The sequence below is a fragment of the Somniosus microcephalus genome, unplaced genomic scaffold, assembly GCF_052327205.1.
Source record: "Somniosus microcephalus isolate GS21.2 unplaced genomic scaffold, FLI_Smic_1.0 unresolved_chr2, whole genome shotgun sequence".
Taxonomy (NCBI): Eukaryota; Metazoa; Chordata; class Chondrichthyes; order Squaliformes; family Somniosidae; genus Somniosus; species Somniosus microcephalus.
Window position 1 is genome coordinate 67290444 of NW_028225180.1, and position 72089 is coordinate 67362532.

General features: G+C 46.7%; 1 protein-coding gene and 1 pseudogene across 1 annotated transcript; both read right to left on the bottom strand.

Moving 5' to 3' along the window:
* Positions 1-7262: 7262 nt before the first annotated feature.
* LOC147092779 (beta-1,3-galactosyltransferase 5-like) lies at positions 7263-8152 on the bottom strand (annotated as a pseudogene).
* A 12208-nt stretch (positions 8153-20360) lies between these two features.
* LOC147092780 (putative G protein-coupled receptor 139) lies at positions 20361-22576 on the bottom strand. Its single transcript, XM_085975759.1, has 2 exons — positions 22488-22576; positions 20361-22041 (listed from the first exon to the last, which is right to left on the bottom strand). Exons 1-2 carry the CDS (start codon positions 22555-22557, stop codon positions 21137-21139), a joined length of 975 nt encoding a protein of 324 aa, XP_085831885.1. The 5' UTR covers positions 22558-22576; the 3' UTR covers positions 20361-21136.
* Positions 22577-72089: the final 49513 nt, after the last annotated feature.

Sequence of the window (72089 nt, forward strand, 5' to 3'; positions counted from 1 at the left end):
CTAAATGCTTGTTGAATGTTGTGAGGGTCCCTGCCTCTACCACCCTTTCAGGCAGTGAGTTCCAGATTCCAACCACCCTCTGGGTGAAAAAGTTCTTCCTCAAATCCCCTCTAAACCTCCTGCCCCTTACCTTGAATCTATGTCCCCTTGTTATTGACTCCTCTACTAAGGGAAAATGTTCCTTTCTATCTACCCTATCTATGCCCCTCATAATTTTGTGCACCTCAATCAGTCCCCCCTCAGCCTTCTCTGCTCCAAGGAAAACAACCCCAGCCTGTCCAATCTTTCTTCATAACTGAAGCGCTCCAGCCCAGGTAACAACCTAGTGAATCTCCGCTGCACCCTCTCCAAAGCAATCACATCCTTCCTATAGTGTGGCGACCAGAACTGCACACAGTATTCCAGCTGTGGCCTCACCAGCATAACCTCCCTGCTCTTATATTCTATGCCTCGGCTAATGAAGGCAAGTATCCCATATGCCTTTTTAACCACCTTATCCACCTGTTCTGCTGCCTTCAGGGATCTATGTACATGCACACCAAGGTCCCTCTGATCCTCTGTCTTTCCTAGGGTCCTACCATTCATTGTGTACTCCCTTGCCTTGTTAGTCCCTCCAAAATGCATCACCTCACACTTTTCAGGGTTAAATTCCATTTGCCACTGTTCTGCCCATCTGACCAACCCATCTATATCATCCTGCAGACTGAGGCTACCCTCCTCGCTATTTACCACCCCACCAATTTTCGTGTCATCTGCAATTCTGATCCTTTGTCCATGTTTGGACAAAGCTGTAATGAGTTCTGGTGCCATGTCATCCCGGCGGAACCCAAACTGAGCATGGGTTAGCAGTTTATTGATCATTTACGGACGCTTGATTGCAATGGCGAAGATACCTTCCATCACTTTGTGGATATTCGGGAGTAAGTTGATGAGCCGGTAAATGGATGAATTTGATTTGCCCTGATTTTGTCGACAGGACATTCCGGGGTAATTTTCCACTATGTCGGTAGATGCCAGTGTTGTAGTTGTACTGAAACAGCTTGGCTAGAAGTGCAGCTAGATCTGGAGCACAAATCTGCAGCACCACAGCCAGAAGGCTGTCGGGCCACAGCCTTTGCCGTATCCAGCATGCTCAGTCGATATCTGATGTCACGTGGAGTGAATGGAATTGGCTTAAACTGACATTGTGATGGTGGCGGCCTCAGAAGCAGGCTGAGATGGTTCATCCACTCTTCTATACTCTTCATTGAACCAGAGTTGGATCCCCTGGCTTGAGTGCAAGAGCAGATTGAGTGATATGCCGTGCCATGTGTTTACAGATTCAGTTGAAATACAATTCTGCTGCTGCAGATGACCACGCACCTCACGGAGCCCAGCTTTCACCTGCTAGATCTGTTCTGAATCTATCCGATTTAGCACCGGGTTCCATCTCCATAAGAACTGTGCGCTGGTCACTGCTACCACTGCTGCCATGGTCAGATGCATATGCAACAGGTAGATGGTGAGGACGAGGTTAAGTAAGTTTTTCCCTCGTGTTAGTTTTCTCACAACCTGCCAAAAGCCCTGTCCGGCAGCCAACGTCCAAGGCTCCTCCATCGCTATCTCTGGGTAAGTGCTGTCCCACCAGCATGACAGACCTCGAAGAGTTGCCAGCTCAATGGTATACAATCGTGAAGGTGTGGTACTGGGAGTATTCTACATTGACTTCGGACCTCATGAAGTCTCATGCCATCAGGTCAAACAAGGGCAAGGAAACCTCATGCTTATTACCACCTACCGGCCTCTGTCAGTGATGAATCGGCACTCATTCATGTTGAACACAATTTGGAAGAAACCCTGAGAGTATCAAGGGCACAGAATGTTCTCTAGGAGGCGGACTTTAATGTCCAAAACCAAAACTGACTTAGTTGCACCACTACTGACCGAGTTGGCCGACTCCAGAAGGACTGAGCTGTGAGACTGAGCTTCGGGCAGGTGGTGAGAGAAACAACACGAGGGAATACCTATTTGACCTCGTCCTCAAAAATCTACTTGTTGCATTTACATCTGTCCATGTCAGTATGTTTAGGAGTGGCCACTGCAAAGTCATTGTGGAGACGAAGTCCCGTCTATACACTGAGGACAACCTCCAATGTGTTGTGTCGCACTACCACCTTGCTAAATGGGATAGATTCAGAACAGATTTAGCAACTCAAAACGTAGCATCTAAGTGGTGATGTGGGCCATCAGCAGCAACAATATTGTATACCACGAGAATCTGTAAAGTCATGGTGCAAGATTATCATCAATTAATTGGCTTCTAGAAAAGTTGAGTTAATATTGTATAATAATAAATATCTTATAATCATAGAATCATAGAATGGTTACAACATAGATGGAGGCCATTCGGCCCGTCGAGCCCATGCTGGTTCTCTGCAAGCGCACTTCAGCTAGTCCCACTCGCACGCCCTTTCTCGGTAGCCCTGCACTTTTTTCCTTCAGGTTCTTATCCAATTGCATTTTGAAAGCCCCGATTGTGTGTGCCTTCAACAGCCCTTCAGGCAGGGCATTCCATATCCTAACCACTCGCTGTGTAAAAAAGTTATTTCTCATGTCACTTTTGGTTTTTTGCCAATCACATTAAATCTATGTCCTGTGTTTCGCGACCATTCCGCCAATGGGGACAGTTTCTCTCTATCTACTCTGTCTAGACCCCTCATGATTTTGAATATATCTGTCAAATCTCCTTTCAACCTTCTCTGCTCTAAGGAGAACCCCAGTGTTTCTAGTCTATCCACGTAACTGAAGTCCCTCGTCCCTCGAATCATTTTCGGAATTCTTTCTGCAACGTCTCTGAGACCTTCACATACTTCCTAATGTGTGGTGGCCAGAATTGGACAAATACTCCAGTTCATGCCGAACCAGTGTTTTATAAAGGTTCATTATAAATTCCTTGCGTTTGTCCTCTTTGAATCTATTTATGAAGCCCAGGATCCCACATGGTTTTTTAACCACGTTCTGAACCTGCCCTGCCACCTACAACAATGTGTGCATGTATACCCTCAGGTATCGCTATTCATGCACCCACTTTAGAATTGCACCCTTTAGTTTCTATTGCCTCTCCTCCTTCTTCATACAAAAATCTATCACTTTGCACTTTTCTGCATTAAATTTCATCTGCCCATTTCACCAGCCTGCCTATGTCTTCTTGAAGTCTAGCACTCTCTTCCTCACTGTTCACTATTCTTGCAAGTTTTGTGTCATCTGCAAATTTTGAAATTGTACCCTGTACACCCAAGTCGAAGTCATTAATATATATCAAGTAAAGCTGTCGTCCTAGTACCGAACTCTGGGGAACACCACTGCATAACTTGATGAAATCTGTTATCATTAATTTTATGCAATTGTAACCTGAATAATATATGATATGTAATCATTTTGCTTATAATTAAAATTATGTGAGTTAGCTGTAACCAGACAGCCTGGGTGAGAAAGGATTGTTATACCCGACTAGGGAGGCTCTGGCTGAAAGGTGGATATTAACCACAGTGAGGATGAGAAATAGAGTGCAGCTAGCCTGGGGAGCAATGTCAGGTGTAGCTGCCACTGTTTTGGAATGTTATGATATCTGCAGTGAAACTAAAGCTTAAGCCTTTCACAGAAGCAGCAAGGACGCCATATTTCTTCCCCCTGGAGGCATGTTCCATTTTGTTGTCATAACTATCCCAAATATGGGTCTCCTTGGTCACAAACTAGTGATATAATTTTCTCATTAGTCTAGAACCTGCGTAAGCCAAGTTGTGATGGACGAGGCATGTCTGTGATTGGATTTGGGGGCTTTTGGGTGTCAGCCAGCGATTGGTTCAGTAATATTCCAAAGGGTTTTGAATAGGTGTAAAGGTATAACAAGGGGACCTTAACAGACACAAAGTGTAGAAGATTTCAGGAAGATTCAAGGAAACACCGAGGAGACAAAGAGAGAAGAGTGACCAGAGACACAGGGTGCAGCTTAATCATGGTTGCGCTTCTACCCATAGGATAACGGAGTGATATAATTCTCAATGTATCCTTGTAAACTGCTGCTCTAATACTGTAATGTATTAAGCCTTGCTTGTGCTGCATAAAGAGAAATTACTGTCCCCAGTACGGTTCAAAGTCGAATCATTTGGAAGCAGGTTCCCTCTGTGATCTTATAATGAGCTGGCATTTCCATCACTCTGCCATTACCATCAAGCCAGGGTAACATCCCTGGTTCAATGAAGTGTAGAAGAGCAGGCCAGGAGCAGCACCGGACGTACCTGAAAATGTGGTGCCAATCTGGTGAAGCTACAATACAGGTCTGTATACATGCTATATAGCGGTGCAGCATGATAAAGGCTGAGCTAAGCGAAACCACAACCAATGGATCAGATCAAAGCTCTGCAGTCCTGTAACATGCAGTCATGAATGGTTGTCCCCATCCTCAATGATGGCAGAGCCGAGCAAGGACTTAGATAATTGCAGTAAGACGTATTTACTCTTATGCTTCAATTTTTATTTAATCAAAGCTAATACACCAGTACTTACCTAATTGCTTGCTGCACCTGCAGGCTAACTTGCAGTGTAGAAGGACACCCAGTTCCCTATGAATTCCAGCATGACCCGTACTGTGTCCAGTTAAAAATATACTGTTATTCTATTTTACTTATCAAAGTGGATAACTTCACACGTCTCCATATTATAATCCATCTGTTCTTTCCCACTCACTTAACCTGTCTATATCGCTTTGCATCACCTTTGCACCTGCCTCACAACTTACTTTCGCACCCAACTTTGTATCATCAGCAATTTCCGATCCATTTGACACATGAGCCTCCAATTTATTCAATGTATTTCTTACACCCCATACGTTAGTATATAAAAAACTTATTTGACCTGATGCTCTCATTCTTCACAGAATCACAGAAACCCCACAGTGCAGATAGAGGCCATTTCGGCCTCTTACACTGTTTAACTTAAAATCTTTCTCATATGTCTCGCCTGCTGTAACTGCTTTAGTTATTTTAGTATTCCCTTCACTGGAGTATCACGTGGTGAACTGAAATCTGCTCTTATCCTTTTTTATCGTCCAATTATAATGTTTACACTTGTTTATGACTGAGCCCTCCCCCACCCCATTTAATTGTTTAATGTCCATTTTTGCCACGCTATTTATCCTATCCAGTAGGACCTTGGTTTCAGCCCCGTTCAGGTACAGCCTGTTCCAACAGTACAGCTATCTCTTGGCCCAGTACTGGTAGCAGTGTCCCATGAAATGGAACCGCTCCCTTCCACTCCACTCATCCAGCCACCTGCTCACCTTTCTCATTTGTTTGTCTCTGTGACAATTAGCAAGTGGCCCTGGTACTGTTCCTGAGATTAGTACCTTTGAAGATCTGGTTTTTAATTTAGCTCCTCACACCACATACACCTTCAGCAAGAACCCTTTGTCACTGGTCCCGACATGAACCACGATAAACCTCGCTTTCCAAATTCAATTGCAGCTGTATCGAGCTATCTCTTATCGTTGTATCAGCTTATGTGTAAACGGGGGCAATGAACCTGGGTATGTCCGATAATCCTCCCTCTGTGTGTGAGGCCCCGCTCGGGAGATAACTTCCATAACCTCCGTAAAAACTGTCACGCAAGTTACACCTGAAATAGTTGTAGCCCCAGTTTAATGGGAAATGAAGCGAGAGCCTGTTCTCTCCTATAAATTAGGAGTGCAGGAACATTTTAAACTTGTAACGGGACAGAATAGACACTCATTGTTTCGTAACATCCTATAGGACGGATTTTACAGCAGCAGTTAGCATCGGTTCCAATTGCAAGTTGCAATTTAATATTGAATCTGCCCCCACCACACTTTCAGGTGTTGCATTCCAGATCATAACAACCGGTTGTGCAAAACAATGTTTCGTCATGTCGCCTCTGGTTCTTCTGTCAATTACCTTGAAATTCGCAAAAGAGTTTGGAACAGGGCGGGTGAATATGATTGGAGCTATTTGCTTGTGTGGAGGATAGTGAACACCATTGACTGGTTGGGCAGAATTGATTGATTCCGTGTTGTAACATCGATGTATTTTTGTATACATTGAGGTCTCACGGTTTAGCATAAGTATTAGGGCGCTGGGAAAATGATTGGGCATCCAAGGATATTATAGCACTGAGGCCAGACCTGGGATCAGGCAGAACTGTGAATATGGCCTAAATGTTTGTGAACACAGAGAACGCCTCTCTAGGAAATATGAAACGTGGTATCCAGAAATTCAAACAACTCAGAATGTATATATTTCTTTGAAAGATTTATTCAACTATTCAGCGGTTAAAAATATTCATGTAAACCCAAGTTTTTGAGATAATCTGAGCCTTTGAAGTTAATCTTCATTGAAGGCCAAAAAGAAATATGTAATACAATGCAATCATTAGATTTAATGATGTGGATGCGAACATGACTTTTTTGATTTTATTTAGAACATTATTTTGAAGATTAGATACTTCAATTATTTAAAAAAGTGACAGACATTATTTTCAACAAGCTCTTTTACTGATCAGGAAACCTGTTCCTGTGCCGGCTCTGTGAAAGAGCTCCCATTTAGTCCCAATCCCCTGCTCCTTCCGCATAGTCCTGCACATTTTCCCCTTCAATTATTTGTCCAATTCATTTTGAAAGATACTATGGAAACTGCTTCCACCACCGTTTCAAAGCACTGCATTCCAGATCATAACAACTTGTTGTGAGAGACAAATTCACATCATCTTCCCTCCGACTCAATCGCTAATTCCCTTAAAAATAAACAACTTTTCGTTTATTTAATTTATATTATTATCTATGTTCATAAATTGAGGTAAGTGACAACTTCGAAGGCAGAGATGTGAATTTGGCTTTTCCGTGGTATATTTTGCGGGGCTGGGAGGCGTCAAACTGAGGCTCTGCAGCACCACCAGAGGAAGGACCATGCAATTATAGCACGGCCAGTTCATACAGGAGGTATCCTTGATAAAAGTGAAGAGAATGGAGTAAATGAATGTAGATGTACAAATTCCAATATAGGACAGGTAAACCTAACACCTTGTCGCAACTCCCAGAAACATCTTAAAGCACGTTATAAAGATTGTTTGGGACGTGCAGTGAGTATTATGCCTGCACACCAGCAGCAGAAATGATGATCTCTCGTAAGGGTGTAATGATGCTGCATACTAAAGGTAATAGGCCAAGTGACATTTGGCGGGGCAAATGTCAAGCCTCTTCAAGCTGGCCTCCTTCACGTATCCCCAGGGCACGTCTCAGTTGCCGCACCTGCCAAGGCTTTCCAGTAGATCAACAGCTCGGAGGGTTTCACCCTGTGAGTGGTCACGAGATTCCAAAAGACAGAAACAGAAAACGGAACCTTTGGTTTGTAGAATATTTTGCGCGAGTGGATTTCCACTGGCTGTATCTTCAACTCAGCCAGGCAGAGACCAATGAAAATGTCCTCGATTTTCAATCGGGGACGCTCTTAGAAATGTTCCAAACTCGACCGGTGACATCGGTCGAGAACACGTACCCAGTGCCACAACAGAATGGCGGGTACCATTCCAGACGGTATTCCTGTTCACTCACATACCATTTACATGATTTGTCCCTGACGGGTCTTGTGTGTCTCAGTATGTAGTCAGTGAAGATGTTCCTGTGACTGGTTCGTTACAAGAGCTCTTTCAGATAATCAGCATTGACAAACATGTCTGAATCGGTTTTCATCACAAAGGCGGTGGACGGACAAAATCGGTTTACCCATTCCAGGCCCATCAGCATCTTGGTGGTCAGGTTATAATAAGGGTCGCTGAACTCTTTCTGTATGATGTCTTTGTGCAACAAACCTTCCTCCAGCAGATGCTTCTGATGCTCCTGGCTGTACCCGAGCAGGAAGTAGGTCATTACCCTCTTGCAATGTGTTGTCCGCTCTGTACCCCAAGTCTGGCGAATGGCAGAGCGATCTACAAGCTGGCCCTGGGTACTGGTGGCAAGAACGACCAGGAATGGGGGAGTGACATCACAGATGCTGTCGGGTCACATTAAGAAGGAGCCGTTATTTAACTCTGGGTAATGCGAATCTTCAAAAATGTTGCGGCTTAAATATCCGAATATAATAAGTATCAGCAGAAGTGACACACAAACAAATGAACGTTTCTTGAGACGTAAGTTGAAACATTAATGGGCCAGAAATTCGGGTCAGAGGTTTCCCGCGGGTGCAAGCCCAGGACCTGCACTTGCCTAGTGCGCCGGCAGTTGTGCTGTGGGCCCGCGTGGGATTCTGATCCTAGGCCTGCTCCAACAGCCGGCGTGCAGTTCTTGCGTATCCCAGGGGCCAGTTAGTTCAAGGCGCCCCAGGAATCACGTGGGCCATGGAGAGCCAATCGTAACAGGGAATCTCTATTCATAGGTTTGACAGCAAAACCTGTCAAATCAATGAAGACAGTTCGGCTGCAAAACACAACTAAAACTTCAAATATATTTTTTAAAAATATCAATTTTTTAAAATAACTATAAATTACATAAAATTACTATTTTAAACAATAATTTTAATTTTTGCAAAAATTAATTACATTTTTTAACGGGGCTAAATACAAACTTACCTTTCTTTAAAGTGTTTAAAAATAATATAACTGTGGAAAAAATGTTTTAATTTTACTTAATTCAGCACTTACCATGTTAAAATCAGGCCTTGCGGCTGCTTCTCAAAAGCATAGCTGCTTAAGACTTACCCTCCTGGAGAAAACTGTAAAAAAACGGAAGTTCCAGGCATAAGCGCTGCCTCTCCGGTGCATGCGTTCGACCTGTGAACCCATTCCTTTAAGGGAAACATAGAAACATAGAAGATAGGAGCAGGACCATTCGGCCCCTCGATCCTGCTCCGCCATTCAATGAGATCACGGCTGATCATCCAAATTCAGTACCCTGTCCCTGCTTTCTCCCCTTATCCCTTGATCCTCTTAGCCATAAGAAATATATCTAACTCCTTCTTGAATATATTTAATGAAATGGCCTCAACTGTCAGCTGTAGTAGAGAATTCCACGGGTTCACCACTCTCTGGGTGAAGAAATTCCTCCTCATCTCAGTCCTAAATGGCTTACCCCTTATCCTTAGACTGTGACCGCTGGTTCTGGTTTCACCCCGCCAACGGGAACATCCTTCCTGCATCTAGTCTGTCTAGTCCTATTAGAATTTTATACGTTTCAATGAGATCCGCTCTCATTCTTCTAAACTCTAGCGAATATAAGCCTAATCGAACCAATCTCTCTTCCCATGTCTTTCATGTAATCCCAGGTATCAGTCTGGTAAATCTTCACTGCACGCCCTCCATGGCAAGAAAATCCTTCCTCAGGTAACGCGACAAAAACTGCACACAATACTCAAGTTGTGGTCTCAACAAGGCCCTGTACAACTGCAGCAAGACATTCTTGCTCCTTAACTCGAATCCTCTCGCTATGAAGGCCAACATAACACTTGCCTGCTTAACCACCTGCAACACCTGCATGTTTACCTTCAGCGACTGGTGCACAAGGACACCCTGGTCTCGTTGGACTTCCTCTTTTCCCAATCTATTGCCGTTCAGATAATAATCTGCCTTCCTGTTTTTGCTACCAAAGCGGATAACCTCGCATTTATTCACATTAGGCTGCATCTGCCATGCATCTGCCCAATCACCCAACCTGCCCAAATCGTACTGTAGTTTCTCAGCATCCTCCTCACAGCACCCATGCCGACCCAGCTTTGTGTCGTCTGCACACTTGGAAAAATTACATCTAATTCACTCGTCTAGATCATTAATATATATTGTGAATAACTGGGGTCCTAACATCGACCCCTACGGTACCCCACTAGTCACTGCTTTCCACTCAGAAAAAGAGCCATTTATGCCAACTCTTGACTTCCTGTCTGCCAACCAGTTTTCTGTACAAGTCAGTACTTTACCACCAATCCCATGTGCTTTAACATTGCACGCTAGCCTCGTTATGCGGGACCTTATCGGAAGCCTTCTGAAAGTCCAAATACACCACATCCACTGGTTCTCCCTTATCTATTCTACCATTTACATTCTCAAAAATTTCCAGTAGATTAGTCAAGCATGATGTAACTTTTGTAAATCCATGTAGACTTTGTCCGACCCTGTCACTATTTTCCAAGTGCTCTGCTATTACATCATTTATAATCGACTCAAGCATTTTCCCCACTTCCGATGTCAGGCTTACTGGTCTATAATTCCCCGTTTTTTCTCTACCACCGTTTTTAAATATTGGGGTTACATTAGCTACCCTCAAATCCATGGGAACTGCTACAGAGTCTATAGAATTTTGGAAGATGAACAGCAATGCATCTACTGTTACTAGGGCCATTCCCTTAAGCACCCTAGGATGTAGATTATCAGGCCCTGGGGTTTTTGACTCCTTCAATCCCGTCAATTTCCCTAACACCATTTCCTTACAAATACTGATTTATTTCTGTTCCTCCCTCTCATTAGATCCTATTTTCCCCAACATCCCTGGGAGTTTATTTGTGTCCTTCTTTTGAAGACAGAACCAAAGTATGTATTTAATTGGTCAGCCATGTCTTTGTTCCCCATTATAAATTCACCTGATTCTGACTGCAACGGACCTATGCTTGAATTTACAAATCTTTTTCTCATCACATATCCATAGAAGTTTTACAGTCAGTTTTATGTTCCCTGAAAGCTTACTCTCATACTCTATTTTCCCCCTCTTAATTAATCCCTTTGTCCTCTTTGCTGAATCCTAAAGTGCTCCCAATCCTCATGTATGCTGCTTTTTCCGGCCAATTTATATGTCTTCTCCTTGGATCTTATGCTATCCCTAATTTCCCTTGTTAGACATGGTTGAATCACCTGTTTTGTTTTATTTTTTTGCCAAACAGGGATGAATAAATTCTGTAGTTCATCCATGCGATCTTTAAATATTTGCCATTGCCTATTCACTGTCAACCTTTCAGTAACATTCCCCAATCAAGTCTAGCCATCTCGCGCCTCATACCATCGTAGTTTCCTTTACTTAAATTCAGTACCCAATAATCTGAATCAACTACTTCACTCTCCATCTTAATGAAGAATTCTATCATATTATGGTCACTCCTCCCCAAGAGGCCTCGCACAACAAGATTGCTAATTAATCCTTTCTCATTATATAATACCCATTCTCAGATGGCCTGATCTCCAGTTGGTTACTCGACATATTGGCCCAGGAGACCATCCCGTATACACTCTAGCGATTCCTCTTCCACAGTATTGTTACTAATTTGGTTAGACCAATCTATATAGATTAAAGTCACCCATGGTAACTGCTGTGCCCTTATAGCATGCATCTCTAATTTCCCATTTAATGCCATCCCTAACATCCGCATTACTGTTTGGGGGTCTGTATACAACTCCCACTGAAGGTTTTCTGCCCCTTGGTGTTTCTCAGCTCTACCCATACAGATTCCACATCATCAGAGCTAACATCCTTCCTTAGTGTTGTGGTAATCTCCCCTTTAACCAGCAATGCTACCAAACAGCTTGTTCCTTTTTGCCTGTCCTTCCTGAATATTAAATACCCCTGGATGCTTAATTCACAGCATTGGTCACACTGGTGCCAAGTCACCGTAATCCCAATGATATCATATCCGTTTACATCTATTTGCACAGCTAATTCAGACAACTGATTACGAATGCTCCTCGGATTAAGACACAACGCCTTCAGGCTTGTTTTTTTTAGCACTCTTAGAACTTTTAGAATTATTGCTTACTGCGGCCATGAGTGATGTACACACTTGATTTCTCTGACATCCACTTTTGCTTTTCTCCTTCCTGTCTTATGCTTCTATCCTTGATTCCCTTTCCTCCGTCTCCCTGCACAGTTTCCTAACCCCCTGCCATTTTAGTTTAAATCCTCCCCAACAGCACTAGTAAACACTCCCCCTAGGACATCGGTCCCGGTCCTGCCCAGGTGCAAACGGTCCACTTTGTACTTGTCCAACCTCCCCCAGAACCGGTTCCAATACCCCAGGAATTTGAATCCCTCCCCCTTGCACCATTCTTCTAGCCACGTAATCATCTGAAATATCCTTCTATTTCTACTCTGACTAGCATGTGGCACTGGTAGCAATCCTGAGATTACTACCTTTGAAGTCCTATTTTTTAATTTACCTCCTAACTCCCTATATTCGGCTTTTAGGACCTCATTCCGAATATGGTGGTGAGCCGCCTTCTTGAACCGCTGCAGTCCATATGGTGTAGGTACACCCACAATACTGTTAGGGAGTTCCAGGATTTTGGCCCAGTGACAGTGAAGGAATGGTGATACAGGTCCACGTCAGGATGGTGTGTGGCTTGGAGGGGAACTTGTAGGCGGTGATGTTCCCATGCGTCTGCTGCCCTTGTCCTTCTAAGTGCTAGAGGTCGTGGGTTTGGAAGGTGCTGTTGAAGGAGCTTTGGCGAGTTGCTGCAGTGCATCTTGTAGATGATACACACTGCAGCCACAGTGCGCCGGTGGTGGAGGGAGTGAATGTTGAAGGTGGTGGATGGAGTGCCAATCAAGCAGGCTGCTTTATCCTGAATGGTGTCGAGCTTCTTGAGCGTTGTTGGAGCTGCACTCATCCAGGCAAGTGGAGAGTATTCCATCATACTCATGACTTGTGCCTTGTAGATGGTGGAAAGGCTTTGGGGAGTCAGGAGGTGAGATACTCGCCGCAGAATTCCCACCCTCTGGCCTGCTCTTGTAGCCACAGTATTTATATGGCTGGTCCAGTTCAGTTTCTGATCAATGGTAACCCCCAGGATGTTGATAGTGGGGGATTCAGCGATGGTAATGCCATTGAATGTCAAGGGGAGATGGTTAGAGTCTCGCTTGTTGGAGGTGGTCATCGCCTGGCCCTTGTGTGGTGCGAATGTTACTTGCCACTTGTCAGCCCAAGTCTGAATGTTGTCCAGGTCTTGCTGCATATGGACACGGACTGCGTCAGTATCTGACGAGCCTCGAATGGTGCTGAACAGTGTGCAATCATCAGCGAACATCCCCACTTCTGCCCTTATGATGGAGGGAAGGTCATTGATGAAACAGCTGAAGATGGTTGGGCCCAGGACACTGCCCTGAGGAACTCCTGCAGTGATGTCATGTGACTGAGATGAATGTCCTCCAACAACCACAGCCAACTTCCTTTGTGCTAGGTATGATTCCAACCAATGGAGAGTTTTCCCCTTGATTCCCATTGACTTCAGTTTTGCCAGGGCTCCTTGATGCCACACTCGATCAAATGCTGCCTTGATGTCAAGGGCAGTCACTCTCACCTCACCTCTTGTGTTCAGCTCTTTTGTCCATGTTTGGACCAAGGCTGTAATGAGGTCAGGAGCTGAGTGGCCCTGGCAGAACCCAAACTGGGCGTCAGTTAACAGGTTATTGCTGAGTAAGTGCCGCTTGATAGCACTGTCGACGACACCTTCCATCATTTTGCTGATGATTGAGCGTAGACTGATGGGACGGTAATTGACCAGGTCGGATTTGTCCTGCTTTTTGTAGACAGGACATACTTGGGCAATTTTCCACATTGCCGGGTAGATGCCAATGTTGTAGCTGTACTGGAACAGCTTGGCTAGGGGCGCAGCTAGTTCTGGAGCACAAGTCTTCAGTACTATTGCCGGAATGTTTCAGGGCCCATAGCCTTTGCAGTATCCTGTGTCTTCAGCCGTTTCTTGACATCACGTGGAGTGAATTGAATGGGCTGATGAATGGCATCTGTGATGCTGGGGACCTCAGGAGGAGGCCGAGATGGATCATCCACTCGGCACTTCTGGCTGAAGATAGTTGCAAATGCTTCAGCCTTGTCTTTTGCACTCACGTGCTGGGCTCCACCATTATTGAGGATGGGGATATTTTTGGAGCCTCCTCCTCCTGTTAACTGTTTAATTGTCCACCACCACTCACGACTGGATGTGGCAGGACTGCAGAGCTTTCATTTGATCCAATGGTTGTGAGATCGTTTAGCTCTGTCTATCGCATGTTGTTTCCGTTGTTTGGCTTGCAAGTAGTCTTGTGTTGTAGCCTCACCAGGTTGACACCTCATTTTTCGGTATGCCTGGTGCTGTTCATGGCATTCTCTCCTGCACTCTTCATTAAACCAGGGTTGATCTCCTGTATGCACCACGACAACTGGCTGTTCACCCTCCCCCTCCAGAATGCCCTGCAGCCGCTCTGAGACATCCTTGACTCTTGCACCATGGAGGCAACCTACCATCCTACTCTCTCATTTGCGGCCACAGAAAAGCCTATCTATTCCACTTAAAATAGAATCCCCTATCACTATAGCTCTCCCGCTGTTTTCCTCCTGTCCCATGCAGCAGAACCACCCATGGTGCCAGGAAGTTGGTTACTGCTGCCTTCCCCCGATAAGCCATTCTCCCCAACAATATCAAAAGCTGTATATCTGTTTGAGAGGGGGATGGCCACAGGGGACCCCCGCACTACCCGCCTGTGCCTACTACTCTGCCTGGCGGTCACCCATTCGATTCCTGCCTGTGCAGCCTTTACCTGCGGTGTGGCCAACTGATTAGATGTGATATCCACGACTTTCTCTGCATCGTGAATGCTCCAGTATGTATCCATTCGCAGCTCCAGCGTTGCATGCACTCTGCCAGTAGCTGCAGCTGGATACACTTCCCGCACATATGGTCGTCAAGGACACAGGAAATGTCCCTGATTTCCCACGTAGTGTAGGATGAGCTTGCCACGGGGCCAAGCATTGCTGCCGTGACTTACCCTTTAATTAATTTAAATTAAATCAATACCTCCAATTATAGTGCAATTAAATGATATACTCAAGTGCCCTTGTTTCCTAGCGCTCCCCGCTACACAACAGCGACCATAGAAACTATAACCACAAAATTGAAACCTTCTAAACTTTATGAACTATGAACATTAACTGTCAAACTATAGAGTAGGATAAATTCCCACCTGGACTTACTCACTGAATCAGCTGCTTGCTCTTCACGCTTTTATTTGTGACGTGGCTCTGGAACGCTGCCGCTGTTCTGTGAGATTGGTAAGCCTCTGTAAAAAAGCCCACGAAAGTGAGTTTAAATACTCACTGAGTCTCCGCTCTCACCGCTCCTGACAATGGCCTCTGTAAAAAAGCCCGCGAAAGTGAGTTTACATACTCACTGAAACTCTGCTCTCACCGCCCCCGACAATGGCCTCTGTAAAAAAGCCCGCGAAAGTGAGTTAAAATACTCACTGAGTCTCCGCTCTCACCGCTTCCGTCAAGGGCCTGTGAAAAATGCCCGCGAAAGTGAGTTTAAATACTCACTGAGTCTCCGCTCTCACCTCTTCTGTCAATGGCCTGTAAAAAATGCCCGCGAAAGTGAGTTTAAATACTGAAATTCCGCTCTCACCGCTCCCGAGAATGGCCTGTCTTCGGGAGGTGATGCTCACAGTGAAGAGCTCAGGCTGCAGAAAAGTCACGTGAACCCTGCGCGAGACCTTTCTTTAAGAGAAATTGCAATCAATCAGAAAACTATAGAAACTAATTTATTATTGCTAGTGGTTCAACTAAACCGCATCACGCACTATATCCAATCATTACAATACATAAACAAGTAAAGGTAATAAATTCATAGAAATCATTTAAAATTGGAATTGAAATAAACCTATGGGGTTTATCAGCAATTATCTGTGAGAAATGCATCCTGTAGTTTCACCACAAACCGGGTCCTTATATTTTGCAAAATTTGCGAAATCAAGATACTCAGCCCAGTACCCGTCTCCCGTAATGCACCAGTTCATTTTGAGTCTCTGTCGCGGGTGGACTACAGCTCCCAGAATGCAGCAGTGTCGCAGTGCACGTCAGTCCGTTTAACTATCAATTATGTAATACAGCATAATCCCGCCCCTACTCTTCAGTCCAATTCCTTCGTGAGAAGTTAAAGGAGTGTATGAAGGATTCAACTTCTTCCTCAGCATATATCTTTCAGGGTAATAAAATCCAGCTTTCCAACAATGGGATCTCCACGATGTGGGAAGATACTTGGATTCGCAACACAGGAGATTCCGCATATTTGATGTTAGGGGCCACTTCAACACAACACAACCGTATTCCTCTGTTTGTACATCAATGGAGTGCATGTAATTGGGTCGCAAGCTTTGGATTTGTTACAGCCGGGACAGGCACCACTGACAAGCCCATTAACAACTGTGAGGGTGATTAGGATAAATCGGCAACTTAACAAAATATCGTTACATAATAGAGTTCCTATTATTGGCTCCTAAACTGCAGTAAATGAAGTGACAGGAGTACTCAATTTAAAGTATGGTTTTGATGCTATTCGCTTCCTTCAAGATAATTTTCCTGCTTTCTTCGTTGTATATCTTGATTGTTAAAATCCTCAGACTGAAGTTCATCACTTTACCTTTGCCTGTGTTACGCAGCACATGGATGTTGCAGTTTATTTACAGAAGGTTATGTTTGTCATGTGATAAACTTTCGATAACATAGTTGTCAACTTCAGAGCCAGATAAATAGGTTTGTGCTGAATGACCCTCCTGCTAATTCAATAAATTTCATACAGAATACAGTTACCCAGTGAGCTGAAATGTTCGGTTCAGCGGTCCTTCTTACTCTTAATTTCACATTTTGAACTTGTAGATATTAATGATTGAAGCCCTTGCTACAATGAAGAATGTGAGTAACGTGTGCATTCTCCTCGTAACATTAAAACTGACATTAGATCACCTGGAGGTTTCCTCTTTTCTAAAGATAGAAAGCAGGATTTTCTATAATTTCCTCAAAACTGGAATTATGTATCCCTAGCATCTCTTATAAAGTGCGGAAATACCATTTCGATGATTAGTTTACCTGAAGTGTCCGCACAGTCCAAATGAGGTAAGCCCAACAGTTCCTGTGACAACAATAACACATTTCATTGGAACTCTATCCCTCAGATACTCTCGGGGCCATTCTCGAACAAAGGGGAGATCGGGAATTGGCAGAGCGCGTGAACCCGTGGGACTGGTAACTGGCAGAGTGAGGAAACCCGTAAGACTGGGATCGGGCAGAGTGTGGGATCCGACAGAAAGAAAGGGAACCAGGTGAGCGGGGCCATGATGAGAAGGAGAGCGGGAAGAGTTGAACAAATCAATTATCGGAGAGAGCCCCACTCTGGGTTAATAAAATATCAATTGTATTTTGTTCTCAGCTTTTAAATACCGATCGGTGAAATGATAATAACAGCGAATCGATAAAATCATTAAAGGAAGAAGTTGGATCCGTTTCAAACGGGAATTGGTTATCAAAATTAAAATGTATTTTGCTTAATATTAAATTGTTGATTATACATAAAAAATAACGACTAATCTTCTAAACTGACCAAGAAAGAGATCAAGGTGATAATGGAAGTACCCGAATATGTTGTCTCGGGCGGGGCCTTGTCCACAGTAGGTGAAAGACCTGAAAACTGTCGACATGTGTCGAAACTGAGATAGTCCACCATGGAGCATGCAAAGTTCAGGAGAGATTTGTTCAAAATAACGAGGGGTTTTGACTGAATAAGGCAGCATTGTTTCCACTGGCAGGAACATTGGTAATCATGGCCACAAATTAAGATAATTGGGAAATGATCAAGCGAGGAGATGAAGAGTTTCTTTTTACATAGCGAGCTGTTATGATCTGGAAGATTACCGGAAGCAAGTTACAGCTCCCGTCACGACCTGCGGATGTCCCAAAGTGCTTTACATTCAATGAAGTACTTCTTTAAGTACAGTTACTGTTATAATGTAGGAAGCGGGACAGCCAATTTGAGCACAGCAAGCGCCCACAAACAGCAATGAGATAATGACCAGGTCATCTGTTTTAGTGATGTTGGTCGAGGGATGATTATTGACCAGGACTCTGTGGAGAATTACCATGGTCTTCTTTGAAGTAGTGCTGTGGGATCTTTTATGTTCTCCTGACAAAGCAGCCGTGGCTTCAGTTTGACTTCCCATCTGAAAGACTGCACCTCCAACAGTGCAGCACACACTCAGTACAGCATTGAGGTGTCAGCATAGATTTTGTGTTCAAGTCTCTGGAGCGGGACTTTAAACATTGCATTTGATGCAGAGCCGAGAGTGCTTCCACAGAGCCACTGCTGACAACCTTATAAAAATAGTAACTTCAAATAGGAATTGAATATATATTTGCAAAATCAATGTTTGCTGGGCTGTGGGGAAATAGCAGCGGAGTTGGAATAATTTGAATTCCTAGTTCAAAGAGCCGAGAGAGGCATGATCGGCCACATGATTTCCTTATGGGCCTTTGATTCTATGTTTCTATGCCTCGAGAATTGTCCATGACCGTCAGCCAATAATGACAATGGAATAAAAGCTGAGGAAGCGGTTCCATAATTTTCCAATAATCTACCCGTATGCGTGTAAAACTCCGGCAGTGGTGCAGGTCTAGGAGATCTGAACACTAGATTAGACAAGCGGGATGTAGTTAAGAAGGAGCTAGTGGGCGTGACATTAAAATATATTTATCCCTTTAAAAGAGAATAGGAGGCATCATGGGCCCACGTCATTATGTCGGGAGCAGTATTAAGGATTAACAAAACGCTTTATTAAATTAATCAACAAACCTAGCAGGTTTGGACCAGCAAAGGCCGCTTGGTAAATAAAATAATTAATGTAGATCACATGTGAATCATTGAATGCTTGTATGAGAGACAGCGATCACGGCATTACTTAAATATAGTTACAGTGATCAAACACATAAAAAGGGATTCTGGATTCTAGGGACCCAGACACCGCGAGATAAAGGAATGGGAATTGACAGGACTGATGGTTTACTGACACTGCTGCAAGATTCCTCAATTAGGGAATATTCCTGTGTTTAAAGTAAGGCCAGGAGATATCCAATGGGTGAGCACCTGGGAGAGGAGCAATGTAAAAGGGAATTATATTGGTTTAAGGGGCGATGTTTCAACTTTAACTAACCTGCTGGAGTTTCTGAAACACATCACTGGCCTGTAGGGCAGGAGGAATTCAGCTGGAATGACCCAGTCGGATTTTAATGAAGCATAGGACAAGGATCCACATCTACAAACGGTGAGAAATTATGGGATGAGTGGTAGATGTGGCACTGTACAGAGAGCTAATTACAAAATGAAAGCTGGTTACTGACAAATGTGAACCTGTAAGGGACGGGTGACTATTGAACATCTGGGATCTTCCTTGGTATCAGTTTATTTATAACCTTTTGTTCAATATATGCTAAATGGGGCAAAAACAATGAAAATTATACCAGCATAGTTAACACTATAAAACCATAGAAATGTACGGGGCGTGAGTATGTAATTTGACCCATTCTAGTTGTACTGGGTACTTTGAGAGAGCAATCAAAAACTATCCGCACTGTCCTCCTCCCTCCACAAAACATAATTTTCTCTTTTTACAAATATTCACCTAACTTTCCCTTATCTATTATCGGAGGCAAGACATGCCATGCTCCAGCAACCGTTTGCATAAAGACATTTCTGGTAACCTCTCTGCTCATTCCCTTTGTGACCATGTTAAGGCGATTGTCCTTTATTGCTAGTTCCCTTGCTAGATGGAATAATCTCTCCCTCTTCACTCTGACGAAACTGTTGATAATTTGTAGCACCTCTAATAAATATACTCTTAGCTTTCGCTGCTCCAGTGTAAATAGGCCAAAATCTTGACACTCATCATCAGTATAGCTCTGATCCATGGCACCATCCAGGTGTATCTACACTGCCCGCTCTCAGTGGATTTAATGGCCTTTCCATAATGAGGGACCGAAGCTGTACCTGTTGTTCTAATAGTGGCTTTACCAGCATTGTGCAAAGATTCATCATCACTTGTTTATTCTTGTGATCAATGTTCCTGTCTATAATACAGTAATTCAAGTTGGATTGCTCATGAACTTTCTAGGAATTGGGTATTTGGATTCCTATCGCTCGCTCTTCATCCACACCCTTCAGCTCCTTCCCATTGAGATTCTGCTCCCAACCCTTGACGTTTCTCGCACAATCAGGCGAGATCGCAGATGAACAATTTGTAACTGATTCAAAGTTGCTGGTATTTTTCAATTATTATTTGGAACAATGCGTAATAAAACGATAATTACCAAAGATACTTTCTGAACGTCTGCAAATGTTCAGCCAAACACAGAATACTGAATATTATTTTTAATGTATCTGAATTTATGCCAGTGTTTTTCACAGAATCACAGAAATCACAGAAACCCCACAGTGCAGATAGAGGCCATTTCGGCCCATCGAGCCTGCACCGACACATATCCCACCCGATCCCCGTAACCCCTACACCAACACATATCCCACCCTTAACAGATCACTTGCAACAATTGTAATAATGAACAAAATTTATAAAAAATCATTCATTTTACTACCTTTTACCCTTTTGTTTGGGAGACTAATTGCGACAGAATATCAATAATATTACTCAGGATAATTTTATCGACAGCACAAAACACGAGCAGACTCCATCTTTGTGCTGATTGAGAGACATCAGTCAGCGCACAATCGAGATTATAAGTCAGTATCTGGGACAAAAGTGGTGAAAGGTGACATCGATGCGTCGAGTTTCGATCCTTTCCTGCATTCGAAATCTGAGCACGTGAAAGAGCCCGCTCTATTTGTCAATGAGATATTGTGCCGATAGAGAGACCCACGCCTACAATATTCACACCGAACTTCCAGGAAATTAACAATATCGGTGATCGCAAGACCATTGATTGTTTCGGCACCGAATTAAACTTTATTAATGATTTTAAAGTGGCACGCCCGATCCCAGTACCTGGACTGTAAGGTGGATTCCTCTGTTTCCCACATGTCCACTGCTGAAGATCATCATTGTTATCATTGACCCTGGCACTTGAAATGTGCTACATTTGCAGCAATAGGATATGTTTACTCAATGAAAGAAGCATGAAAAATTAAGCATTGGAGACATCAAACGCATGCAGCAAAATGGATACAATTTTCACACAAGCTCTCTCCCATTTTTCACATTATCAGAAAGCAGGACGTTCTACGGTGAAAAATGAGTTGAAATGGAAATTTAGGTACGAGGAAGCTTTAGTTTGATTGATTCCTTTAATCCTCATTTTCTATCTAATCTCAGAATGAGTGTCCATGGGGATTTCACCACCTTCTTCAGCTCTTCTCTGAATTTCCTCTGGGTTGCGACATAAATAATCGGGTTTTGAAAGCAGCTCAAAAACTTCAACATTGTTCCAGTTTCAGTGGCGATATATCCAGGGTCTGTGCGGTCACCTCGGTAATAAGTGGTGTTTGTCAGTCTGGTAGTTACAAAACTGACGGCAGTTGTCATCCACAACAATATAAAACTGCCCGATATAGTGAACAGTAAAATGATGGATTTCCTTCGGTTCTTCATCTCTGGATCGCTGTGATTTTCATTCCTGTGACCCCGGAGTCCCCTGCGGGCTCTGCTGGCCACGAAAATACGTCTGACTGTCAAATAATTAAACAAGGCAATTAAAGAAAAAGGAAGCCAAACGCCCCAGGCGCTGTGAAACCAGATGTAGGCTACACCTGGAGGAGAGGACACAAAAGCCACACTGTTCCAGCAGCCCCACTGCACCTTGTTAATTATTTGCTGTGGTTCAAAGGCAAACAAAATGGGGATGCCCCTTAAAAAGATCAGCACCGTGAAAGCTGTTATAACCGCAACCGCAGTTCTCTCGGTGCAATACTTTGCTTTAAACCTCTGGCAGCAGATAACTACACATCGGTCAAATGTGAAAGATACGGTAAACCAAACAGACAAATCTAGGTTGACAGCAGTCATGTATATAATGAACTTACACACGGGAGTATGGTACAGGAATGAAAGTGGAAAGCGATAATCGAAAATATGATACACTATTACATTGATGATCAAGACCAGTAGATCTGCTGTTGCCATGGCTACCATGTAGACAGAGATACACTTGGAAAGGCCGCAATTTCCTCGGGAGAGAATCGCCATTGTCACCAAGTTCGCTGTAAGAAAGAGAAAGGAGAGAAATAATGTTCCAGCGTCTGATGAAATAGATATGGAGACACCTGTTGAGAGCTTTTTACTCCAGTCAGTGGGATTATCAACATGGAGCAGTGTGAGAACAGGATTAGTTTTGGCGCCATTACCTGGGAAACCCACACACACATTTTAATGAACTGCTGCAGAGCTCACTCTGCACGGAGTGACAAGACGGTCTGGAAATCCTCTGAAATCCTTGTGCTGGAGCTTCAAAAAACATTGTAACATGAGTAAATTTATCGGATTAAGGGGAATGCGTTAAGCATGGGCACGTGGTTCAGGATTTGTTTCTCGTCACTACCGATTGTGTAATGCTGCCATCTCGAAAACTCCTTACCTTATTAAACATGCTGTATGTACAGGGATACAGTTAACCCCGATTAACAACAAACAGGTTACCATCACTCACCGGGGACACTAACGGCCGTGAGAATCGGGTAGTAAATCTCTTTGATCAGCAGAATAGTTGGTCGCCCCATTCTCTGTGAGAATGGATGAATTCTGTCGGAGCGAAAGGAATCTGACTGGCGCACGGCTGAGGCAATGGAAGGGAACCTATATTTATCCACACGTCAATCCTCCAGAGAGTCAATCAGGTTAAATCATAAACAGCATTAGTTACATTCATTAAACAAATAGACTCAGGTAAATTGTTTTTTTATCTGATACGTCAGATTAAGAGAAATATGTGAAATTGTTGTTGGATAGTTTTACAAAACACAGAATTAAAACATTGCTTCCGTGTAGGAAGGGCAATCTCCCAGTTCCCTAATCCGACAGGTCTGGTGAAGGTAGCACCCCAGGCAATAATTGTCATGACCCTGCCCTTGATTCACTCCTAGTGCACCAACTTCTACAGAACAAGCAGTAAAACAAATCCTGCAATACTGGTGATGAACCCAGTCTGGCAGTATAAGAGGTGACGGTGGTCCTCCCGTACTAGTGGTACACTACATTTAGATAAGAGGGTCATTTCCCCTCCTGTAATACTGGCACCATATACTTGTGCTAGATGGGTCCGAGCTCGTCAGGTACTAGTACCATGCCTACACTGGATTTGAACGTGCTGCTATGGTAATAGTGGTAGCACTACACGAACACCAGTATTGACAGTGCTTCTCCGGTACTAGTGGAATACTTCTCATACACTAGATGTGCGTGAGCTCCTCTGGTACACTGGTACCTCTACATTTACACTAGATGTGACAGTGCCCCTCCTGTCTCAGTGTTACCCCTACACTAACACAAGATATGACCATTCCCCTCTTGTCCCTGTGCTACCCCTGCACTTACACTAGATGTGACCGTACCCCTCCTGTCCCATTGATAACCTTATACTGGCACTAGATGTGATCGTGCCCCTCCTGTCACATTGTTAACCCTACACTGGCACTAGATGTGACCGTACCTGTCCTATCCCAGTGCTACCCCTACATTTACACTAGATGTGACCGAGGCTGTCCAGTCCCATTGTTACCCATACACTGACACCAGATGTGACTGAGGCCCTCCAGTCCCAGTGCTACCCATACACTGACACTAGATGTGACCGAGGCCCTCTTATCCCAGTGCTACCCCTACATTTACACTAGATGTGACCATGCCCCTCCTGTCCCAGTGTTAACCCTACACTGACACAAGATGTGACCGTGTCCCTCCTGTCGCAGTGCTACCACTACACTGACACTAGATGTGACCGTGTCCCTCCTGTCCAAGTTATAGCACTATTATTACACTAGATGTGACCGTGTACCTCCTGTCGGAGTGCTGCCCTACCCCTACACGTGTACTAGAGGTGACCGAGGACCTCCTGTCCCAGTGTTACCCCTACATTTACACTAAATGTGACCTTGCCCTCCATCCCCGTGTTAACCCTGCACTGACACTAGATGTGACAGTACCCCTCCTGTCCCAGTGCTAACCTTATACAGACACTAGATGTGACCGTGCTCCTCCTGTCCTATTGTTACCCCTACACTGAACTAGATGTGACCGTGTCCCTCCTATCCAAGTGACACCCCTACATTTACACTAGGTCTGACTGAGCCCTCCTGTCCCAGTTTTACCACTACACTGACACGGAATGTGACCGTGCCCCTCCTATCCAAGTGACACCCCTACATGTGCACTAGATGTGACTGAGGCCATCCTGTCCCAATGTTAACCCTACACTGACACTAGATGTGACCGTGTTCCTCCTGTCCCAGTGTAACCCCGACACTTACACTAGATATGATCGTGCCGCTCCTGTCCCAGTGTTACACCTACACAGCCATTAGATGTGACCGTGCCCCCCTGTCCCTTTGCTACCCATACACTTACACTATATGTGACCTTTCCCCTCATGTCCCAGGGTTACCGCTACACACACATTAGATGCGACTGTGCCCCTCCTCTCCCAGTGTTACCCCTACATTTACACTAAATGTGACCTTGCCCTCCATCCCCGTGTTAACCCTGCACTGACACTAGATGTGACAGTACCCCTCCTGTCCCAGTGCTAACCTTATACAGACACTAGATGTGACCGTGCTCCTCCTGTCCTATTGTTACCCCTACACTGAACTAGATGTGACCGTGTCCCTCCTATCCCAGTGACACCCCTACATTTACACTAGGTCTGACTGAGCCCTCCTGTCCCAGTTTTACCACTACACTGACACGGAATGTGACCGTGCCCCTCCTATCCAAGTGACACCCCTACATGTGCACTAGATGTGACTGAGGCCATCCTGTCCCAATGTTAACCCTACACTGACACTAGATGTGACCGTGTTCCTCCTGTCCCAGTGTAACCCCGACACTTACACTAGATATGATCGTGCCGCTCCTGTCCCAGTGTTACACCTACACAGCCATTAGATGTGACCGTGCCCCCCTGTCCCTTTGCTACCCATACACTTACACTATATGTGACCTTTCCCCTCATGTCCCAAGGTTACCGCTACACACACATTAGATGCGACTGTGCCCCTCCTCTCCCAGTGTTACCCCTACATTTACACTAGTTGTGTCCGTGCCCCTCCTGTCCCAGTGCTAACCCTACATGTACAATAGCTGTGACCATGCACCCCCAGTTTAGTACTTCACATACACATACACTAAATATGACAGTGCCTGTCTGTCCTAGTGTTACCTCTACACTTACACTAGCTGTGACCGTGCCCCTCCTGACCCAGTGTTACACCTACACTGCCACTAGATGTGATCGTGCCCCCTGTCCCTTTGCTAAACATACACTTACACTATATGTGACATTTCCCCTCATGCCCCAGTGTTACCCCTACACACACATTAGATGTGACTGTGCCCCACCTGTCCCAGTGTTACCCCTACAAATAAATTAGATGTGACTGTGCCCCTCCTGTCCCAGTGGTACCCCTAAACGTACACTAGATGTGACCGTGCCCCTCCTGTCCCAGTGTTACCCCTACAAAGAAATTAGATGTGACTGTGCCCCTCCTGTCCCAGTGGTACCACTAAACTTACACTAGATGTGACTGTGCCCCTCCTGTCCCAGTGTTACCCCTACAAAGAAATTAGATGTGACTGTACCCCTCCTGTCCCAGTGGTACCACTAAACTTACACTAGATGTGACCGTGCCCCTCCTGTCCCAGTGGTACCACTAAACTTACACTAGATGTGACCGTGCCCCTCCTGTCCCAGTGGTACACCTATACTGCCACTAGATGTGATCGTGCCCCCCTGTCCCTTTGCTAAACATACACTTACACTAAATAACAACAGAAAATGCTGGAAAAACTCAGCAGGTCAGGCAACATCCGTGGAGCGAAATTTTAGTTGATGTTTCGGGTTTGACCCTTCTTCAAAACTGTAGAGAAAAGGAACTAGATCGAAGGCAGGGCTGCGATCGGACAAAAGAATAAAAGAACCAAAAGAAGTAAAAGAGATTAGAAGCTAGACGAGATGGTAATATGCTGGGATTAGGTGTAAAGTGTACTGGCAGGGCAAAAGATAGCTGCCAGGTGTGAGAGAGAAACAAAAGGAAAGGGGGGGGGAGGAAAGGAGTGGAAAAATATAAGTAAAAATGAAATAGGGGCCGAGGTTATGATCTGAAATTGTTGAACTCGATATTGAGACCGGAAGGCTGCAGAGTGCCTAATCGTAAGATGAGGTGCTGTTCCTCGAGTTTACGTTGAGCTTCCATGGAACAGTACAAGAGGCCAAGGACGGTGAGGTCCGAGTGGGAATGGAGCGGTGAATTGAAATGACAGGCGACCGGAAGCTCGGGGTCACCCTTACGGACTGAACGGAGGTGTTCCGCAATGCGGTCACCCAATCTGCGTTTGGTCTCCCCAATGTAGAGGAGACCGCATCGTGAGCAGCGAATACAGTATACTAGATTGCGAGAAGCACAAGTAAATCGCTGTTTCACCTGGAAGGGGTGTTTGGGGCCCTGGACAATGGGGAGGGGGGAGGTATAGGGGCAGGTGTTACATCTCCTCCGCTTGCACGGGAAGGTGCCAGGCGAAGGGGAAGGGCTGTTTGGGGTGAGAGAGGAGTGGACTAGGGTGTCTCGGAGAGAGCAGTCCCTGCGGAATGCTGAAAGGGGAGGGGAGGGGAAGATATGTTTGGTGGTGGGATCACTTTGGAGGTAGCGGAAATGCCGGAGGATGATCCGTTGAATGTGGAGGCTGGTGGGGTGAAAGGTGAGGACAAGGGGAACCCTATCGTAGTTCCGGGAGGGAGGGGCAGGGGTGAGGGCAGAGGTGCGGGAGATAGAACTGACACGGTCGAGGGCAGTGTCAACCACGGTAGAGGGGAATCCTCGGTTGCAGAAAAAGGAAGACATGTCTGAAGCACTGGTGTGGAAGGTGGCATCGTCGGAGCAGATACGGCGGAGGCAGAGAAACTGGAAGAATGGAATAGAGTCCTTACAGGAAGCGGGGTGGGAGGAAGTGTAGTCCAGGTAGCTGTGGGAGTCAGTGGGCTTGTAGTAAATATTGGTCGATAACCTATCCCCAGAGATGGAGACGGAGAAGTCGAGGAAGGGAAGGGAAGAGTCAGAGATGGACCATGTGAAGGTGAGGGAAGGGTGGAAATTGGAGGCAAAGTGAACGAAATTGTCAAGTTCGGGGCGAGAGCAGGAAACGGCACCGATACAGTCATCAATGTATCGGAAAAAGAGGTGAGGGAGGGGACCCGAGTAGGACTGGAACAAAGATTGTTCCACATAGCCCACGAAAAGGCAGGCATAGCTAGGACCCATGCGGGTACCCATGGCAACACCTTTGATTTGGAGGAAATGAGTGGAGTTAAAGGAGAAGTTGTTCAATGTGAGAACAAGTTCAGCCAGGCGGAGGAGGGTCGTGGTGGATGGGGACTGGTCGGGCCTCTGTTCAAGGAAGAAGCGGAGTGCCCTCAGGCCATCCGGGTGGGGGATGGAGGTGTAGAGGGATTGTACGTCCATGGTGAAAAGGAAGCGGTTGGGGCCAGGAAACTAGAAACTGTTAAAGTGGCGGAGGGCGTCCGAAGAGTCGCGGATGTAGGTGGGAAGAGACTGGACAAGGGGAGAAAAGATAGAGTCAAGATAGGAAGAGATAAGTTCCGTAGGGCAAGAACAGGCTGAAACGATGGGTCTACCAGGGCAGTCCTGTTTGTGGATCTTGGGAAGGAGGTAGAAGTGGGCTGTGCGGGGTTGGGGAACTATGAGGTTGGTGGCAGCGGGGGGAAGATCTCCAGAGGAGATGAGGTCAGTGACAGTCTTGGAAACGGTGGTTTGATGTTCGGTAGTGGGGTCATGGTCCAGGTGGAGGTAGGAGGAGGTGTCGGAGAGTTGGCGTTCAGCTTCCTCTAGGTAGAGGTCAGTACGCCAAACAACAACAGCACCACCCTTGTCAGCGGGTTTAATGACAATGTCAGGGTTGGATCTAAGAGAATGGAGTGCTGCAAGTTCAGAGGGAGGTAGGTTGGAGTGAGTGAGGGGAGCAGAGAAATGGAGACGGCCGATGTCACGTCGGCAGTTAGCGATGAAAAGATCTAGAGAGGGTAAGAGGCCAGGGGGAGGGGTCCAGGTAGAATGGGAATTCTGCAAGCGGGAGAAAGGGTCAGTTGTGCGGGGGGAAGACTCCTGGCCAAAGAAGTGGGCATGGAGACGAAGGCGGCGGAAAAAGAGCTCAGCATCGTGCCGAGCTCGAAATTCATTGAGGTGGGGGCGTAAGGGGATGAAGCTCAGGCCTTTGCTGAGCCCGGTATAAAAACCGGAGACAGGCGAGGCCCGAGACCAGTCGGGACCAGCGGGAGCAGCGAGGAGGAGCTCGGGAGAAAACCCGGCGACCAGCGAGGCCCGAGACCAGTCGGGAGCAGTGATTCGGAGCCCGGTATAAAAACCGGAGAGAGGCGAGGCCCGAGACCAGTCGGGACCAGCGGGAGCAGCGAGGAGGAGCTCGGGAGAAAACCCGGCGACCAGCGAGGCCCGAGACCAGTCGGGAGCAGTGAGTCGGAGCCCGGTATAAATACCGGAGAGAGGCGAGGCCCGAGACCAGTCGGGACCAGCGGGAGCAGCGAGGAGGAGCTCGGGAGAAAACCCGGCGACCAGCGAGGCCCGAGACCAGTCGGGAGCAGTGAGTCGGAGCCCGGTATAAAAACCGGAGAGAGGCGAGGCCCGAGACCAGTCGGGACCAGCGGGAGCAGCGAGGAGGAGCTCGGGAGAAAACCCGGCGACCAGCGAGGCCCGAGACCAGTCGGGAGCAGTGAGTCGGAGCCCGGTATAAAAACCGGAGAGAGGCGAGGCCCACCAACTCAGCAGCGGGGAGAGAGGTAAAAAGTAATCAGTGTGTGACGTCACCAGGGAGCAGGTAGGTGATTGGTTGGTGAGTATTTCTCTTTTTTCAATACAAGTTTGAATTCTGTGGTGTTAAATTTCTGTGGTGTAGTGGGTATAGTTGGTAAATAAAGCGCCCTAGAGCATACCTGTAACTGGGGTATTGAATAAATTTTTAAAGAAATTAAAGGGGTAAGTCATGGCAGGAGAGTTCAGACCCGTGCTCTGCTCCTCCTGCTCTATGTGGGAAGTCAGGGATGCTGCCAGTGTCCCTGATGACCATGTGTGCGGGAAATGCATCCAGCTGCAGCTACTTGTAGACCGCATTGCGGCGCTCGAGCTGCGGGTGGATGAATTTTGGAGCATGCGCGATGCTGAAAGGCTCGTGGATAACACGTTTAGCGAGTTGTGCACGCCTCAGGGTAGGGCAGCACAGGGGGTGACCATCAGGTGGAGCAACAAAGGCAGGCAGGTAGTGCAGGGAACCCCTGCGGACATCCCCCTTTCAAACAAGTATACCGCTTTGGATACTGTTGAGGGGGATGACTCACCAGGGGAAGGCAGCAGCGGCCAACTTCCTGGCACTGGGGGTGCTCCTGCTGCCCAGGAAGGGGGGAAAAAGAGTGGGAGAGCAATAGTGGTAGGGGATTCTATAGTAAGGGGAACAGATAGGCGTTTCTGTGGCCGTAGACGTGAATCCAGGATGGTTTGTTGCCTCCCTGGTGCCAGGGTCAAGGATGTCACTGAGCGGCTGCAGGGCATGCTGGAGGGGGAGGGAGAACAGCCAGTGGTCGTGGTCCACATTGGTACCAACGACATAGGTAAAAAGAGGGATGAGGTCCTGCAGCAAGAATTTAGGGAGCTAGGTGAAGGATTAAGGAGCAGGACCTCAAAGGTTGTAATCTCTGGATTACTCCCGGTGCCACGTGCTAGTAAGTATAGGAATAGGAAGATAGAACAGATGAATGCGTGGCTAAAGGGATGGTGCAAGGGGGAGGGCTTTAGTTTCCTGGATCACTGGGTCTGCTTCTGGGAAAGGTGGGACTTGTACAAGTCGGACGGTTTACACCTGAACCAGGGGGGAACCAATATCCTTGCGGGGAGGTTTGCTAGCACTGCTGGGGAGGGTTTAAACTAACTTGGCAGGGGGTTGGGGTACAGAGTGGAGCTATAGTAGGGGGTGATTTACGGCCAAATACAGAGGGAAAAACAAGTCAGCTGGGAAGGCAGAGCAAATATGTGAAGGCAAAAGAGAATATGGCAGGGCTGGAAGGCATTTATTTTAATGCAAGGAGTCTTGCAAATAAGGTGGATGAACTGAAGTTGTTGTTGAACACATGGGAGTACGATATTGTTGCTATCACGGAGACATGGTTGAGGGAGGGTCAGGACTGGCAGCTCAATATTCCGGGGTATAGAATCTTCAGGCGAGACAGAGGGGGGTGTAAAAGGGGAGGGGGTGTTGCAATATTAATTAAGGAGTCAATTACTGCTGTAAGGAGGGATGATATATTAGCGGGTTCCTCTAATGAGGCCATATGGGTAGAACTTAAAAACAAAAAGGGGGCAAGCACTTTGCTGGGAGTGTACTATAGGCCCCTAAACAGTCAGGGGGAGATAGAGGAACAGATATGTAGGCAAATCTCCGAGAAGTGCGAAAATAATAGGGTAATAATAGTGGGGGATTTCAACTTCCCCAATATAAATTGGGACAGTCAGAGTGTGAAAGGCTTAGAGGGTGCAGAATTCTTAAAGTGCATCCAGGAGAGCTTTTTGAGCCAACATGTAGAAAGTCCTACAAGAGAGGGGGCGGTACTGGATCTAATTCTGGGGAATGTAGCCGGGCAAGTGGTGGAAGTGTCAGCAGGAGAGCATTTTGGCGACAGTGACCATAATTCGGTGAGATTTAAGGTGGTCATGGAAAAAGACAAAGACGGCCCGGAAATAAGGGTTCTAAATTGGGGGAAGGCCGATTTTAATATGATAAGGCAGGATCTGGCCAAAGTGGACTGGGAGCAGCTGCTTATAGGAAAATCCACATCAAAACAGTGGGAGACTTTCAGAAGGGAAATAGAGAGAGCACAACGCCAACATGTTCCTGTAAAGGTCAAGGGTGGGACCAACAAGCAAAGGGAACCTTGGATGACAAGGGATATACAAAAATGCATTAGAAATAAGAGGGGGGCTTTTGGCAGTTACAAAAGACTAAAGACAGAAGAAGCCCTAGAGGAGTATAAAAAGTGCAGGGGCATACTTAAAAAAGAAATTAGGAGGGCGAGGAGGGGCCATGAAATAACACTGGCGAGCAAAATAAAGGAAAATCCTAAGATGTTTTATAAGTATATTAAGGGCAAGAGGATAACCAGGGAAAGGGTAGGGCCCATTAGGGACCAAAGTGGCAATCTGTGTGTAGAGCCAGAGGATGTAGGCGGGGTTTTAAATGAATTTTTTGCATCTGTGTTCACTATGGAGAAAGACGATGCAGACATAGAAATCGGGCAAGGGGACTGTGACATACTTGAACATATTAGCATCGAGAGGGAGGAGGTACTAGCGGTTTTAGCGGGCCAAAAAGTGGATAAATCCCCAGGCCCGGACGAGATGTATCCCAGGCTGCTGTGGGAGGCAAGGGAGGAGATTGCAGGGGCTCTGACACTAATTTTCAGAACCTCTCTGGCCACAGGGGATGTACCAGAGGACTGGAGAACAGCTAACGTAGTACCATTATTCAAGAAGGGTAGCAGGGATAAACCAGGGAATTACAGGCCAGTGAGTCTAACATCTGTGGTGGGGAAATTATTGGAAAAAATTCTGAGGGACAAAATTAATCTCCACTTGGAGAGGCAAGGATTAATCGGGGATAGTCAGCATGGCTTTGTCAAGGGTAAATCATGTCTAACAAATCTGATCGAATTTTTCGAGGGGGTGACTAGTGGGGTGGATGAGGGAAATGCTGTGGATGTGGTGTACATGGACTTCAGTAAAGCTTTTGACAAAGTCCCGCATAGGAGACTGGTCAAGAAGGTAAGAGCCCATGGGATCCAGGGTGCCTTGGCGCGTTGGATCCTAAACTGGCTGAGTGGCAGGAGGCAGAGGGTGATGGTCGAAGGTTGCTTTTGTGACTGGAAGCCTGTGTCCAGTGGGGTACCTCAGGGATCGGTGCTGGGTCCCTTATTGTTTGTGATCTACATAAATGATTTGTATGAAAATGTAAAAGGTATGATCAGTAAGTTCGCAGATGACACGAAAATTGGTGGGGTGGTAAATTGCGAGGAGGAAAGCCTCCGGCTACAGGACGATATAAACGGGTTGGTCAGATGGGCGGAAAAGTGGCAAATGGAATTTAACCCTGAAAAGTGCGAGGTGATGCATTTTGGACGGACAAATAAGGCAAGGGAATACACAATGAGTGGTAGGACCCTAGGAAGTACAGAGCGTCAGAGGGACCTTGGTGTACATGTACATAGATCCCTGAAGGCAGCGGAGCAGGTAGATAAGGTGGTTAAAAAGGCATATGGGATACTTGCCTTCATTAGCCGAGGCATAGAATATAAGAGCAGGGAGGTTATGATGGAGCTGTACAAAACGCTGGTGAGGCCACAGCTGGAGTACTGTGTGCAGTTCTGGTCGCCTCACTATAGGAAGGATGTGATTGCTTTGGAGAGGGTGCAGAGAAGATTCACCAGGATGTTACCTGGGATGGAGCGCCTCAGCTATGAAGAGAGGCTGGACAGGCTGGAGTTGTTTTCCTTGGAGCAGAGAAGGCTGAGGGGGGACCTGATTGAGGTGTACAAAATAATGAGGGGCATAGATAGGGTAGATAAAGAGGAACTTTTCCCCTTAGTGGGGGGGTCAATAACAAGGGGGCATAGATTCAGGGTAAGGGGCAGGAGATTTAGAGGGGATTTGAGGAGGAACTTTTTCACCCAGAGGGTGGTTGGAATGTGGAACTCAATGCCTGAAAGGGTGGTGGAGGCAGGAACCCTCACAACATTCAAGAAGCATTTGGATGAGCACTTGAAATGCCATTGCATACAAGGCTATGGACCAAATGCTGGAAAATGGGATTAGACTGGACAGGGATGGATGGGCGGCGCAGACACGATGGGCCGAAGGGCCTCTTTCTGTGCTGTAAAACTCTATGACTCTATGACTGATCGTTCAGGGTCAGAGAGTGGAAGGTCAGAGGGGATAGTGAACACACGGCAGGGTGTGAGATTGGGAGAAGGGGGGCCAGAGGAAAGTGAAGGGGAAGAAGGTTCCGGAGGGGCGTTGGTGTCCAAGAGTTGATGAAGCTTGCGATCCTTGACATCCACATTCAACGGATCATCCTCCGCCATTTCCGCTACCTCCAAAGTGATCCCACCACCAAACGTATCTTCCCCTCCCCTCCCCTTTCAGCATTCCGCAGGGACCGCTCTCTCCGAGACACCCTAGTCCACTCCTCTCTCACCCCAAACAGCCCTTCCCCTTCGCCTGGCACCTTCCCGTGCAAGCGGAGGAGATGTAACACCTGCCCCTATACCTACCCCCTCCCCAAACACCCCTTCCAGGTGAAACAGCGATTTACTTGTACTTCTCGCAATCTAGTATACTGTATTCGCTGCTCACGATGCGGTCTCCTCTACATTGGGGAGATCAAACGCAGATTGGGTGACCGCTTTGCGGAACACCTCCATTCAGTCCGTAAGGGTGACCCCGAGCTTCCGGTCGCCTGTCATTTCAATTCACCGCTCCATTCCCACTCGGACCTCACCGTCCTTGGCCTCTTGTACTGTTCCACGGAAGCTCAACGTAAACTCGAGGAACAGCACCTCATCTTCCGATTAGGCACTCTGCAGCCTTCCGCTCTCAATATCGAGTTCAACAATTTCAGATCATAACCTCGGCCCCTATTTCATTTTTACTTATATTTTTCCACTCCTTTCCTCCCCCCCCCTTTCCTTTTGTTTCTCTCTCACACCTGGCAGCTATCTTTTGCCCTGCCAGTACACTTTACACCTAATCCCAGCATATTACCATCTCGTCTAGCTTCTAATCTCTTTTACTTCTTTTGGTTCTTTTATTCTTTTGTCCGATCGCAGCCCTGCCTTCGATCTAGTTCCTTTTCTCTCCAGTTTTGAAGAAGGGTCAAACCCGAAACGTCAACTCAAATTTCTCTCCACGGATGTTGCCTGACCTGCTGAGTTTTTCCAGCATTTTCTGTTGTTATTTCGGATTTCCAACATCTGCAGTATTTTGCTATCATACACTTACACTATATGTGACATTTCCCCTCATGTCCCAGTGTTACCCCTACACACACATTAGATGTGACGGTGCCCCTCCTGTCCCAGTGGTACCACTAAACTTACAGTAGATGTGACCGTACCCCTCCTGTCCCAGTGCGACCCCTTCAATAAAATAGATGTGATCATGCACCCCCTCTTTCGTGCTACACATACACATACACTAAATATGGCAGTGCCCGTCCTGTCCCAGTGTTACCTTAAACTTACACTAGCAGTGACCGTGCCCCTCCCGTCCCAGTGTTACTCTTACACTGAAACTAAGTGTGACAGTGCCCCTCCTGTCCCAGCATTAACCCTACACTTACACTAGATGTGACCGTGCACCTCCTGTTTACTCCTACCCATACACAGACACAAAATATGACAGTGGCCCTCCTGCCCAGTGTTACCCCTAAACTTATACTAGCTGTGACCGTGCTCCATCTATCCCAGTGTTACTCTTACACTGAAACTAGATGTGACGGTACCCCTCCTGTGCCAACGCTAACCCTACACATACACCAGATATGTCCTTGCCCCTCCTGTCGCACTGTTACCCCAGCACTGCCACTAGATGTGACCGTACCCCTCCTGTGCCTGTTTAACCAATACAATTACTCTAGATGTGACTTTGCCCTTCATGTTGCACTGTTATCGCTACACTCAAACTAAGTGTGACTGTGCCCCTCCTGTCCCAGTGCTACCACTACACGTACACTAGGTGGGATAATGCACCCCCTGTTTAGTGCTACACATATACATACACTAAATATGACAGTGCCCGTCCAGTCCCAGTGTTACCTCTACACTTGCACAAGCTGCGACCGTGCCCCTCCTGCTCCAGTGTTACCCCTACCCTGACAATAGATGTGACCTTGCCCCTCCTGTCCCAGTGCTACCCCTACACTGAAACTAGATGTGACGGTGCCCCCCTGTCCCAGCGTTACCCCTACACTTACACTAGATATGACCGTGCCCCTCATGTCCCAGTATTACCCCAATAATGCCACTAGATGTGACCGTGCCCATCCTGTCCCAGTTTTACCCCAATACTGCCACTAGGTGTGACCGGGCACCTCCCACTACTGTGTTACCCATACACTTACACTAGATGTGACTTTGCCCCTCCTGTCCCAGTGTTACCCCAATACTGCCACTAGATGTGACTGGGCACCTCCTGCTAATGCGTTACCCCTCCACTTACACCAGATGTGACCATGCACCTCCCTTTTAGTGCTAACCATTCACAGACAAGAAATATGTCTGTGCTGCTCCTGTCCCAGTGTTAATCCTACACTGACACTACCTGTGACCGTGCCCCTCCTGTCCCAGTGCTACCCATACACTGACACTAGATGTAACCGTGCCCCTCCTGTCGCAGTGTTACCCATACACTGACACTAGATGTGACCATGCCCCTCCTGTCCCAGTGTTATCCCTACATTTACACTATACGTGACCATGTCCCTCCTGTCCCAGTGTTATCCCTACACTTACACTATACGTGACCATGCCCCTCCTATCCCAGCGCTAACCCTACACTGCCACTAGATGTGACCATGCCCCTCCTGTCCCAGTGTTACCCATACACTGACACTAGATGTGACCTTGCCCCTCCTGTCTCAGTGCTACCCCTACATTTACACTAGATGTGATCGTACCCCTCCTGTCCCTGTGCTACCCCTACACTTACAATAGATGTGACCATACCCCTCCTTTCACAGTGTTATCCCTACACCGACACTAGATGTGACCATGGCCCTCCTGTCCCAGTTCTAACCCTACATTTACACTAGATGTGGCAGAGGCCCTCCAGTCCCGGCGCTACCGCTACACTGTCACTGGATGTGATGGTGCCCCTCCTATCCCAGTGCAACCCCTATATTTACACTAGATGTAACCGTGTCCCTCCTGTCACAGTGTTACCCCTACACATACACAAGTTGTGAACGTGGCCCTCCAGTCTCAGTGCTACCTCTGACCTTATACTAGATGTAACCGTGTCCCTCCTGTCACAGTGTTACACCTACACATACACAAGTTGTGAACGTGGCCCTCCAGTCTCAGTGCTAACTCTACCCTTATACTAGGTGTGACCGTGCCCCTCCTGTCCCAGTGTTACCCCTACATTTACACTAGTTGTGTCCGTGCCCCTCCTGTCCCAGTGCTAACCCTACATGTACAATAGATGTGACCATGCACCCTTGTTTAGTGATACACTTACACATACACTAAATATGCCCATACTGTGCTAGTGTTACCCCTACACTGACAACAGATGTGACCGTGTCACTCCTAGCCCAGTGCTACACCTATATTTACACTAGATGTGACCATGTGCCTCCTGTCCTAGTGTTACCGCTACACTGACAACAGATGTGACCGTGTCCCTCCTATCCCAGTGCTACACCTATATTTACACTAGATGTGTCCGTGCCCCTCCTTTCGCAGTGTTGCCTCTAAACTGACACGAGATGTGACCCTACCCATCCTGTCCATCTGTTACCCTTACACTTACACAAGGTGTGACCGTGCCCCTCCTGTCACAGTGTTACCCCTACACTTACAGTAGTTGTGAATGTGCCCCTCCTGTCTCAGTGCTACCTCTACTCTTATTCTGGATGTGACCATACCCTTCTTGACTCAGTGTTACCACTACACTTGCAATAGATGTGACCGTGCCCCTCCTGTCCCAGCTCTACCGCTGCACTTACACGAGTTGTGAACGTGCCCCTTCTGTCTCAGTGCTAACCCTACATGTACAATAGGTGTGACCATACACCCCCGGTTTAGTGATACACATATACATACACTAAATATGACAGTGCCCGTCCTGTCCTAGTGTTACCTCTAAACTTACAATAGCTGTGACCGTGCCGCACCTGACCCAGTGTACTCCTACACTGACAATAGATGTGACCTTGCCCCTATTATCCCAGTGCTACCCCTACACTGACTCTAGATGTGACCGTGCCCCTCCTGTCCCAGTGCTACCCCTACACTGACACTAGATGTGACAGTGCCCCTCCTGTCCCAGTGTTACCCCTACACTTACACTAGATGTGACCGTGCTCCTCCTCTCCCGGTGTTACCACTACACTGACAATAGCTGTGACCATGCCCTCCTGTCCCAGTGATACACCTACACTGAAACTAGATGTGATGGTACACCTCCTGTCCCAGCGCTACCCCTACACTTACACTATATATATCCATGCCCCTCATGTCCCAGTGTTACCCCTACACTCACACTAGATGTGAATGTGCCCCTCCTGTCCCAGTGTGACATCTACACTTACACTAGATGTGACCGTTCCCCTCCTGTCTCAGTGCTACCCATACACTTAAACTAGATGTGACCGTGCCCCTCCTGTATCAATGCTACCCCTACATGTGTACTAGATGTGGCCATGCAACTCCTGTTTAGTGCTACCCATACACAGATAAGAAATATGACAGTCCTCCTCCTGTCCAGTGTTACCCCTACGCTGACAGTAGATGTGAACTTGCCTCTCCTGTCCCAGTGTAAACCCTACACTTGCACTAGATGTGATCGTGCCTCTCCTGTCCCAGTGGTATCCCTAAACTGAAACTTGATGTGACGGTACACCTCCTGTCCCAGTGCTATCCCTAAACGTACAATAGATGCAATCATGCACCCCCAGATTATTGCTACACATACATATGCACTAAATATGACCGTGCCCCTCCTTTCCCAGTGTTACCCCTACATTGACAAAAGATGTGACATTGCCCCTCCTGTCCCAGTGCTACCCTTACACTGAAACTAAATGTGATGGTGCCCCTCCTGTCCCAGCGCTAACTCTACATTTACACTAGATGTGACTGTGCCCCTCCTGTCCCTGTGCTACCCCTACACTTACACTGGATTTGACCATACCCCTCCTGTCCCAGTGTTACACCTACACATACATTGATGTGACCGTGCGCCTCCTCTCCCAGTGCTAACCCTACACTTACACTGGATGTGACTGTGCCCATCCTGTCCCAGTGTTATCCCTGCAGTTACACTAGCTGTGACCGTTGCCCTCCTGTCCCAGTGTTAACTCTGCACTTACACTAGATGTGACCGTGCACCTCCTGTTTACTGCTACCCATACACAGACACGAAATATGACAGTGCCCCTCCTGTCCCAGTGTTACCCCTAAACATATACTAGCTGTGACCATGCCCCTCCTGTCCCAGCGCTACCCCTACACTTACACCAGATATGTCCATGCACCTTCTGTCCCAGTGTTACCCCTACACTGCCACTAGATGTGACCGTGCCCCTCCTGTCCCAGTGCTACCCCTACACTGAAACTAGATGTTACGGTGCCCCCCTGTCCCAGCGCTACCCCTACACTTACACTAGATATGACCGTGCCCCTCATGTCCCAGTTTTACCCCAAGACTGCCACTGGATGTGACCGTGCCCATCCTGTCCCAGTGTTACCCCAATACTGCCACTAGATGTGACCGGGCACTTCCTGCTACTGTGTTACCCATACACTTACACTAGTTGTGACCTTGCCCCTTCTGTCCCAGTGTTACCTCAATACTGCCACTAGATGTGACCAGGCATCTCCTGCTACTGTGTTACCCCTACACTTACACTAGATGTGACCATGCACCTCCCTTTTAGTGCTACCCATGCTCAAACAAGAAATATGTCTGTGCCTCTCCTGTCCCAGTGTTAACCCTACACTGACACGAGATGTGACCGAGCCCCTCCTGTCACAGTGTTACCCCTACACTGACAATAGATGTGACCTTGCCCCTCCAGTCCCAGTGTAATCCCTACACTTAGACTAGATGTGACCGTGCCCCTCCTGCCCAGTGTTATCCCTACACTTACACTATACGTGACCGTGCAACTCCTGTCACAGTGTTACCCATACACTGACACTAGATGTGACCATGCCCCTCCTGTCTCAGTGCTACCCCTACATTTACACCAGATGTGATCGTAGCCCTCCTGTCCCTGTGCTACCCCTACACTTACAATAGATGTGACTGTACCCCTCCTTTCACAGTGTTATACCTACACGGACACTAGATGTGACCATGGCCCTCCTGTTCCAGTTCTAACCTTACATTTACACTATATGTGACAGATGCTCTCCAGTCCCAGCGCTACCACTACACTGTCAGTGGATGTGACCGTGCCCCTCCTATCCCAGTGCAACCCCTATATTTACAGTAGAAGTGAGTATGCTCATACTGTCCCAATGTTACCCCTATGCTGACACTGGATCTGACCGTGCCCCTCCTATCCCAGTGCAACCCCTATATTTACACTAGATGTAACCGTGTCCCTCCTGTCCCAGTGCTAACCCTACATGTGCAATAGATTTGACCATGCACCCATCTTTAGTGATACACATACACATACACTAATTATTACAGGGCCCGTCATGTCCTAATGTTACCCATAAATTGACAACAGATGTGACCGTGTACCACCTATCCCAGTGCTGCACCTATATTTACAATAGATATGACCGTGTCCCTCCTGTCCCAGTGTTACCCCTACACTGACAACAGATGTGAACGTTTCACTCCTATCCCAGTAATACACCTATATTTACACTTGATGTGTCCGTGCCCCTCCTGTCCTATTGTTACCCCTACAGTGACAGGAGATGTGACCGTACCCCTCCTGTCCCAGTGTTTCCACTACGCTGACAATAGATGTGACTGTGCCCCTCCTTTCCCAGTGTTACCGCATCAATTACAATAGTTGTGACCGTGCCCCTCCTGTCCCAGCGCTACCCCTACACTTACACTAGGTGTGACCGTGACCCTATTGTCAGAGTGTAAACCCTACCCTTACACTGGTTGTGAACGTGCCCCTCCTGTCTCAGTGTTACCCCTACACTTACACTAGTTGTGAACTTGCCCCTCGTGTCCCAGTGCTAACCCTACATGTACAATAGATGTGACCATGCACCCCTGTTTAGTGATACACATACACATACACTAAATATGCCGGTACTGTCCTTGTGTTACCCCTACACTGACAACCGATGTGACCGTGTCACTCCTTGCCCAGTGATACACCTATATTTACAATAGATATAACCATGTCCCTCCAGTCCCAGTGTTACCACTGCACTGACATCATATGTGACCGCGTCCCTCCTATCCCAGTGCTGCACCTATATTTACACTAGATGTGTCCATGTCCCTCCTGTCCCAGTGTTACCTGTAAACTGACACGAGATGTGACCGTACCACTCCTGTCCAACTGTTACTCCTACGCTTAAAAAAGATGTGATCGTGCCCCTCCTGTCCCAGCGCTACCCATACACTTACACAAGGTGTGACCGTGCCCCTCGTGTCACAGTGTTACCCCTACACTTACACTAGTTGTGAACGTACCCCTCCTGTCCCAGTGATACCACTACACTTGCAATAGATGTGACCGTGCCCCTCCTATCCCAGTGCTACCCCTACACTTACACTAGTTGTGAACGTGCCCGTTCTTTCTCAGTGCTACCCCTACACTTACGCTAGTTGTGAACTTGCCCCTCGTGTCCCAGTGCTAACCCTACATGTACAATAGATGTGACCATGCACCCCTGTTTAGTGATACACATACACATGCACTAAATATGCCCGTACTGTCCTTGTGTTACCCCTACACTGACAACCGATGTGACCGTGTCACTCCTTGCCCAGTGATACACCTATATTTACAATAGATATGACCATGTCCCTCCAGTCCCAGTGTTACCGCTACACTGACATCATATGTGACCGCGTCCCTCCTATCCCAGTGCTGCACCTATATTTACACTAGATGTGTCCGTGTCCCTCCTGTCCCAGTGTTACCTGTAAACTGACATGAGATGTGACCGTACCACTCCTGTCCAACTGTTACTCCTACGCTTAAAAAAGATGTGATCGTGCCCCTCCTGTCCCAGCGCTACCCATACACTTACACAAGGTGTGACCATGCCCCTCGTGTCACAGTGTTACCCCTACACTTACACTAGTTGTGAACGTGCCCCTCCTGTCTCAGTGCTACCTCTACTCTTATACTAGAGGTGACCGTACCCCTCTTGTCCCAGTGATACCACTACACTTGCAATAGATGTGACCGTGCCCCTCCTATCCCAGTGCTACCCCTACACTTACACTAGTTGTGAACGTGCCCGTTCTTTCTCAGTGCTACCCCTACACTTACACTAGTTGTGCCCGTGCCCCTCCTGCCCCAGTGCTACCTCTATGCCTATACTAGGTGTGACCATGGCTCTCCTGTCCCACAGTTACCCCTACATTTACACTAGTTGTGTCCGTTCCCCTCCTGTCCCAGTGCTAACACTACATGTACAATAGCTGTGACCATGCACCCCCTGTTTAGTGATACACCTACACATACACTAAATATGACAGTGCCCGTCCTGTCCTAGTGTTACCTCTACAATTACACTAGCTGTGACCGTGCCGCACCTGACCCCGTGTACTCCTACACTGACAATAGATGTGACCTTGCCCCTCTTATCCCAGTGCTACCCCTAAACTGAAACTAGATGTAACGGTGCACCTCCTGTCCCAGTGTTATCCCTACACTGACAGTAGATGTGACCGTGCCCCTCCTGTCCCAGTGCTGCCCCTACATTTACACTATATGTGACCGAGGCCCTCCAGTCCCAGCGCTAACCCTACACTGCCACTAGATGTGACCGTGCCCCTCCTGTCCCAGTGCTACCCCTACACTGACACTAGATTTGACCGTGCCCCTCCTGTCCCAGTGTTATCCCTACACGTACACTAGATGTAACCGTGCCCCTCCTGTCCCAGTGCTACCCCTACACTGACACTAGTTGTGACCGTGCCCCTCCTGTCCCAGTGCTACCCCTACACCTACACTAGATGTGACCATGCACCTCCTGTTTATTTCTACCCATACACAGGCACGGAATATGACAGAGCCCCTCCTGTCCGAGTGTTAACCCTACACTTACATTAGATGTGACCGTGCTCCTCCTCTCCCAGTGTTACCCCTACACTGACAATAGATTTGACCTTGCCCCTCCTGTCCCAGTGATACGCCTACACTGAAACTAGATGTGACGGTACACCTCCTGTCCCAGCACTACCCCTACACTTACATTATATATAACCTTGCCCCTCCTGTCCCAGTGTTACCCCTACACTCACACTAGATGTGACCACATCCCTACTGTCCCAGTGCTACATCTAACAGACACTAGATATTACCGTGTCTCTCATGTCCCAGTTTTACCCCTACTATTACACTAGATGCTACTGTGCCCCTCCTGTCCCAGTCTAATCCGTACACTGTCACTAAATGAGATCTTGCCCCTCCTGCCCCAGTGCTACACCTACACTGAAACTAGACGTGACTGTGCCCCTCCTGTCCCTGCTTTAACCATACAATGACACGAAATGTGACAGTTTCACTCCTGTCCCAGTGTTACCAATACACTGGCACTAGATGTGACCGTGCACCTCCTGTCCCAGTGTAACCCCTACACTTACACTGTATGTGACTCTGCCCCTCCTGTCCCAGTGTTTCCCCTACACTTACACTGTATGTGACCATGCCCCTCCTGTCCCAGTGTAACCCCTACACTTACACTGTATGTGACCGTGCCCCTCCTGTCCCAGTGTTTCCCCTACACTTACACTGTATGTGACCGTGCCCCTCCTGTCCCAGTGTAACCCCTACACTTACACTGTATGTTACCTTGCCCCTCCTGTCCCAGTGTTACCCCTACACTGAAACTAGGTGTGACTGTGCCCCTTCTGTCCCAGCGCTTCCCCTAAACAGACACTAGATGTGTCCGTGCCCCTCATGTGTCAGTGCTATACCTACACGTACACTAGATGTGACCATGCCCCTCCTGTCCCAGTGTAACCCCTACACTTACACTGTATGTGACCGTGCCCCTCCTGTCCCAGTGTTACCCCTACACTGAAACTAGGTGTGACTGTGCCCCTTCTGTCCCAGCGCTTCCCCTAAACAGACAATAGATGTGTCCGTGCCCCTCCTGTGTCAGTGCTTTAACTACACTTACACTAGATGTGACCATGCCCCTCCTGCCCTAGCTTTACCCATACACTGACACTAGATGTGACAGTGTCACTCCTGTCCCAGTGTTATCAATACACTGACATTAGATTTGAACGTGCCCCTCCTGTCCCAGTGATACCCTCACACTTACACTATATGTGACCGTGCCCCTCCTGTCGCAGTGTTACCCCTGCATTTACACAAGCTGTCACCGAGCCCCTCCTGTCAGAGTGTTACCCCTACATTGACACTAGATTTGACCTTGACCCTCCTATCACAGTGTTACCGCTACAATTACACTAGATGTGACCGTGCCCCTCCTGTCCCAATGATAGCCCTTCACTTACACTGGATGTGACCGTAACCCTCCAGTCTCAGTGTTACTCCTAGACTTACAGTAGATGTGAGCGTGCCCCTCCTATCCCAGTGTTACCCCTACACTGACACTAGATGTGTCCGTGCCGCTCCTTTCCAAGTGCTACCCCTATACCTACATTTGATGTGACCGTGTCCCTCCTGCCCCATGCTACCCCTACATTTACATTTGCTCTGACCGTGCCCCTCCTGTCCCAGTGTTACCCCTACTCTTGCACTAGATAAAACCGTGCCCATCTTGTCCCAGAGTTACATCTACACTGACACTAGATGTGACCATGTCCCTCCTGCCCCGTGCTACCCCTACATTTACATTTGCTCTGACCGTGCCCCTCCTGTCCCAGTGTTACCCCTACACTTGCACTAGATAAAACCGTGCCCATCTTGTCCCAGAGTTACATCTACACTGACAGTAGATGTGACCATGTCCCTCCTGTCCAAGCTTTACCCGTACACTGACACTAGATGTGGCTGTGTCCCTCCTGTCCCAGTGTTACCCCTACACTGACACTAGATGTGACCATATCCCTCCTGTCCAAGCTTTACCCCTACACTGACATTGGATGTGGCTGTGTCCCTCCTGTCCCAGTGTTACCCCTACACTGACACTAGATGTGACCATGTCCCTCCTGTCCCAGTGTTACCCCTACACTGGCACTAGATGTGACAGTGCCCCTCCTGTCCCAGTGTTAGCCAAATACTTACACTAGATGTGACAGTGCCCCTCCTGTCCCAGTGTTAGCCAAATACTTACACTAGATGTGACTGTGCCCCTCCTGTCCATGTTACCCCTATACTGACACTAGATGTGACCGTGTCCCTCCTGTCCCAGTGTTACCCCTACACCGAGACCGGAGAAGCAGCGGACCTGCGCGGGAGCAGCCCGAGGCGGCGGAGGATAAAAGGGAGCAACCCGATGCAGCGAGGCCCAGAGCCCCGAGACCGGAGAAGCAGCGGACCTGTGCAGGAGCAGCCCGAGGCGGCGGAGGATAAAAGGGAGCAACCCGAGGCAGCGAGGCCTAGAGCCCCGAGACCGGAGAAGCAGCGGACCTGTGCGGGAGCAGCCCGAGGTGGCGGAGGATAAAAGGGAGCAACCCGAGGCAGTGAGGCATACCAATCCAGGTTCCGGGAGAGAGGTAAAAAGTAATCCAAGTGTGACGTCAGCAGGAAGCAGGTAAGTGATTGGTTGGTGAGTATTTCTCTCTTTTCAATACAAGCTTGAATTCTGTGGTGTTAAATTTCTAGGGTCTCTGTGCTGTAGTGGGGACAGTTGGTAAATAACTGGGGTACTGAATAAATTTTTTAATTTATTAAAGGAGTAAGTCATGGCAGGAGAGCTCAGCCACGTGTTCTGCTCCTCTTGCTCCATGTGGGAAGTCAGGGACGCTGCCAGTATCCCTGACGACCATGTGTGCAAGAAATGCATCCAGCTGCAGCTACTTGTAGATCACATTGCGGCGCTCGAGGTGCGGGTGGATGAGTTTTGGAGCATGCACGATGTTGAGAGGGTCGTGGATAGCACGTTTAGCGAGTTGTTCATGCCACAGGGTAGGGTTGCACAGGCAGAAAGGAATTGGGTGACCATCAGGCGGAGCAACAGAGGCAGGCAGGAAGTGCAGGGGACCCCTGCGGTCATCCCCCTTTCAAACAGGTGTGCCAAGTTGAATACTGTTGAGGGGGATGACTCACCAGGGGAAAGCAGCAGCAGCCAACTTCCTGGCACCAGGGACGCTTCTGCTGCTCAGAAAGGGAGGAAAAAGAGTGGGAGAGCAATAGTGGTAGGGGATTCTATCGTAAGGGGAACAGATAGGCGTTTCTGTGGCCGCAAACGTGACTCCAGGATGGTTTGTTGCCTCCCTGGGGCCAGGGTCATGGATGTCACTGAGCGGCTACAGGGCATTCTTAAGGGGGAGGGTGAGCAGGCAGAGGTCGTGGTCCACATTGGGACCAATGACATAGGTAGGAAGGGGGATGAGGTCCTGCATCAAGAATTTAGGTAGCTAGGTAGCAGATTAAAGAGCAGGACCTCAAAGGTTGTAATCCCTGGATTACTCCCAGTGCCACGTGCTAGTGAGTATAGGAATAGGAGGATAGAACAGATGAATGCGTGGCTAAAGAGTTGGTGCAGGAGCGAGGGTTTTAGTTTCCTGGATCACTGGGCCTGCTTCTGGGAAAGGTGGGACTTGTACAAGTCGGACGGGTTGCACCTGAACCAGAGCAGGACAAATATCCTTGCGGGGAGGTTTGCTAGCACTGTTGAGGGGGGGGTTTAAACTAACTTGGCAGGGGGATGGGATACAGAGGGGAGCTGAAATAGGGGGTGATGTGCTGCCAATTATAGAGGAAAAAACAAGTCAGCTTGGTAGACAGGGCAAATATATAAGGGCAAGGCTGGATGGCATCTATTTTAATGCAAGGAGTCTTGCAAATAAGGTGGATGAACTGAAGGTGTTGATAAACACATGGGAGTATGATATTGTTGCTATCACGGAGACATGGTTGAGGGAGGGGCAAGACTGGCAGCTCAATATTCCGGGGTATTGAATCTTCAGGCGAGACAGAGGGGGAGGTGTAAGAGGAGGGGGTGTTGCAATATTAATTCAGGAGTCAATTACTGCAGTAAGGAGGGATGATATATTAGCAGGTTCCTCTAATGAGGCCATATGGGTGGAGCTTAAAAACAAAAAGGGGGCAAGCACTTTGTTGGGAGTGTACTATAGGCCTCCAAACAGTCAGGGGGAGATAGAGGAACAGATATGTAGGCAAATCTCAGAGAAATGTGCAAATAATAAGGTAATAATAATGGGGGATTTCAACTTCCCCAATATTAACTGGGATAGTCAGAGTGTGAAAGGCTCAGAGGATATAGAATTCTTAAAGTGCATCCAGGAGAGCTTTTTGAGCCAGCATGTAGAAAGTCCTACAAGAGAGGGGGCGGTACTGGACCTAATTCTAGGGAATATGGCTGGCCAAGTGGAAGAAGTGCTAGTAGGTGGGCACTTTGGTGACAGTGACCATAATATGGTGAGATTTAAGGTGGTCATGGAAAAGGACAGGGATGGGCCGGAAATAAAGGTTCTAAATTGGGGGAAGGCCGATTTTAATAGGATAAGGCAGGATCTGGCCAAAATGGACTGGGATCAGCTACTTGTAGGAAAATCCGCATCGGAGCAATGGGAGGCTTTCAGAAGGGAGATTGAGATCATACAATGGCAACATGTTCCCGTAAAGGTCAAGGGTGGTTCGAAAAACCACACGGAGCCTTGGATGTCAGGGGATATACGAGAATGGATTAGGAAAAAAAGGAGGGCTTTTGGCAGATACAAAAGGCTAAAGACGGAGGAAGCCCTAGGGGAGTACAAAAAGTGCAGGGGGATACTTAAAAAAGAAATTAGTAGATGAAGGAGGGGCCATGAAATAACACTGGTGAGCAAAATAAAGGAAAATCCTAAGATGTTTTATAAGTATATTAAGGGTAAGAGGATAACTAGGGAAAAAATAGGGCCCATTAGGGACAAAAGTGGCAATCTGTGTGTGGAGCCGGAAGATGTAGGAGGGGTTCTAAATGAATTTTTTGCATCTGTTTTCACTATAGAGAAGGACGATATAGACATAGAAATAGGGCGGGGGGACTGTGATATGCTCGAACATATTAACATCGAGAGGGAGGAGGTATTGGCGGTTTTAGCAGGCCTAAAAATGGATAAATCCCCAGGCCCGGACGAAATGTATCCCAGGCTGCTGTGTGAGGCAAAGGAAGAGATTGCGGGGGCTCTAACACATATATTCAGAACCTCTCTGGCCACAGGGGATGTGCCAGAGGACTGGAGAACCGCTAATGCAGTACCATTATTCAAGAAGGGGAGTAGGGAAAAACCGGGGAACTACAGGCCAGTGAGCCTAACATCAGTGGTAGGTAAATTATTGGAAAAAATTCTGAGGGACAAACTTAGTCTCCACTTGGAGAGGCAAGGATTAATCAGGGATAGTCAACATGGCTTTGTCAAGGGAAGATCATGTCTGACTAATTTGATTGAATTTTTTGAGGGGGTGACTAGGTGTGTGGATGAGGGTAACACAGTGGATGTGGTATACATGGATTTCAGTAAGGCCTTCGATAAAGTCCCGCACAGGAGACTGGTCAAGAAAGTAAGAGCCCATGGAATCCAGGGTGCCTTGGCACATTGGATACAAAACTGGCTTAGTGGCAGAAGGCAGAGGGTGATAGTCGAAGGTTGTTTTTGTGACTGGAAGCCTGTGGCCAGTGGGGTACCACAGGGATCGGTGCTGGGTCCCTTGCTGTTTGTGGTCTACATTAATGACTTGGATATGAATGTAAAAGGTATGATCAGTAAGTTCACGGATGATACAAAAATTGGTAGGGTGGTAAATAGCGAGGAGGGTAGTCTCAGTCTGCAGGACGATATAGATGGGTTGGCCAGATGGGCGGAACAGTGGCAAATGGAATTTAACCCGGAAAAGTGCGAGGTGATGCACTTTGGGGGGACTAACAAGGCAAGGGAAACACAATGAATGGTAAGACCCTAGGCAAGACGGAGGGTCAGAGGGATCTGGGTGTGCAAGTACACAGATCCCTGAAGGCGGCGGAACAGGTGGATAAGTTGGTAAAAAAGGCATATGGGATACTTGCCTTCATTAGCCGAGGCATAGAATATAAGAGCAAGGAGGTTATGATGGAGCTGTATAAAACACTGGCTAGGCCACAGCTGGCATACTGTGTGCAGTTCTGGTCGCCACACTACAGGAAGGATGTGATCGCTTTGGAGAGGGTGCAGTGGAGATTCACCAGGATGTTACCAGGGCTGGAGCACTATGAAGAGAGACTGGGCAGATTGGGTTTGTTTTCCTTGGAGCAGAGGAGGCTGAGGGGGGACATGATTGAGGTGTACAAAATTATGAGGGGCATAGATAGGATGGATACTAAGGAGCTTTTTCCTTTAGCAGAAGGGTCAATAACAAGGGGGCATAGATTCAAGGTAAAGGGCGGGAGGTTTAGAGGGGATTTGAGAAAGAACTTTTTCACCCAGAGGGTGGTTGGAGTCTGGAACTCACTGCCTGAAAGGGTTGTGGAGGCAGGAACCCTCACAACATTTAAGAAGCATTTGGATGAGCACTTGAAATGTCATAGCATACAAGGCTACGGACCAAATGCTGGAATATGGGATTAGATTAGACAGGGCTTGATGGCCGGCGCGGACACGATGGGCCGAAGGGCCTCTATCCGTGCTGTATAACTCTATGACTCTATGACTCTATGACTGACACTAGATGTGACAGTGCCCCTCCTGTCCCAGTGTTAGCCATATACTTACACTAGATGTGACTGTGCCTCTCCTTTCTCATTGTGTCTGTGTTCCATTGCTGACTGACATCACATGAGCTTCACCAGCGCTCTGAGGTAGCGCCTCGCTTCTCGGCCTTTTAACCTTAAGACAGGTGTGAAGCACCTGATTTAGCGCTCCAATCACCTCCAGGGGCGATAAAAGCCAAGTTTGAAGTTGGAGGCGATAATTAGCGCCAGGCGCTAAACTTTGCGCACGGCCGCTAATCGCACCCCAAACGGAGCAATACTAAATTTTTCCCCCATTGCAACTCTTAATTATACCTTGTAAACTGCACCTTAAGATACAGTAATTGTCTTGATTCTTGCTTGTGATGATTGAAGATTTAATCACTGCCACCAATACGGGTCAATGTGGAATCATTTGGAATCGACGATCTCACAAAGAGATTTGTACACATACACACTCTAGTAAAGTCAGGAAAGTGTAGTGAAAACAACTAATTTATAGGTTTCTGTCGGAGATGTTTGTGTCCTTGTTTATACTGAAAAATGAGAAGAATGTATTTTATAGTTTGGCCATTATTGGAAACATCAGGACCATGCAGGGGGGGATTCAATTCAAACACCCAGATAGCCAGAAAGGACAGAAATGTGTCGTGCTGCATCATCTTGTGATGTCACTGTGTGTACTGAAGTGAAGCATTGCACACGAAGCAACCGGCAAGTGATTTACATGATGCAGATGCCTGCAGAACGGCTCCATGACATGGCCAATCAAGCTGACATCACCACTACATGAATTTGTTAATGTGGCTTTAGATAGTGAGAAAATGTTTTTAAATAATTTAGCCCGTATTTTCTGATCGCAGGCCTCCCGCGGGCGGAGGCCTGCGATCTGGAAAAAATTTGCGCCCTTAACTGAGGGCTTCCACTCCTGGGCCTCACCGAACTCGAAGTGCGCAAGGACAACGTATCCCAGGGTGCATGTAGTTCGCAGCGTCCCTGGGATCACGTGGGCCATGGGGAGCCAATCACAGAAGGGAATCTCCCTTCATACATTTGACAGGGAGGCCTGTCAAATATATGAATGGAGGTCGATGAAACAACATATTGAAACTTTAAATAATTTTTTTTTTAAATCACATTTTTAAAATGACTTGAAATTACAATAAATTAAGTATTTTAAACAAAACATGAATGTTTTGAAAAAAATAATTAACGTTTTTTATGGGGCTGTAAATAAACTTACATTTTAAAAAGTCTTTTGAAATGATAAATCAGTGAAAATTTTTAAAAACTTTTTTCAACCCTTATCCTCTTGAAAGTAGGCCTTACACCTGCTTTTACCAGGCGTAAGAATTGTAACGTTTTTCTGTTGGCGGAGGGTCTCCAAAAAGTGGAATTAGCCACCTGCAGAGGCCCATCTCCAGTGCAGCTGGAGGATCTGTCAAGACCATTCTTCACAGAATGGAAGTGCCGGTTTTCAGCGCATGCGCTGTGCATGCCTGAAGCCGGCATTTCCGATGTCCCTGCGGCTGGGTACACAGCGCGTACCCATCCATAGGGATCGTAATATCTGGGCCAATAGGTAGAGATCTGCACCATAAAATAGGTTGAGATAAATATATGATGCTGATGTGATGTTGTTTGGTGATGGCCGGGAGTACTCTAATGCCCACAGAGGGGCACTGTAAGGAATGGGTTAATCAGACTGTCCTGAAGTCTGCTAATGTTATATTTTATTGGTTTCTCTTTATATTTAAGTAATGTTAACCTTCAGCCTTTGCCCGTTACACAGGAAAGTGCAAGATTATTTAAATTACCGCTGGGCTGATGGGCCAAGCCTGACCCTGCAGCAATAGTCAGTTTCAGGATGAAGCAAAAATACATTTAATTTAAGAGATGTCATCCCAAACTGACTCGTATATTTCAGAGAACATTACTCATTTGATAACGTGTGGGAAGGTTATGTTCTGCGAAGGAAAACTTCTGGACATACATCTTCATTTTTAATTGACATCAATGATACAGAAACAAAGCATGACTTATCAATCAAGGTTGCACTTTGTACAATTGCAATTATATGGATCAAGAGCGAAACTATTGATAAGATAATGAACTAAGGTTATAATACACGTTAGCCCAATAGAAAAAAAACAGCTCGTTCAGTAAAGAAACCTCGTTATTGATAAAGGTAAAGTAAATTTGTTACATTTCCCCATGGATCCCAGGCTCTGCCAATCCCACTGGCAGTCAGCTTCTGGGGGAAGTGGTGCTGAATTGCGGGTAGTTTTCTTGTAATATGCAAAATCTAATTTAACTGGGTTCAGACGCCAACTGGATTTGAGGCAGGAGTAAGGCAGAGGTTTTAATTCTCTCAGTCAGCGATGTATCTGCACCCAGATCAATCGTGAGAAGGCGATGTGCAATCAACCTCATCATCTAATATCAACATATAAAACAGAAATCAAAGGCATGAACAATTTAACCATTACATTACCATGTCAAATTAAGTCCCATATGGTTGTGATTCCCCACGCCCTGTTTCTAATTAAATAATTTTGTTCCCTTGAGATTTTGCATTTGTAATTAAACAGTTACTGTGTTACCATGACATTCCATGCTCACTATTTGTTATGAAACAGTAACCGTGTTCCCCTGTCACCTACTTCTATATACACAGGTACTATGTTTCATTCGCCCCAATTTCTAATTAAACCTGTACTCCCCAAATCCCCTGTTCCCGATTCCTAATTAAACGGTTAATCTGCTCCCCTAATCCCCCATGCTCCCTATTTCTAATTAAATGGTTACTGTGTTCCACTAAAGTCACTTTTGCTCTACTTCTAATTAAACAGTTAGTGTGTTCCCCTGAATTTGCCAATCCTCTATTTATAATGAAATAATTACTGTATTCCTTTAAATTCACCTGCCTTGTATTTCTAATTAAACAGCTACTGTATTAACGTGAATTCCCCGATGTTCCCCATTTCCCATTGTGTCCTCTCCGATCTAATATTGTCCACGTGATACTCTCGACTTTATTCCAACTAAATCCCATAAAATGGCTGACTACTCAACTTCTGTTCCTAGACCCCATGCTTGCTATTACTACGAACGGTTCTCTCTGCTCTGGTACTGTCCCCCCCCCCTTGAAAATATGCCGACTCACACGCCTCCTCACAAATGCAGCTTGACCCTTCTATCTTTGCAAACTATCAACCCATCTCCAATCTCCTATTCCTTTCCAATGTCCTTGAACGTACTGTTGGCTCCCAAATCCGTGACTATCTTTCTTCAACTCCATGTTTGAATCTCTCCGATCAGTTTTCTTCCATTTGCATCGCACTGAAACGGCCTTTATCGAAGTCACAGACGGCATCCTCTGTGATTGTGACCCTGGTACACCATCCTCCCTCATACTTCCCGTCTTTGACAAGGTTGACCTCACCATGGTCACAAAGCCTCTCCGCCATTTTCCTGTATTCACCTGGGTCCACACTTACCAATGAAGTCAAAGCCAAAGAATAGCTTGCAATGGTTTTAGCTATGCGCTCTCGCACTGTTACCTCTGGTGATCCCCAAAGGTTATACTCTTTAATTCACCCTTGCGACCTCATTCGGGAACACAACGTCAGATTCCACATGTTGACGACATGCTCTCGTAACCTCCACTGCCTCTGTGTTGTCAAACCACTTGTCTGACCTGCAGTCGTGGGTGAGCCTTCAATTAAGCATTGGGCAGCCTGAATCCATTGTCGTTGGTCCCAGTGACGAATTCCGTTTTCTAGCCACCGATTCAATTGACCTCCATGGCCAATGTCTCAGGCTGAACCAGCATGTTCTCAAACTCGACGGCCCAGCTCAGCTGCTGACCCCATATCGTCTCCATCTGTGTAACATCTGCCAGCTCCGCCCCTTCGGATGCCAGAACACTCCATGCTTTTGCCACAGTATTCCAGTTGTGGTCTAACCAGAGCTTTGTATATCTAAAGCATAATTTCTCCCCCTCATATTGTAATCGTATAGATATAAAGAACATCATTCAATTAGCCTTTTTGATTATTTTCTGTACCTGTCCATGGCAATTTTATGATAAATGTACATGGACCCTTAAGTCTCTTTGGACATCCACTGGTTCCAGGTTGTCTTAGTTTAGAATGTATTCTGATATCTGTTTATCTCCGCCTCACTCTTTAAGGTTAATACTTCCTTCCTAATGTGTGGTGCCTGGAAGTGAACACAGTCTAACCAGCACTTTGTATTGCTGTACTTCAACTTCTCCCCTGATACTGTAGTTTTCTAGATATAAATATCAGCATTGCATTAACCTTTTTTGATTATTTTTTGTACCTCACCATTAAATTTTAAGGAAATCTGTACATGGACCCATACGTCTCGTTGGACCTCCACTGCGTATAGCCTCTCACCGTTAATCACTTCGAACTATCTTATTTAGGGCCAAAGTCGATAACCTCACACTCGCCTAGATTAAAAATCATTTGCTACAGTTTTGTGCAGTCAGTTAAACTAATATCTCTTTGTAATTTCATACCGCCATCTACGTTGCTTAAAATGCCGCCTACTTTGGCAAACTTGGATATCTGGTTTGGATCTGCGGCTTGTTAAGAAGATGGAAACCAATGGAATGAAGTGGAAAGTGATGTATGGCTTCAAAATATGCTCAGTGATTAGAAGCGAATGGTCGTCGTGGATTGATATTTTTGCAGACTGGGAGGGAGTTTGCCTTGTTGTTCCCCAAGCGTCATTTTGGGTCCATTACACATTTCATTTATTATAGCAACATAGGGAGCAGCATTACACATTTGATGGAGCAAGTGGTGTAGACTGGCACGCTCGAGGCCTCCCGCGACCGGTGGACACCGGAGGGACTGGAATGCATCATCACCCCCGGAACAACATTTTAATTTAAGTTCTTAAGTTTCCTTTAATGTTCTTTGTTAAGTTACAGTTTATTTTTTTATTGTTTCCACGAAAAGAGCTACAATAGAAATGTTGCCCTTGTATGATTCATTATTTGCACCAAATAGGCATGGTCCATAAACTGTCCGACAGTTTGTCTGACATCCAGTCCTGGATGAACAGGAATTTCCTCCAACTAAATATTGGGAAGACATTTATAACCTTCTAATTAAACTGCTTCTTGGACTCATTTCATAGATCAGCATTTGTTATTTTCATCAAACTCACAATTTATTAGTTCCCATCTTTACAACTTCCTGTTTTGATACTCACTAAAGGACTAACAATGTTTTGTACCTCCGACAAGTAATGTGGCTGAACTTCAGAGAGAGATTCATAGCCATATATTCAATGTTATTTTTCAGGATAAAAATATATAGTTTATATACTCATTTCCTTGTTTATGGAAGCATTATATTGTTTGTTATTTTGTTCATTTTTGATTTGAAAGGAATGAATTGGTCACTGATATCTGACAGATGTTCACTTTATTTAAATTTCTCATTCAACGTCCCACATGATTAAAATTAAACTCGGTCGATGAAAAACATTTTCCTCCACCTAAACCTGCACAATGTCGATCTGCTATTAATAAATCAGCCTCAATCCGTCTAACCATCTGTGTGCTGGGTTCTTTGTTCTAAAAAGTTTTATTCATCACACAGAAACCTGACGGGATGAATGAGATTATTGCCCTCTGTATCTGCATCAAATCAATTCAAAGAGCTCTGCAGTCAACTATTTTTAAGTGAGCAGTTTGTTTGTCACATTTTCTCCAGTAATATTTAGGAACCTTTTTTATTGCAAGTGACAGCTATTTTCTCATTGTATTTTTTCCTAAAATTGCTTTGTAGCATTGTTAAGAAAACATGTAAGGGCGGACTAATCATTTTCCAATCAAAATTGATTTAACAGATTGTAAACGGCGCTATCTCATGTTTGTCTTGGTATCGGGGAAATGGAAAGTGGTGATTTTTCCTCTGCAGATCTTCTTTTACGATGGCGGGGAGCGGCTCGACTTTGCTCAGAGTGGCCGGAGATCATTGAATTCGGCGAAGAGAGTCTGAGACCAATTGATCCTGTCACTGAAGTTCCATCAATCGACACTGGACCTCAAGGCCCCATTCAGACTCCAAGAGCTGTGCCCATATGTCCTGAACATCTGGGACTAACCCTTTGTGCATAATGATTTGTCGAGGTTGTTTTCTCTCTTCAAAGAGCTGGGAGAGAATCCTTCAGTACCTTGCACTCAGTACTTACTACATGGTCTGTGGGATCTACAGCCCGATCCTCTGCTGGGATCCAATGCGTCTTCTCACGGGAGCAGTCTCACCCATTGAGTGCTAACTCATAGTTTTACTCCTGTGCCCTTAGTCCCATGGGTTTAACTTAATGAAGAATAAGTTTAGAAATCAAATCATTTTTTAATCAGTAGCATTTCTCTGTTTGGGTTTCCAGCTCCTACTCACTCCCCTAGTTTACCGTGAGTTCAATGATCAGGGGTTTCTTCATTTGTTTCTGATGGTTGTTATTTTCACCATCCTGTGATCCCCTGGTCTGCAGCAGCGGTCGCGGTATGTGGTTATAATGGAATGGACATCAGATTGGAAAGTCTGTAATTCTATATCCGCCCTTCTGCCTGTTTGCTCTGACCCGCACAGCTGTAAGAGCGGGACGTATTTCCACTTCCAGGAGCACAGCCATTGGTCACTCTGAACCTCCTCGCCATAACACCATTCTTCACAGACGATTCATCAAGTTCCCTCCAAACTCTAGGGCTCTGGCATTATAATATGGTACAAAACACACTCTAATGCCTTGTTTTTAACTCATCTGTACCATTAATGGAGGGCAGTTACATTCTGATCTAGACGGCTGCGATTGCTGCTGGGTGCTGTTTTTTCAACAGACCTGTTTTTGTCTATTCAGTAATATTCCCTCACCAACCTAAAGTTGCATTCCCGAGGGACTGCGGCTTGGTATGGCTGCATTAGAGAAGGAGGGAGCCTGTCAGGAAAAGATGATAGCGAGATGGAGGAAAGGGAGAGAGGGACAGACGGATAGAATATAAATCACTGTCACAGAGAGAGCTGGCAGATCGGAAAAAGCAAACAAAAAAGAACAAGAGAGAAACAGATAGAGAGGGAGAAGTAGGCAGAGGTATTGAGAACAGAGGTGACAGGCGAGCTTGAAGCCGACACAGAGAGAAATAGAAATAGCCAGATATTTCTCTTTCCTCAATTCTGCTCTCGAAATTACAAACTGTTTCTATCATGGCAACAGTGTGGCTCAAAGTGCTCCGTTAGGAAAGTATCCCTTATGCCGTCTTAACCACCTTATCTACCTGTCCTGCTCCCTTCGGGGATCTGTGGACATGCACTCCAAGTTCCCTCTGTTACTTTACATAAGGGCAATAATAGGGGTGTGGGGGACTGCATCCCCCCATAGAACCAGCCATACAGTATTTATTTCGGTTTCCATGTTTGGCAGCTAACCAACGAGAAACTATTTTTAGCAATTGCTCCAACACGATGCTGATGCCGATGGCTGACTGGATAATTCGAGATGTCCAGCTGTGACCCACGTCACTGGGCGGACTGACCCATGGGTTTCTACCTGTGCACCTGCAGTTCGGCATTTCCTATCCTGTCGCCATGCACTGGTTTAGTTCCCAGCACTGAAACTGGGGTCTTCCCCGAGATCACATGCTGTCACTGAGCTGTTGATGTACAGTGTTCCTGTCATCCTATTCATACCTTGACATCTGTAGCACGTCATTTCTACAGATGGATTTAGATTTAATTCCATACCAGTGTTAGCTGTGGCTCAGTGATAGCACAATCGCTTCTGAACTGTGTGTTATAAGCCCGTAAGATGCTGGTATTCAATATCCCAACAGATACATGTCAAGGGAGCAGATTAAACTTTAACCCTTTCATCTTACCTCCTCACTGAGAACCCGTCTGTGTTTTACCTCCCAGCCTATGTCTAGAAGTGAATGATGCCTAATATTGCTCGCTGAACTGTCTTATATCTCCCAGTTCCGATTGAGCATTAGTTCACCTCACCGATTCTCAATAGGATCCGCACAAGCTGCTGAGTGAATGAATTAATGCTTTCTTGCCAAATATACTTTCTTGTCAAAATCATAACCATCATAAATTAAGCATTGAGTGTACCAATAATAGTAAACAAAATAGTTGCAGACAGGGTCGCCTAGCAGTTTTAATAACATACAATTAGTAGGCAGACAATTAACACAATGAATAAGATTGGAGGAGAAATTCATTTCGGGCGATAGTGAATCGGCGGCTCATTGTGCACTTGGCCCGATTCTCTTTCCCATTGACTGTGTCTTTCACCCAATCGGCGGCTCATTGTGCGCTCGGCCCGATTCTCTTTCCCATTGATTGTCCCTTTCACCCAATGGGTGGCTCATTGTGCGATCGGCCCGATTCTCTTTCCCATTGATTGTGGCTTTCACCCAATGGGTGGCTCATTGTGCGCTCGGCCTGATTCTCTTTCCCATTGGTTGTGGCTTTCACCCAATCGGCGGCTCATTGTGCGCTCTGCCCGATTCTCTTTCCCATTGATTGTGGCTTTCACCCAATGGGTGGCTCATTGTGTGCTCGGCGTGATTCTCTTTCCCATTGATTGTGGCTTTCACCCAATCGGCAGCTCATTGTGCGCTCTGCGCGATTCTCTTTCCCATTGATTGTGGCTTTCACCCATTGGGCGGCTCATTGTGCGCTCTGCGTGATTCACTTTCCCATTGACTGTCGCTATCACCGATGAGATGTTAATCCAGTGCCTTCTCTGAATGTTCAACTGGACAAAACAGATACAACAGCACTGACACAAGAGATGGGAAGTTCCCCGGTGTCCGCAGGGACATTTCTCCCTCAACTTTTTGCTCGGGAGTGAAACTGACATCAGAAATCGGCGGCCTCACAGAAAGCGTTGGATTTCCATTTCAATGATCCGAAAAACCAGTTTTACGCCAAAGGGGCAAGTTCTCCCCATCCATTCTCGGGCTGTGGGTCTCCCTGGTAAGGTCCATTAATTACCCACCCAATTGCCCTGAGAAGCTGCTGGTGGGCCTTCCTCTTGTACCATTGATGTAGCTGTTTGATACAATTGAGTGGCTCACTGGACACTTCAGAGAAAGCTAACAACAGTCACCCACACTGGTGAAGGACTGGAGCTATACATAGGCCAGACCAGGTAAGGACGGCAGATTTCCTTCCCAAAAGATTGGTGAGCTTGTTTTTAATGAAACTCAGACAGATTAATGGTCAGTTATCTCAGTTCTTTTTAAATTCCGGTATTGTTTAAACTGAATTTCAATTATGAACCTGCCATCTGAGCTCGTGTTCTCTGGGTTATTAGCACAGCCTCTGGATTTACTCGTCCAGTAACATAACCACTATACTATTCTAACCTGATAGTTGAAATCTACTCTATTAAATGACCATTTCTCTCATTGCAATTTGTGGCAACGAGCACTGATTGGTTGCTGGGTTTGTCTACATTACAACAGTGACTGCAACTCAAAACTACATGAATTGTGTTGTAAAATACAAGTATTTTCTTCCTCCCACTATATATGTATAATTTCCTAATTACTGTATCATTACTAATTTGACATTTTTGACTTGTGGTATTTACATTAAACTACACAGTCAGGTCCCTCGATCTGTCAGTCTGAGGCCCAGGTGATATCTAACACCGAGTCATTATACTTGTGTGTGCTTGTTGCCCCAATCTTCTCATTGCTGATTACAATGGATTATTGCTTCCCATCCCATGATATTTGAGATCTGATAAATACAGTGAAACTTCGTTATTTATTATATCTGAGTGAGGAGAGAAGGAAACAAACTGCTTCTGGTGTGAATGTAAAATAAAACAGTGAATAATGTACAGCAGGTCAATCAGTATCTGGAAAATAGTTACAAAAGATTTACATCACAAGCAATGTCAACCTATCCTCTCTCCACTTAAATGCGGACAATCTTGCTCTGTATTAAGACCACTGTCTGGTTTTTAGGCCCAGAGTGATTCAGACTGTGGGGCCCTACGTGGGTCCTGTCCATTTACTGCAGTCGAGTTTCCAGTGGCTCACTGAACTTTCACAACTTGTTCCTCTTTGAGCGGGTGGGTAAATTTGCCACTTCAAGTTCTTTATTTGACACTCTCCAGTCCCTGTGTGTAGATACAGCTGTTTAGAAATTCACTCGTCAGTGTGAAAATAACAGGGTTAGCAACGGTACAGATGCTGCACTAAATACATCGTTTCATCAAATGTTTCCTTAATTTGGGAAGGCAGAAAACATCTAAAATATCAGTCAGATTCGACGGGTGCACCAGCCACAGGAACCTCCCCAATAGGATACTCACCCTGGGTCACCCCAGAGAGTGGGTATTTTTCCCTATTGGATTGTGGAATTCATCCCAGCTGAACAGACCCTTTCGCTTATCCTGAACCCACACTGGTTCACTTCCCAGCAGGGCCACTGGGCATTGATACTGAGTGGGAACCCTGGATAAACCCAGGAACACTGAATGCAATTGTCAGTGTCCCACTGCAACCCAGACTGAGCACCACCCTGGCCCTTCCTGTCTGTGCATTTCCCCATTGCTCCATTGCGGAACATTCAGCCCTGGATATCCTGCAGAAGCAGCGCTGTGGGGCTGGGCGGCTGAGTCTCGGGACCCTGTGGCTGGGTCTCTGACTTCACAATGGGAGATGATACTCGCTCAGCTCGAGCTGGAATTCCTTAAAGGGGCCGAAAAGATTTAAACCGGAGCGCAGCAGCTTAAAGGGGAGGGGCAGAATATCGGCCGAAAATGCTCAAATAATGAGAGCAGTGATGTTTATAAAATTAAAATGTTCATACAATCACTCTCAATCTGGGTCTTGTTTGCCGCAGCGACTCCAGGTGCCTCTCTCCGGTTGAACTGAACTGATTCCCCAACAGCCTGAAACAGATGAAAGATTAAACAGGAAATAAACGGATTGAACAACAGTGCAAATAGCAGGGAGACTGGGTTAATATTTCAGTAATAATTACTGACAAAAAGTACCCATAAAAGTGACTGAATCCCATTTATATTTATTACGTGGAATATTAACACAAGCACTCACCGGATCCCCTTCAGACTCCTGCAGGTCAGTATGAGCTGATGGAGAGCGGGGACAGATCGGTCTGTGAACGAGTTAAACCCCAGAGACAGAACCTTCAGTGAACGCCTTGTACTGAGAGCGGAGGAGAGATACTCGGCACAAGAATCTGTGAGACCGGTATCCCATAGACTGGGGATCAGAGAGAGAAATAACAGGAATCAGACGAAATCCCCAGTGTTAATTAGTAACACTATTACTGATACTAATAATAATGTACAATGTCAGAAATCCATTTATTATAAACACAATCTCACACAGTCTGATACTTACTTCAATTCCTGCATTTTACAGTCTGGGTTCCTCAGAGCCACAGGCAGTAGTTTCACTCCTGAATCTCGCAGTTTATTGTGACTCAATCTAAACACAAAGAGAGAGAGAGAAAGAAACTGAATCAAAACCTGGAACTGATATAAATTTTCTCTATCCGATATTACAGAAGCAATGAAAAAGGTTCAGGAAATTATTGAACAGATTTTCCTGTCACTGACAATTAATCTCACTCTGTCCACCTCCCCATATATTCAGGGACAGTCAGTAAATGTATCTATTAAATGAAGTGCTGACTGTGTGAAGCTTTTAAACGTCTCACTATTTACTTTCCTCCAGTCTGAAAAACAAACATTCACCCGTACGCTCATCTTTCTGTCCTTCAGCCAAGATCGTATCCATGCTGCCACGGTCCCTTTAATGTCATGTTCATTAATTTAGCTTACAATTCCTGGTGAGTTATATTGTGAAACGCTAACTGCTGCTGTAAAATCAGTCCCCCAGGATTTTATGTAACAAGGAGAGTTTATTCTGTCCCGTTACAAGTTTTAAATGTCCCTGTGCTAGTTTATAGGGGAGGGGAGTCTTTCATTTTATTCCCCATTACACTGGCTGTACATTTATTTCAGGTGTAACTGGCCCGACAGTTTTTGGGGAATTTTCAGAAGTTCCCACCCCGAGCGGGGCCTCACACACAGGGGGCGGATTATGGGGAATTCCCGGGTTCACTGTCCCCGGTTTATCCAGGAGCCACCCGCTGTGTGAGAGGCCCCACCACTGGCCGGTGTGTATCTGTACTCTGGGGTTCATACCACACAAGATTAGTTTGGAATTTTTTTCCGGTTGATCTGAGCTCCCAATTGCCACTGAAGTGTCGGCCCATATACAAGTGCGAGGCCTGAATCCATGACCTTCTGACTCAGAGGCGTGAGTGCTGCCAGCTGGGCGAAGAGATGGTGGATGTATTGGAGAGTGTGAAGGGCGGTGTTGTTGATCAGTTAAGATAGCGCACCGAGTCCCTGCGGGGAAATGTCAGCTCGCCCGCTGGCGGGTGACTGCCCGAAAGCTGTTAGAATCATAGCATGGTTCCAGCACGGAAGAAGGTCGGCCCATGTCGACTCTCTGCAAGAGCACTTCAGCTAGTCCCACTACCTCGCCCTTTCCCCTAGCCCTGCATTTTTTCCCCTTCAGGTACTTATCCTATTCCGTTTTGAACGCCATGACTTAATTTACCTCCACCACCATTTCAGGCAGTACATTCCAGATCTTAACCATTCGTTTTCTTCTTACGTCACCTTTGGTTCTTCTGCCAATCATCTTAAATCTGTGTCCTCTGGATCTCGAACTTTCCGCCAATGGGAACAGTTTCTCTTGATCTACTCAGTCCAGACCCCTCATGATTTTGATCACCTCGATCAAATCTCCTCTTAACCATCTCTGCTCCAAGGAGAACAACCCCAGCTTCTCCAGTCTATCAACGTAACTGAAGTCCTTAATTCCTGGAATCATTCTTGTAAATCTTTTCTGCACCCGCTCTAAGGCCTTCACATCCTTCCTAAAGTGTGGACACAGTACTGCAGTTGGGGCCGAACCAGTGTTTTATACAGTTTCATCCTATTTTCCACACTTTTGTACTCTATACCTCTATTTATGAAGCCCAGGATCCCGTAAGCCTTTTTAATTGCTTTCTCAACCTGTCCTGCCACCTTGAATCATTTGTGCACACATACCCACAGGTCGTGCATCCCCTTTAGGATTGTACCATTTAGTTTATATGTTCTCTCCTCAATCTTTCTACCTAAATGGACGTTTTATAGTCTCTATCGGATCAGCAAAAACAGTTCAGTGAAAGAGTCCGATAATGTGTTACTGAATGTTTGGTGTTTCTGCTTGCCTCTCCTATGCACCTTGACAGTCAGGTGACTGCAGCTTGCTCCTACACCTCGAGAAGAGGGTGGGATGATCCAACACACGGACTGCTGCAGTTAGTGTCAGCCTACGTGCAAGGAACAGTGAGAAGGAGCCTCTTCAATGGACCTATCTTAAGCAGTGAGAAAAATAGCAATAAATATGATTTATTGCAATTAAATCATCAGACTCTCAGTGACCTGTATTTAGTGATCCGATAAAGACTGTAAAATCCCTACTTGTTCACAAGGATCCATTTTAGATTCTCCAGTCCTTAGGGAATTACTGACCGATCCTCTAATTATTGGTCATATTTGTGTTGAATCTGCGTCTCTCTGGTTTAACTGAACTGCTTGTTTCCCTCCATTATGGAGCAACAGCACAATGCATGACTCTTCTACAATTTACCCAACAGTTAGAGACAAATAAACAGATACCTCAACTCCCAGCATTTGGGCAGTACGGGTCCCAGCCGCTGGAGCTCTCCAAACCGAATGGAGCAGTTCTGAAGATCGAGATATTTTATTAAATCGCAGAGTGCAATGGCATGAGATAGGACCCCACAGTCAATCATAGTCAATCGCAATGCTTTCGGTGGCTGAATATCTCCAAATATAAGTTTTTCCACAGGTGCCATTGTGGCCCAAGCCGTGCTTTATTCTGAGACTCAAACAGATGGTGGAATGTGTTCAGGAGGTTCCTTTTATCAGTTTTAATCTTTGTGTCTCCAATCTGTCCTTCAACCTTCTCCCTCACCCAGTCAATCACTCGGCAGGTGGTTTAATGAAGAAATGGACCCAGAAACTCTTCCAGGAGCCAAGCTGACTGTGGGGAGGAGAGACCAGCAAATAAACGGGGAAATATCTCAAATCGCCCATCTTCCTTGCTGTGAGCTTCACTGAGGAGTTTCAGGATGACCCCGGGATCTGGAGTCAGGAATTGTGCGAGTGCGGCTACAAATTCTTGGATGGTGAGGTGCGGTAATGTGTACACCATGCTCTGGGCAGAATCATCTCTCTCCAAAAGTTCCATCATGAACCCAGAGGGAACTGGGAACATTGCAGATTGTACTTGATCAAATCTCCATTTCTAAACACAATCTTCTTCTCGGAGATTCCTGTGAAGGCCATCTCACCAAACTTCAGTAACACATCATGAGGGCTTTCAATCTCTCGGCCATGGTTTTTCAGAATGTTGTAAATATAGTAGGAATATAGTTGGGTGATGGTCTTGGGAACTCGCTGCTGTATCCTGTCTCTTTGTGTAAAGAAGGGGCCCAGTGCCAGCCCGAGGATCCAGCAGTAGGAAGGGTTGTAGCACATGGTGTACAGGATCTTGTTCTCCTCCACATGTTTGAAAACAGCTGCTGCCACCGTCTGATCTTCAAAAATCTTGTTGAAATATTCCTTCCGCTCTTCACCAACAAATCCAAGGATTTCAGCCCAGACACTGATCTAAGCCTTTTCCAATAAATGTAATGCAGTGGGGCGGCTGGTCACTAGCACTGGACATACTAGGAGCAGCTTGTGCTGTATTAAACTGTACACAATGTCAGACACTTCACACCAGCATTCGGGATCTATGCACATGTGCTGAGGTTCTGTATTTCTCCGATTGTCAGCAAAATCGATCCTGTCCTTGAATTCATCCAATCCATCGAATATAAACAGCAATTCCTCTGGGTTCTTCCAGAGCTCTCCCAGAATATTCCCAAAGTAAGGATACAGATCCAGCATCAGATTCCTCAGGTTTACTCTACATTTAATAGCGTTCAAATCCCGGAATTTAAAACTGAAAACAAATTGAAAGTGTGGGTATATTTTCCCAGTGGCCCAGTCATGAACAATCTTTTGTATCATTGCTGTTTTTCCAATCCCTGTGACTCCGCTCACTGCTGCTGAACTCTCAGATTTAGGGTTTCACTGGGCACAACTGCTCTGGAACAATTGACCAGTTCGGAGTTTTTCCAGCTCTCTCCGGAGATGTTTCGCTCTCCACTCTTCATGGTCTCGGCCTCTTGCCAGCAGTTCATGTTCTACAAGTGTCCGATCTCCTGTGGGAATGACCGATAGCTCAGTGTATCGATCAACCAGCTGGAAAACCTTAACCTTCTCCTTATTAGGATATAGTGTTCACTCTCAATGTTTCCGTTTGTACCCGGAGTGTTTCCTTGTGTTGCTGTTGAACATCTTCGATAAGAACAGACAGAAAATGGTTCTCAATGTTAGTTATATTGACAAAAAACAACTTCTCAATATCATTCAGTAAAATATTGCAAGATTTAATTCACGGCTTCAATAGAGTTGTGTGTAGAAATTAAAACTCAGTTAATGGCAACCTCACTTGAAATTCAGCAACATGGGAGAAAAGTTTCAAATCCTCACTTGCTGCTAATAAGAACATAAGACATAGGAGCAGGAGGAGGTCATTTGGCCCCTCGAGCCTGCTCTGCCATGCAATAAGATCATGGCTGATCTGATCTTGGCATCAACTTCACTTTCCTGCCCGCTCCCCATAACCCTTGATTCCCCTGTGTTTCAAAAATCTGTCTATCTCCACCGTGAATATTTTCAATGACTCATCCTCCACAGCTCTATGGGGTAGAGAATTCCAAAGATTCACAACCCTCAGAGAAGTAATTTCTCCTCATCTCCGTTTTAAATGGGCGACCCCTGATTCTGAAAATATGCTCCCTAGTTCTAGATTCCCCCATGAGGGGAATGATCCTCTCTGCATCTACCCTGTCAAGCCCCTTCACAATCTTATATATTTCAATAAGATCACCTCATTCTTCTAACCTCTAATGAGTATAGGCTCAACCTGCTCAACTTCTCCTCATAAGACAACCCCCTCATCTCAGGAGTTAACCTGGTGAACTTTCTCTGAACTGCCTCCAATGCAAGTATATCCTTCCTTAAATTAGGAGATTAAAACTGTACACAGTACTCCAGGTGTGGTCTGACCAACGCCCTGTACAGCTGTAGCAAGACTTCCCTACTTTTATACTCCATCCCCCTTGCAATGAAGGACAATACTCCATTTGCCTTCCTAATTACTTGCTGTATCTGCATGCTAACTTTTTGTGTTTCATGTACGAGGACACCTATGAAGGTGGTTATGAAGGTGATATTTTTTGACTTCTGATGATTAATACTATATGGCTTGCCCTGTGCTGTAGACATCTCAATACAAGTCCACACATGAACCTGGTTATAAGACAGTCGAGGGTCGAGTGGAGTGTTGCTTCCCTCTGCAGAAATGGAAAATAGGGCATTGGATATCAGTGGAAGAGGGACTGGCTGTGAAAGACAGATTTTGCACTGTTATTTTGTCAGGCCTTGGGCAGGTTATTTGGAATATTGTGTGCACTGGGAGAAGAACAGATTGAATGTGCAGAAGTTCCACTTGACATCCCATCTGACCATTTTTGAGCCCATATCCTCTCATCACAAAGACCGCCGACTTCCACATCTGAAACATCACCTGTCTCCACCTCGCCTCAGCTGATCTGCTGCTGAAACCCTCATGAATGCCTTTGGTACCTCCAGACTCGACTATTCTAATGGTTTCCTGTTCGACATCCCACCTTGCGCCCTCTATCAACTTGAGCATGTCCAAAACTCAGCTGCCCATATCCTAACTCACACAATGTCCCATTTACCTAACACCACTCTACTCGCTGGCTCCTGGTCCAGCAACAACTCAATTTAAAAATTCCCATTCTTGTATTCATATTCCTCCCTGGCATCGCCCCCACTATCTCAGTAGCCTCCTCCAGCCCTATAACCCTCACATCTCCGTGCTCCTCCAATTCGGGCCTCTTGTGGCTCCCAAATTTTAATCAGTCCCCCGTTCCCTTAGCTTTCTAAGCCCTAAGCTCTGGAAATACCTCCCTAAAGAGAAGTTCCACTGTTATTAGATCAGGCCTCGGGCTGGTTATCAGGTTTATTGTGCGCAGAAAGAGGAGTATACTGTGAATAGACAGGAGTTATATTGCTGTTGTTACTGGTCTCGGGCAGGTTATCCAGGGTATTGTGTGCCCTTCTATAGTCACCTGATCACAGCTAAAGGTTACTGTCATTCTGAAGTACAGAGCGTAATCAAAGATGATGCAAGGTTGTTTAGGTTGGGGGTGGGGTTGGGCTTGTTGTATTGGGCAAGAGACTTCAGTATTGAAACGTTTTATTGGAATTTACAACATTCGTGAGGAGATTCACAATAACCAAAATAATTAGCAATGGAGAAAATTGAAAGTCGGAAGTAAGAAGGGAAATCATGGTAAAGTTTTCATGCAAAGCATGACAGCGTGGGAGACCAGTTACCAGGGAAGGACACGAAAGGGGCAGTGCAAGTGGGGTCTGGAGACAATTGAATGTGTTTCTGTGGATACACTGAGAGGAGGGGTAGGTGGGTTCATCTCCAACAGGGACAGGCTTATTTGGGCCAAATGGCCTTTTCCTGACCCTCATCATTCTTCAGTTATATTGTGTTTCAGTAATTTGAGCAGGTTTACACATACATTCAGTGAAAGATTTGTTATAACAGTCCTGTCACATAACAGATTAGAATTAGAAATAGAATTACTGCCAATTCACACAATGAAAGATTAGAGCAGAAAACGTTCACCGTTCATTAGAACTGTTCTACCAAAAATTATACCCCGTTGTTTCATTTTGGTCTTGGTTACCTATAATATAGCTTTGTAAAATTACAAATATATTTCCATTAGCCATTTCATTGGTTCTAAAACATCTCCTGAATTAAAGGGCTATTCTTTGAGTAGAATAAGGTTCTCTCTTTCACTGCCATTGGGAAGATTCACTGTGTATTGGAATCCAACCAGGTGTATATGGGGCATCAATGTATCAGGATCCTGCCAGATGTGTATGGGGTTTCACAGTGTATCAGGTTACTGCCAGGTGTGTATGAGGTTTCACAGTGTATCAGATTACTGCCAGGTGTGTATGATGTTTCAGTGTATCAGGTCACTGCCAGGTGTGTTGGGGTTTCACAGTATATCTGGATCCTGCCAGGTGTGTATGGGGTTTCACAATATATCAGGATCCTGCCAGGCGTGTATGGTCTTTCACAGTATATCAGGATCCTGCCAGGTGTGTATATGGTTTCACAGTGTATCAGGATCCTGCCAGGTGTGTATGGGGGTCACAGTGCATCAGGATCCTGCCAGGTGTGTATGGGGTTTCACAGTGTATCAGGATCCTGCCAGTTGTGTATGGGGTTTCACAGTGTATCAGGATCCTGCCAGGTGTGTATAAAACTTCGGAAGTGATAGCGATCAGCAGCTGGATTAAGTGAAATAATACAACATCCGCATATTTACAGGATGTGTCAGAAATCATATGAATTGTAACTTGAATCTACACAGAGTAGTTGATGATTGATGACAATTCCAAACGACTTTCAATCCTGTTTGGCTGCCTCTGAACTTCAGATTCTGACAATCTCTAAACAAACAGCTACAGTCAAAATTACTGATTCTCCGAAGTGTTATAAACCGTTTGAAATCTCCATGCCATCCCTTACCTTTCAGATGACTGGGTTCTTCAGATAAACTTCGTGTGATGTTCATATAATGAACATGATCAGAACCTGTTTAAATAAATTGACTTTCATGAAATCAGATCTGTGTAATATTACAGTGGAATCTGTAGAATTTGAATCTGAATTTGAAATCAGTGGGTGATTTAACCATACCAAGTTCCTGTATTTCTTTCAGTATTTTGTTCATCTTTGGTACCCCATGGCACAATTTCACAAAGGATTCCCACATCACCCTTCGGACCCCAGAGCCTTTCTCCATCACCAGACTTAGGAGAAGTTTGGAACTGTCCGCCTGGTTTCCCTGCTCCGCGAGCTCAGTGACTTTCTGTAAAGAATAATAATGAATATATTGAGGAGAGGCGTGAAAGGCAAGCATTGAGAATGAGAAGGAAAGGATCTGCTCAGCAATGGTCTCTCAGAAATAAAACAGGCACTGGCCTGGGTGCTGATCCAGCCTTAACATGGGCTGAATATTCTGTAACATCTTGATTCAGTCATTAATGGCAAATAAATCAGATGAAACTAAAATAGAATCAGAAATATTGTTCTCGGAGAGTGAGGAATCACTGAGAATCTGTAGTGGTTTTAATGGGATTACTTTTCTCTGTCCTTCAATGTCCAACAGGACATCAGATTACTGGGGAATGGTAACTTAGTGGTTATGTTACTGGACGAGTGATCCAGGGATGCAAGTGCAAATCCCACCACGGCAGCTGAGGAATTTAAATTCAGTTAATTAAATAAATCTGGAATTAAAAGCTAGTATCAGGAATGGTGACCATGAAACTATCGGATTTTCGTAAAAACACATCTGGTTCACTAATTTCCTTCAGGGAAGGGAATCTGCCATCTATACCTGGTCTGGCTTACATGTGATTCCAGACCCACAGCAATGTGGTTGCCCTCTGAAATGGCCTAGCAAACCATTCAGTTGTAATAAACCGCTACGAGAACCAATAACAATGTTGGACTACCCAACATCGACCTTGGCACCGGCTACGGACACGACAATGGAACATCATCATTCCTGGTTATATCCTGTCCCACCGGCAGCACAGAGCCACCCAAGATAGCGGCACAGTAGCATACAGTCGGGGAGGGGGGGGGAGCGGCCCTGAGAGTCCTCAACATTGACTATGGACCCAATGAGGTCTCAAGGCTTCAGGTCAGGCATGGGGAAGGAAACCTCCTTCTGATTACCACCTCAGCTTCTGAATCAGTAATGCTGCATGTTGGAATGTTGGAACACCACTTGGAAGAAGCACAGAGTAGCAAAGGCACAGAATGTACTCTGGGTGGGGGCCTGATATACCTATCAATTCCTCCAATAAAAGGCGAAGAGTTACGAAGGTGACTAAAGGTTTTTATTGACTAAATAACAGCCCACTCTCGTGGGTGATCCGATCCAAGCAGGAGGAATACCAGCCAGTCGCTCACCTTTATACCTGGCCTGGTGGGTGGAGCCAAGGCGGAGTCGGCAGTGGTCATCCCAGGTATAGCAGTGTGGCAAGAGGCGACCTCGTACCGTGATACAATAGTGGTCAGTGATACAGTTATAACGAACAGTGGTGAACAGTGCTAACGATAGTGAACGTGGTTTACCACATTCACCCCTTGTTTAGAATTAAGTCCGGCGGGGTGAAGTGTACTACCAATTCTGGTAGGTCAGTCTGTCCGGAGGCTTCGTAAGCCTCTCCGATCGCCGCAGCGGTGGTGTTGCCTTATCCGGTGCTGGTGCCTTATCCGGTGTTGATGCTGGTGTTTGCGTGGTCGGCGAGGGCTCGTGGGGTTCCGGCATGCCGTCTACCTGGACTGAGGTTGGGGGGGGTGGTGGCGGTGTTTCCGGATCGGCTGAGGGTGCGAGGTCTCGTAGGGAGACAGTGTCCTCCCGCCCGTCTGGGTACGCCACGTAGGCGTACTGGGGGTTGGCGTGCAGGAGGTTCACCCTCTCGACCAGGGGGTCCGTTTTATGGGTCCTCACGTGTTTCCGCAGCCAGACCGGCCCCGGGGCGGTCAGCCAGGTTGGTAGAGTGGTTCCCGTAGTCGACTTCCTGGGGAAAACGAACATTCGTTCATGGGGGGTGGTGTTAGTGGCCGTGCAAAGTAATGACCGGATGGAGTGCAGCGCTGTCGGGAGGACTTCTTGCCAGCGGGAGGTTGGGAGGCCCTTAGACTTTAAGGCTAAGAGGACGGCCTTCCATACCGTCGCGTTCTCTCTTTCCACCTGACCGTTACCTCTGGGGTTGTAGCTGGTGGTCCTGCTTGCTGCAATACCTCTCTCTAGGAGGAATTGCCGGAGTTCCTCGCTCATGAAGGAGGAGCCCCGGTCGCTGTGTATATAGTTCGGGAACCCGAACAAGGCGAAGAGGGCATTCAGGCACTTAATGACCGTGCTACTGGTCATGTCGGGGCAGGGGAAGGCAAAGGGGAAACGGGAGTACTCATCAACGATGTTGAGGAAGTACACATTACGGTCAGAGGACGGGAGGGGCCCCTTAAAGTCGATGCTCAGGCGCTCGAAGGGGCGGGTGGCCTTGATCAGGCTTGCTCGGTCCGGCCTATAGAAGTGCGGTTTGCACTCCGCACAGGTCTGGCAGTTCCTGGTCATGGTCCTGACCTCCTCGATGGAGTAGGTCAGGTTGCGGGCCTTAATGAAATGGTAGAGTCTGGTGACTCCGGGGTGGCAGAGCTGGTCGTGGAGGGTCTGAAGCCTATCGATATGCGCGCTGGCGCATGTCATTCGTGAAAGGGCATCAGGGGATTCGTTCAGCTTGCCTGGCCGGTACAAGATCTCATAATCGTAGGTGGAGAGCTCGATTCTCCATCTCAAAATCTTGTCATTCTTGATTTTGCCCTTCAGCTTGTTATTAAACATGAAAGCCACCGAACGCTGGTCGGTGAGGAGGGTAAATCGTTTGCCTGCCAGGTAGTGCCTCCAGCGCCGTACTGCCTCCACGATCGCCTGGGCCTCTTTCTCGACCGACGAATGTCGGATCTCGGGGCCCTGTAGGGTCCTTGAGAAGAAGGCCACTGGCCTCCCCTCCTGGTTTAGGGTGGCGGCTAAGGCGAAGTCGGAGGCGTCGCTCTCCACCTGAAAGGGGATGGACTCGTCCACTGCGTGCATCGTGGCCTTGGCTATGTCTCCCTTAATGAGGGAGAAGGCCGCGCACGCCTCCTCCGTGAGGGGGAAGGAAGTGGCTTTCAGGAGGGGTCTGGCTTTGTCCGCGTAATTGGGTACCCATTGGGCATAGTAGGCGAAAAGCCCCAGGGTTCTCCTAAGTGCTTTAGGGCAGTGGGGGAGGGGTAGCTCCATGAGGGGGCGCATTCTTTCTGGGTCGGGGCCGATGATTCCGTTCTCCACTACGCAGCCGAGGATGGCAAGGCGCGTGGTGTTAAACACGCATTTCTCCTTATTGTAGGTGAGGTTCAGCCGTTGGGCCGTACGGAGGAATTTCTCCAGATTCGCGTCATGTTCCTGCTGGTCGCGGCCGCAGATAGTGACGTTATCTAGGTAGGGGAATGTAGCCTGCAGTTCGTTCTGGTCAACCATCTGGTCCATCTCCCTTTGGAAGACCGAGACCCCATTAGTGACACCGAAGGGGACCCTAAGGAAGTGGTATAGGCGCCCATTCGCCTCGAAGGCGGTATACTGGCGGTCCTCAGGGTGGATAGGGAGTTGGTGGTAGGCCGACTTCAGGTCGATGGTCGAGAATACTTTATACTGTGCAATCTGATTGACCATGTCAGATATGCGGGGGAGGGGGTATGCGTCCAGCTGGGTATATCTGTTTATGGTCTGGCTGTAGTCGATGACCAGGCGGTTTTTATCGCCGGTCTTTACGACTACGACCTGGGCACGCCAGGGGCTGCTGCTCCCCTCGATAATGCCCTCTTTCAGGAGGCGCCGCACCTCAGAGCTAATGAAGGCTCTGTCCCCGGCGCTATACCGCCTGCTTTTGGTAGCGACGGGTTTGCAGTCAGGGGTAAGGTTAGCAAACAGAGAGGGTGGCGGGACCTTGAGGGTGGAGAGGCTGCAGGTGTTACGCGGTGGGCGGTTTAACGTTTGCTGGTTGTTGACTGTGAGTGGGGGGAGGGGTCCACCGTATGCTAGGGTTACGCTTTGGAGGTGGGATTGGAAGTCCAGCCCTAGTAGGACGGCAGCGCAGAGATGGGGGAGGACGAGGAGTTTAAAGTTTTTATACTCCGTGCCCTTAACCGACAGGGTCACGACACAGTAGCCGCTGATGTCCGTGGCGTGGGACCTCGATGCCATCGAGATTCGGCTGCGCGTTGGTAGGACAGAGAGGGAGTAGTGGCTCACC

Coding starts and splice junctions, on each gene's coding strand:
- LOC147092780 (XM_085975759.1), bottom strand. CDS start 22,557: ATGGGGCGACCAACTATTCTGCTGATCAAAGAGATTTACTACCCGATT. Junction 22,042..22,487: donor CACGGCCGTTAGTGTCCCCG/GTGAGTGATGGT, acceptor TCTTTCTTACAG/CGAACTTGGTGACAATGGCG.